At 45.9% G+C, this 72,089-nt stretch overlaps 1 protein-coding gene across 1 annotated transcript; it reads left to right on the forward strand.

Moving 5' to 3' along the window:
- The first annotated feature begins 32,171 nt into the window (after positions 1 to 32,171).
- LOC144097411 (uncharacterized) lies at positions 32,172 to 44,545 on the forward strand. The gene is made up of 5 exons (XM_077630140.1): positions 32,172 to 32,303; positions 37,503 to 37,654; positions 38,675 to 38,742; positions 42,365 to 42,448; positions 44,337 to 44,545. The coding sequence occupies exons 1-5, from the start codon at positions 32,208 to 32,210 to the stop codon at positions 44,474 to 44,476; spliced, it is 540 nt and encodes a 179-aa protein (XP_077486266.1). The 5' UTR covers positions 32,172 to 32,207; the 3' UTR covers positions 44,477 to 44,545.
- The last annotated feature ends 27,544 nt before the right edge of the window (positions 44,546 to 72,089 follow it).

Below are 72,089 nucleotides of genomic sequence, written 5' to 3' on the forward strand. Positions count from 1 at the left end.
TTTGCATGAGGTATTCAGAAGCTTGTATTGGGAAGAGTTAGGGGCAAGTGTCAATGAAGGATATCTTGATAATATGCGATAATATGCTGATGACAACACCTTGCTTAATCATTCTCCAAGCAGCACGGGTAACTGGCCCAATATGGAAATCGAATTGGCAAAGGCCGGCCCTGCAAAAGACCAGAATGGAACTATCCTCTTGCAATATTGGGCCGATTACCTGTGCTCCTTGGGTCAGGAGATGAACTGCAAAGCATGATCAGTCACCGAGACAGGTGGAGCCGAACGGTGTGTCTATAAATTAGTATGAAGAAAAATAAAGTTCAAACAGTCTCGCAAAGAAACAGCAGTTTACAATTGCTAGGCGAGGTGCTGGATGTAGTCCGCGGAATACGTCTACTTAGGGAAAGTAGGACCGCGGATCGAATCACGAGACCAAAGTAACTAGAAGATTAAGAATTGGATGGAGCGTATTTTGCCGGTTCTTCCAGATCATGAATGGTAGTTTGCCAATATCACTTAATAGTGTCACTGAGAAACGGTTGGCCGTAAGCAGGGCTGGTTTACTTGCTTTAATTAGACGCGCAAGACGTTGGAACGCGCAAGGCAGCAGGCAGCACGAGATATGAAGAAGAAGCGTCTAGCCCCGAGATGGCTCAAGGCTTGCCAACTGCCAGGAAATGCAGTTTAGCCGCTGTATGGCGCCACTAGAGTAGTTAGTAGAGTAGCATTGCTCCCCCTCTCTTGAAGACATCGACTCGGTGTGGTAGCAATTGCAGGCAGGACCACAAGGGTAGTCGCACGTGTCCGGCGTGTGGTGTAGACACGCGCGAGGGGCTAGCGGGCGTGGTACGGCTTCGTCCGAGCGACGTGGACAACTTCGGAGGTCGGCCGTCTAGAAGAGCGAACTGTTCCTTGGGGGAGAACTTCGTAGGTAACTTGAATGAGCTGGCGGAGCACCTCGTAGGGGCCAAAGTATCTGCGTAGAAGCTTCTCAGAGCGTCCCCTCATGCGGATTGGGCTCCACACCCAGACTTGTTTGCCAGGCAGGTAACGCACATTTCGGTGGCGGCGGTTGTAATCGCTGAGCGTCGTGAACTAGCTGGTGCCGGATGCGCTGTCGAGCGAGTTGGCGGGCGGCCCCAGCGTAACGAACAAATTGAGCAGCACCCATAACAGAGGGGATAGCGCTAGCTGAAGCAGTACTGCATCCAGCATGGTTGTGGCTTCGCGACATGTACTAAACGAAATGGATTGAAGCGTGTCGTTTCCTGGACTGCAGTATTATAAGCAAATGTGACGTAAGGAAGTATGGCGTCCCAGTTCCGGTGGTCCGCATCGACATACATAGAAATCATTTCGGCGATCGTCTTGTTGAGCCGTTGGGTGAGGCCGTTCGTTTGAGGGTGGTAAGCGGTTGTTTTGCGGTCACTGGTGCCGCTTAGGCACATAACCTCCTGCGTAAGGGCCGATGTGAACGCTGTTCCCCTGTCAGTTAAAACGATGGTGGGTGCACCGTGACGAAGCACAATGTTTTGAATGAAAAAGTTCGCAATTTCGTCAGCACTACCACGGGGAAGAGCTTTAGTCTCACAGTATCGGCTGAGGTAGTCGGTGGCGACCACAATGTAGCGGTTACCCAGAGAGGAATCCGGAAATGGGCCGAGTATGCCCATGCCAACTTGGTGGAAGGGAACCTGAGGCGGGTCAATAGGCTGGAGTAGGCCGGCTGGCTTAGTCGGCGGCGTCTTGCGACGCTGGAACTCGCGGCAAGTTTTTACGTAACGTTTGACAACTGCAGAAACCCTTGGCCAGTAGTATTTCTGCCGTATTCGTGCCAAAGTTCGACAAAAACCCAGGTGACCAGAAGATGTGTAATCATGGCTCGCCTGCAGGACTTCGTCGCGAAGGGCCGTAGGCACGACGAGTAGATAGACAGCTTCTGTTGGACTGTAGTTTTTCTTATATAGGACGCCGTCACATAAACAGAACTACGACAGCCCGCCGAAAAGATTCGCGGGGGAGACTCGCTTCCTTCTAGATACTCAATGAGGGGCCGTAGTTCGCTGTCGTCCCTTTGGTGTTGAATGAGGATGGACGTGGAGATGGCACCAAGGAAAACCAGAATCGTCGTAGGGGTCAGCTCGGTTGTTCTCGATAGGAGCACGAGACAAACAGTCGGCATCACTGTGCTTCCTACAAGACTTATAGACGATAGTGACGTCGAATTACTGAAGTCGAAGGATCCAGCGTGCAAGCCGTCCCGAGGGATCTTTGAGGTTCGCCAGCCAACACAGCGAGTGGTGGTCGCTGATGACCCTGAAAGGGCGGCCATATAGGTACGGGCGAAATTTGTTACTGCCCACACAATGGCCAGGCATTCTTTTTCGGTGGTGGGAATAGTTCGCCTCAAGATCGTGACAAGGTGCTGCTCGCCTATGCGATTACGCGTTCGAGGACCATCCTGCCTCTGCACAAGGACCACACGAGGCCGATGTTGCTGGCGTCTGTGTGTAGTTCAGTGTCGACTGACACGTCGAAGTGTCCAAGCTTGAGCGTACTATGGAGACGAGTGCGGAGGTCAGTCGGTTGCAGCGCGTCGTCGAGGTCATCGGGTTAGGTCGTCGTCGGTCGGAGCGTTGCGGCGAATCGTCGGGTGGAGGCTCTTGACTCGGTCCAGTAGCGGCAGCCCTACTCCCGGAGGACGCCGTCTTCAGTTTTCCCGGCCTGGGGACGTACCTCTGAACTGGCCAGAGGATGACGGGCGGCCGGGCGAAGAGAACCGCCTTGGGGATGGCGATCGAGACTGGCGTCGCTGCGAGGTCGAAGATTGCACAATTCAGCCAAGTACTGTTCGATATCCCGTGGTCTTTCACCGTAGCGTGGTCGAGGTGCGTCAGGTGAAAACCCTCTTAAACCCATCCTGCGGTAGCGGCAGTGGCGGAGGATGTGGCCAGGCTCTCCGCAGTGGTAACAGAGCGGCCGATTGTTTGGCGTACGGGTAACGGCCCATGTACGCTGACCTCGAGGACACCTTTGACGTCAGCTCTCAAAACTTGCCTACAACACCAGTCCACAAGGCGAGCCGCCACCTGCGAGGCCTACAACCCGAGTTCGGCCAACTGACAGCGCCGATAAGGGCCATGACATCCACCACGGCTAGCCAGACAAGTCAGCACTCCGGGAATGCCCCACCATTTGTCCTTCACGCACCTCGATCGCCGCCACCGTTCCACGGGGACAGGTTCGAGGACGTCGAAGGCTGGTTGGCCAGCTTTAACCGAGTGGCGGGTTTCAATGAGTGGGGCTGGTTTACTTGCTTAAATTAGACGCGCAAGACGTTGGAACGCGCAAGGCAGCAGGCAGCACGAGATATGAAGAAGACGAACCGTCTAGCCCCGAGATGGCTCAAGGCTTGCCAACTGCCAGGAAATGCAGTTTAGCCGCTATATGGCGCCACTAGAGTAGTTAGTAGCGTAGCAATAGAAAAGCGTATAATAGTTGTACTCTAAAGGTACTAATATATAGGGCAGAAATGTGGAGGATAATGAACAGCGTTCAACTTAAGTTAAGGACAATGCAGCGAGCTATTGAAAGGAAAATGATAGGTGCAACGTTAAGAGACAGGAAGAGGGAAGAGTGGGTGATGGAGCAAAAGCGGTAAAATGATATTCTAGCCGAAATCAAGAGGAATGAATTGAATGGCACTGGTGTCTGCTGCAGAGCAAAAAGCCACGCACTACGTCGTGACCACGGAGCCTTGGGCAATAGAAGGCTCGATACTACGGCGCACTCTAGGATAGAGTAGACGCTTGAAACTCAGTTGAAATCTCTGCTTTTCGTGCATTAAGAAGCTTTAGGTATCACTACCGGTATACCGTTATCATCTTCATCGCCATCAATTCAGGAGTAATCAAAGGCTGGACTCACTATGGTTAAACATGCCGATAATTTAGCTGCTGTGCACGAGTATAAGCTGATAAGCAGTTTCTTTTTTTTGTTTTGCTTTTCACTTGAGGCATACTTCTTCAAGCCTTTTCAATTCATGTAGAGGGATATTGTACCCTATCACTACTTTGTGTCTGACGCCATTTCAGAACTCGCAATTTAACTCTTGTTTAAATGCTTTTTGCAATGGGTCTTTCTGTCGCACAGGACTTTCTCGACAACTCCAATTTTCCAGTGGATGCAGCAACTATTTATTCCGAATGCAGACTTTACTGCAATCTCATCTTCGGTGGTACCAATTTTTTCAATAGCCCGAGCATCCCTCCACGAAGGAACGAGCCGTGCATTTACCGCTAGAAAGAGCACGCGACCAAGAACAGGCCGGTGGCGAGCACTCCTTCTTGTTTGTAGAAAAATTTCAATTTGGCGAGAACATTTATTCCCGAGTGACGTGCGTACATCGCTCTGAACAATTTAGACCGTCGGCATGCGATACGAATAGTTCGCAAGCAGCGCATTCGTGACTCGCAAGCAGACGCAAAGCCGTTCGTCTCGCAAAGTGATGCGCCCGTCCACTGACGCTCCTAAAGAAAGAATGCTGGCTAGAAATGAAAAAAGCTAACAAAATGTCGAGGTTCTTTTTTTTCACCACTCATTTACTTCAACGCGCTGCATGATCACAGTAATATCGGTGCCCAGCAACTTGTCGACAAATTTCTTCGTTTGTGCTGAAACCCCTAAAATCAAGAGAATTAGTGTGTGCCTGCAAAAACAGCGAACGAACACCGAGAGCTCAAAGAAAGAACAGCTATTCATGCGAGAGCACCAATCCGGAGGAGCAGAGCCTAGAAAAATCGTCTCTTGCCGACTATGTACGCCCGAGGCAATATATGATGATAATGATGATGGTGACGGTATATCCGAGAAGCACGACCAACCAGTGCCGCGACCCTACGCGGTCAATGTCGTCTTCTACGTAGCAAAAATCCGTGCTTTAAGCATTCTATGCCATTTTATACTGCCAACCTTCCTCTCGTTCATGATATGTTTATTTTCATAGCTTTTCACATCTCAATAAATTTTGCTTTCGTACATTCACTTCAATAGTTTATCTCGAGCAGGATGTGTAAAATTATTATTCCGAAATTATTTCACTACATTTGTATTGGGCGCAGTACTATAGCGATCAGACTATAATGATCGCTGCATCTATTCGCATTGCCTTGTTCCAGCGTGGCATGAAGAAAAAGAAGTAGTAGAAGAGTCTGCAAATTATCTACTAGAATCAAAACGTCTACCATCATGAGCTTTCGTCCTGCCCATCCCATTATCAGCTTCTGTATTTCGGTTTTTGCAACCACTTATAGTAATCCCAACCCCTTCTTTGCCTAAATTTTAGTCTGTATGACCCCCCTAACCTCGTGCAACCACCTCGGCTATGGAAACTGTGCGATCCAAATTTTGGTAGGTCATCCCATGCTTGCCACATGCAACTGGTCATTTAAATAGTCACCGCCTGGTTATGGCCAATCCCCCTTGTGGGTATGTGCCATTGTGTGAGGTCAACAACAACAACAACTGAGCGCACCAGACGGCGATACCAGTCGTCTGGGGCTTCCAAAATGTGTCGCCAATGCTGTTCTGCACCTTGAGGTGCGAATGCGATCATTATCAGCTAGGTTTCGCCTTTTAACAGTTCAAACATTTTTAAAACTGTGCGACTCACCTCTTCACGCTTTCAGTATAATATTTGTTAGTCAACCTTCCGCCTTTTTTAAAAGAGCAACAACTGGGGCTAGTTGGAAATGCATCCTTGACGGTATTGGTGAGCGCTACCAAAATACGGAAAGGGACGAACACACAAGACAAGCGCTTCCAATTCCTTCAAGGACGGCTTTTCTCGTGCTGCCTGGTCTAGTTTTCATACCCCGCAGATATATTACGAGCAGTACCTCCTTGATCGCATAAATATTCATTTCACAGATGTCCGCCAAATGTATAACTCCTAATATGTCCAGAATGTATTCGATGACATTTTCCCATCGAAAGCAAAGCTGCAGCCCTTCCCGCTTCTTCAGGGTCTATTGCAGGACCTCCTAAGGTCCTGTCCCTCTTATGTTCTTATTGCTACCGATGCCTCACCGGCTCGCGAAAAGGCAGGTGTGGGAATTTTTTCGCCTTCACTGGATTGGACTTTTTCTCTCCGTCTTCCTGACTTCACTCCAATTTTTCTGGCTGAATTATTAGCAGCAATGTTAGCCTTACGAAAATTAGAAACTACCGTTTCCCAGGTCGTGGTTATGACAGACTCTCTGACCATTTGCTCTTCCTTATCCTCACCCACTGAGTCTCCGGCATTACGCCTCTTTAAGTTCCTGATTCCGCTCCATCTAAATTCGATAAGGTTGCCTTGGGTACCAGGTCACATGGGCTTTCACTTAAATGAGGCTGCAGATTCCTTAGCAAGAGCCTCTCTCAGCGGCCCAATTGTTGCTGTCCTGCCAACGTGTGCATATACAGCAGCGGTGAGGTTTCGCAGCTACACAATATTTCAGGAATTTGCTGCCTCGTCTCTTACATCATCTCCAGAATATCAGCATCTTCTGCATCCTTGGAGTAGCAAAGACTGGCGCTCACGCAGACTAGAGGTGTCTTTCACGCGCTTGCGTTGCCAGGTTCCCCTTCTGAATTTCTACCTTCACAGATCTGGCCTGGCAGCTTTCCCACTGTGCCCTTTTTGTGCCGAGCCTGAGACAATAGATCACTTCCTGCTGTTCTGCCGCCGCTTCTCTCATTTGAGGTAGCGTCTTTTGCAAATTCCATTTCATCAACGGGGCTTGCCTGTGTCTTCCGCGGTTGTTCTTTCCATTGGCGCTTCTTTGCTTTGACGAAGCGACCGGAGTGTGCGCTCTGCTGTGCAAAATTTTCTTGAAGAAACACACCGACTCGCATTCTAATTTCTTTTTCCCGCTCTCAGTCAGTACCACATTGAAACATTACAGGCATTGTATCCTATTATGCTCATTAAGCCATTGTCCCGTCTTCGATCTCCATGTTAACAGGACCACTGTCCTTCCCTCTTCCAATCTATCAGACTACATACTATTACCACTACTTTCCCCGTCAAAACTTTCCTGTATCAAGTAATTAACCGCCTGTGTCTTGACCACTCCCACGTAGTGGGTATGTGCCAGCAACGTCTGAGGCCTTCCTTCCTTCCTTCCTTCCTTCCTTCCTTCCTTCCTTCCTTCCTTCCTTCCTTCCTTCCTTCCTTCCTTCCTTCCTTCCTTCCTTCCTTCCTTCCTTCCTTCCTTCCTTCCTTCCTTCCTTCCTTCCTTCCTTCCTTCCTTCCTTACTTCGTTCCTTCCTTCCTTCCTTCCAATCGGCGATGTCGACGCTGCAGAAAGTCAAGAAACGGCGGACGGGACATTCAAAGTCTCTGACTTCACATGCCACTGGCAAGCACGGTGAGTTGCCGGCGTCCGGCGCTTCCGCGGTCGCTGAGGATCAGGGCAGGAGCGAAGAAAGCGTTTTTAGCAGCGCCGAAGCCACCGATCGCTGTCAAAAGATCCGTAGCACTTACACTACCTACCTACCGCTTTACTAACCCATCTCGACTAATGCTGTTCCTGAGTCACAGTCACCTGACGACGTCACCGCTGTGCCCAAGTCCTCCTCCTCGCCAGTTGTGTCCACACCGCAACAGCATGAGGACGTCACCGCGGTCTCCAAGCCGGTCTCGCCAGCTGATGTTCCGGGTTCACCACCGCCTTACAACGTCACCGCAGTCTCCATGTCTGCCTCACCGGCAGTTGCGACCCCGTCGCAACAACCTGACGACACGGCCCACATTGCCGGCGCACCGTGTATCACTGGTAGGTACCAATACGTACAGGGCACTTGTATACACACCATATGCACGTTTCACGCAACGAAAAACCTCAAACCCTTGCTGAGGCCACGCGCATGCTACGAACATTTGAGCTAGAGTGTGCACAGGTGAGCCTAGCCACTCTGTTCTAGAACGTGAGTATCCACTTTCAAACTGGCAGCATTGTTAGGCAAAGTTGACATGTGCGGCCTTAAGGAAGTTATTGCACTTCCTTCTCAGTATAAAGCAAACATTACTCCTGCATTAATATTATGAGTTGACACTTCTAGCTACGCTATAGGTTAGTAATAAGTTGGCCTAAACATAGACTTATGACATTTAGGCACGTTGCGGTTGGTGTCTTCTCAGCTGAGTCGTGCAGAGAAATGGTATCTCGTGTGCAGCTTCAGACCAGAGCTCTTTTGTGCTTGCCTTAAACAGTTGGATTTGTGGTATTTTATATCCGTGTTATGGCAGAGACCTTTTATCGGCGAGTACATTATATCAGGCGGTGAGACAACATACGCGTGGCATCACTCATGCATCTCAGCTGACTTACATGCCTGACGCCGCTCAGGTGCGGTCATTGGGTCTAAACTAATTGTTTTTGAAAGTTTATGAAATAGCAATAGAATATTAGTGCTGCGGCGCAACCAAGCGGGACATGTATTTTCTGTGACAGAAGGTGACATGCCGTCATCTAAGAAAACGACGACGGCCTTTAGCCATCGTGGTCTGAAATTTGATGATATTTAAAAGTGCTTTTTATTGCTAAATGTAGATTGTAGTTACTTGTGTTCATAATAGCCTGTCGAAAAAGGTACAAGCACTGCGCTACTAATTACGTGCATACACATATGTATATGCATGGGACTGTAATTCGTGAAAACTGCTAAACTCTGACAACTTTTTGTCCACGCAAAGGTCTGTCATCAAATTTATTTGCATTCCACCAGGTGATGCCGGAGCCCATAGAACCCGAAGGGTACCCTCGGGTGCCTTGCATGAACCGAAACTCCCGTGCATCCCTTTCCTCCATAGGAAGAAGGAGATTCAGCTTGTTCACGGACCTCACTGACCGGCGCAGCCGTGTCACAACCGTCCTCGCCCAGTCGACGTGCATGGTGGGGAGACGTTTAATCTATTTATATTAATGGCATTAGTGTGGACCTTGACAGGCCCACAGTAAAATAAATCCAGTAAATAAATCTCCGTTTAAATATGGTGAGATCTAAAAACAGTTAAAATCTTAATTTTTTCAGACTGATTTTCAAACATAAGATTGATGGTCGAAAGAACTATACCGTCGGACCTTGTTATGACGGCATGGTTTATAACGGCATAATGTATATAATGAAGGAATGACTATTCCCCTTGGAAGCTCGGTCTACACGGGCTGTAGCGAAGCTACGGCTATACCAAAGTAGTCGCCGGGCCCCTTCAGCTGTGTTATAACGTGGTTAAAATATACTTCATTCGCGGTCTTTCGACGCTGCTCATTACCTTCCCCAATCCCTCATACCATCGCACTGGTTCTTTCGGAGCTTTTGGAGAAAGATAAAAAATCGCAACTTTTCAATAGATCAATAATCAATTAATATACAAAATCAGTGAACGCTCAGTAAGACTTTAGATTGACGTAGTTGATGCGGTTGAATTACGGTTAGGGTAAATGCGAAAAAACAAAACAAATGCTGACACATCGAGAGCGGCAAACACAACAGCTTTTGTCAGCTGGTTACTGTGGCAAGAGCATGTACTCATACTGACCACGCCTCAAGACAGATACAGTCATAAAAGAGAGTACACGTGACGCTCATTCTAAAGCTCGTATATCAGAGACGGCACTCAATGAAGTCACTACTCGGTCGAAAACAGTGACACTGAGGAACCACTGATTACATTAAGCTTGTTTTACTATGCGAGAATGCTAGCAAAATCGGCTGCGCATGCTAGTTTAAGCTCTCAAACTCTCGCACCCCCCCCCCTCTGCTCTCCCATAGCCAATCATATGCAATGCAAAAAAAAAATTCATAACGGCTTAAACGTGCCACACATATTGTGGACCTCCGCATCCCTAAAGACGAGCGGCGACATTTGTTAATCTGGTAAACAATATGATAATCATAGGTTTGGCATAGGTATCAAGGCACGACGCTTGTGGTGCCACGCTGGGGTGCATCAGGGAAAGGAATGCCTACTGCCCTGCAGAAGTAGGTCTAGCGTCTGCCAACCGACTGCAGTAATACCTTTGCTCTCTCCCTGAATATGGCCTAAGATAATATATGTGGCACTCCTCAAGTACCTTCTACGTTGGTACGGATATCCCGTGTTTTCAGTACCTTAACTGTAGTTGTGTCTGTGCTAACGTATCGTGATTAGGTGCAATTGCTACGACCTCTCGTTCACATCTTGCATAGGTGTACTTAAGAGAACGGTTCCTAGGCGTGCGACGGAAAACTATGGTCGCAGTGCAGCAAGCTTATCTATTACGGCGCAGCCGCTCGACAATCCGGCATGTGCACAAGACACGATAAAACGCTGAAGACAAGCAGGCAGGCTCTAAGCAAAAACGAAGGCTATCTTTGAGCATAGCTGTTTACCTGTAAAATAAACTTTTCCGTCCCGACACCTGCACACACCCTAGACGGCGTTCTGTACAGAAACGGTCGCAGCTCCAGACTGCTCTTAACATTGAGTAGAAATACTATAAGGAAGGTGCATAGTTGAGAAATGTCTTGAACGTTGTTACAAACCACGGAAGTTGTTCCAATTGTTCGGAAGTCTCGTCTTTGCGAATCAAGTAGTAACCCTCCCCATTTCCGAATCAAACACCCTCAGACCGTGTACCAGCGACCGTAATTAAATAAAAGTTTGAAAAAAAATCATAACAACATTTCACAGAATTATTGCTTTACAACTGGACACATTATCTGCTTTGGGCGAACGCTCCAGCACCGTCAAAATTGTGAGAAGAGCATACCACGCGTATTCTTCTCAGGTGTACCCATTTTTAGCGTTTTTCTGACTGAAATCCCGCGGCTTGCTGGCTATGATAAAAACGGTCCTGTGGCATTTTCTACGTTGGCATCACACGAATGATCAACGTGTTTGCTAGCATAGGGCCAGATTTTCAGGTTTTTCACTCCCCTGATAACGATTCAGACAATACCTGTCCGAAATGTAAATTCTCCTCATACAACCGCAGTTGTTTGTTAGCTCTGTATGCGTCATTTCGCTATTTTTTCCATTTTCGGGATGAGACACGAGTAACCAGCCGTTTCGCACAATGCTTTCAACGAATGGAAACCAAGGCAGCTATATTTCTCTGCTGGCTTTTTCTCACAGTTCTGTGCATGGTCATAGCGCTGCTGCAATCAAAGTATGGAAGAGGGGAAGACGGACGTCTGTGTGCTTCGCAGGAACGCACAGCACACAGGATGCTCTTCCACTCCGTTCTTGACAAAAGCATGGACCCGTGCGAAGACTTTGGTGCGTTTGTTTGTCCACATCACGAGCATTATTCAAAAGACGCATCGGCCGCGGACACTTCCGTCTGTGCACCAGCTCTGGCTTGACGGACTTCAGGAGCTCATAGAGGACGGAGCAAAGCTCTTGGGAGCGTGTAGGAAAGGTGCCGCAATGTACAATGGCTGCATGACTCAAGACCGATCGACCAACGACACCGTGACGCATTTCATGGAGATGCTCGGACTACGATGGCTCGAGCCGCCTGAGCCTGAGACAGGCGCATTTGGTCTTCTTAAGGACATCGCATACAACCTGAAGGCACCGCATGGTTCCGGGTTGCCGTATTGCCTCCGACCACTTTCCAACCAGTTCTCAGAGTGCTCATCAGTCGCAACCCTCTGATGGCGGTGTGGCAAACACAGCTGGAGGCAATCAATGGGACTGAAGAGTATCGCAAACGCTGGAGCGAAACGAAGGACGTGCGTGCCAACGACCGGGTCATCTCTCGACATCTCAAGACTAGAATGAACATCTTCCGCATGTTTTCGAAGACGGGCATATCGGCGACAGACGTTCCACATCATTTTTTCTCGCAGATGCCTCCAACCACGCCAATTTCGCCCGTAACATCACAGTATTGATTAACCAGCACAATCAATTGAACCGAAACTTTTCTCGCAAAGACATGATCATCTTCGAAGGAGCGCTGTCTCCTAGAAGCTAGCAACGCAGCCTTCGCCAGGTATGACAACAAAGAGTTGCTGCAGCATGTATGCTGGCTCTTCAAGGATGTGTACGGCTCAATAGCCGACCTGTCTCGGCCACTGTCGCATAGCGTTGGCGCTGTCACAAAGACGCGTCTTCGCAACTGCTCCTTTGTGGTGGAAGCCAGCGACCAGTTGGTCAACGCACTCTTCGCTGTCTTGCGCCTGACTCCCGGTGAACGCTAATCCACGGATGGTTTGCTCAGGACAGTGCAGCAAGAAGCAGTACAACTGATGAGAGACGAGGATTGGCTGGAGTGGCTGGAGGGTTATCCGGATGGCTTCTGCGCTTCAAAACTTCAGAGCCCGATGAAAAGGCTCAAACTTAATGGATCTAGAAGAGTTTTGTGACGGCCTATGCTATGCTTCGAGTGGAATTATATGACGCTATTTTATGTTTTTCGGTGTTGTCAGTAAAGAGGAACCATACTGTGGACAGTTCGCAGTGCGAGCTCATGTCAGACCTGCATCGCGCCCCAAGAGCATGTCATCTATACATTTCATCGTACCCGGAAGAGGGGTGACTGTATCTGTTCTACTGCTCAGCTATCTAAAAGTCAGTGAAGTTGAGAGCAGGGCGTCGAACGGAAGTTTTTCTGGGTTTGATTCGAAATCAGGTTCGTGTATTAAGGCTTCTGGGGACCTAGCTCCGCGACGTCCCTTTGATTTGCTTTCCCGCGATGCACCCTTCCACGGTGTCCCGTCAGAGAGGGGCGCGCCGCGCGACCCCCCTCAGTTCTAGTTACCTTATCTAAGAAGAGAGGACGCTTGTGTCGCAGCGAAGTGAGTGCCACAAACGGCGTGACTGCTGCGCGCGCGGGAGACCACACAGTCTTCGGCTGGGGAAGCTCGACGCACGCTGAGGTTCAGGAGCGGCGCTCCGCTCTGCGCCCTCGGGACGCGGCCTCGTGGAGAGGAACGTTCAAATTCATCTCGTGCCGTGTGGCCGCTGAATATCCGTTCCCTAGCGTGAGCGAACATTTGCTTATAACATTGCAGGTGGGTCAAATGACTTCGATTTCTAAGCGTGTTTGTTGCTAGCTGGCCTTACTGTTGTTATTGTTGTGGCCTGCACAATGTCGGAAGAGAGACGGCCACTGGACCGTGGTGTTGAGAGTGAGCACACATTGCTGCCCAATAATTTTATAACCTCGCACGAACTGAGCAGTCTCGTTCATATCAAGCATGGACATTGTTTCCTCGAACTTTTCATTTGCATGGCCTCCCGACACGTTTTGCTAGCGAGTTAAGCATTCTGCCACGAGGCCCTTACGAACGCCTTTTCCCCTCCTGTGACTTACGTTAAAGGCATGCGCAGCGCGTTTCGGGAAATTCTGCAGATCCAGGGGAGCCACCCAGGATTGCTTCCCTGTGCAGAACATTTTGCCGCCGTCTGCTGCCACGGAGCTGCCTGTATCCTGTTCGGCAAACCCATCTGGGACAGCCGTGGCGAGACCAGTCAGCAGTCAGTTCCGGCTGCTTTTGCCGTGGCGACTACTGCAGAATCTTGGCCTGCAATTTTCAACTGACCTTCTCTTCGCGGGCCAGCGGGCACGTAGCCCACGGGCCATGCGAGTCGTCCCAGCGGAGACCTTCACGCCACCTTCGGAACATCGCGGAAATCGGCGTAGACGCTGCCGGCGTGACCGCAGCTGCACGACCTACCTCAAGGACATGAAGACAAGGAGACTCCTGGTTGGGGGGATGTGGCGACTGTGCTCCACGACGTCTCCTTTGGCTTGCTTTCCCGCGTTGCAACCTCCCACACTTTGCCTCGAGGAGCGGCGCCTCACGTGATGCTCCCTAATTAGTTACCTGAACTAACAAGAGATGGCACATGCGAGGCAGCGAGATGCGCGCCACTGTTGGCGTGACTACTGCGCGCTTGCGGGAGACCAAACGCTCTTCAGCTGCGGAAACTCGACGCGCGCTGACGCTCACGCGCGGCGCTCCGCTCTCCGCCAGCGGGGGAGGCCTCATGGGGAGGAACGCTCTCCCGCACCTTGACCCGTCCGGCCGCGAAATACCCCCTGTCTTAGAGTGGGCTAACATTGGCTCGTCACCTTGCTGCTGAGTCGGACGACCTCAGTTCCTTACCGTATTTGTTGCCAGATGGCGTTATATTGCTGTAGCAATAAATGCCCCTTTGTGTCAGCCAAAGTGTCGTTCCCTTGTTCCCTCAGAGCAAGGTTCACCGTTGTCGGCGTGCGATTGGTAGCGTACGCGATCTTGGGGTGGGATCCTGTGGTTTTAAATTGTGTCGGCCGCGGTTAAACGGGGAAAACTTATTCATTCCACCTATGAATGCCCCACAGGCTTCAGTACTCGTTTTGCTCCGGAGCGACATGGGGTTTCTGTTCGATTCGTTTGGAAACAGTCCTTACGGGTTCAAATGGGCTCGGGACCAGAAAACTGTTTCAGCAACAGTAACGGATTTTCTGTTCAACCTTTTTGTTGATTTATTCTTGTTTTGCTGCGGGGCACAATTGATGGAAAATAATATGACAAAATCTCGCGTATTAGAGCTGTTTCTGCGTGCCCAGCTTTAATTTGCGGTCCGCTGCTAGATATACAGAATTTTACGGGAAAAGCAGGAAATTGAAATAAGCTCAGTTTTATTGGAGGCTTACAATATTCACCGCGGGTTTCAAACATTACTAACATGTTACTTTTCTCAGCTTTTTTCTCTTTCCTTCGTACTCTCATGTACAAATATTGAGAACACATCTGGTTAAGGATTGTACATATGCTAGAAAATTGCTACATAATAGAACGCTGCAATTAGGCTCTTTAGCGACAAAACACATTAATACTGCGCCAAAAGGACAGATATTTTTTTCCCAAGCGCGACCAAGTGGCAGTTTTGCCTTGAAGTAGAGCAGATGTGGTAATTTGAAAGGGTCCTTACCATTTTATGGCGTGCAAATGGGCAGAAATAGGGTTGGCCGGAAAAGCACCTGCATTTTGGCAGCGACGGCAGCTCGAGCAACACGTCCGTAACGCCGTTCTTCTGCACATGCAGGTTGATCGGTGCCAGCCGGAAATTCTTGCGGCTGCCTACCCACCTTCGTGCTTTTGCAAGCCTTTTCTGCCGAAGACTGGACAGTGATTTTGTTTGCCAGTCACCGTTCTCAACGTTCCGGACCATTCCGGACCATTCGGCGGCGCGTCTGCGACCGCTCCTGGCAACCATTTCGCCACCAGCAGAGACATCTGTGTTCCGGACTGCTACAGGGGGGCGTGTTTCGTCACGCATTTTGGCAGCGACGGCAGCTCGAGCAACACGTCCGTAACGCCGTTCTTCTGCACATGCAGGTTGATCGGTGCCAGCCGGAAATTCTTGCGGCTGCCTACCCACCTTCGTGCTTTTGCAAGCCTTTTCTGCCGAAGACTGGACAGTGATTTTGTTTGCCAGTCACCGTTCTCAACGTTCCGGACCATTCCGGACCATTCGGCGGCGCGTCTGCGACCGCTCCTGGCAACCATTTCGCCACCAGCAGAGACATCTGTGTTCCGGACTGCTACAGGGGGGCGTGTTTCGTCACGCATTTTGGCAGCGACGGCAGCTCGAGCAACACGTCCGTAACGCCGTTCTTCTGCACATGCAGGTTGGTGACCGTCACTTATCTTTACCACGCGGTTATCACGCGCTTTTGCTGCCGTTGCTGCAAACTTGCTACAGTGTTCAGTGCTTTAACTGCGAGCCATGCCTCGGTGCTGTACTTGTCGCGTGGCGCTTCGTGATGACGAGCCTTCAATAGTTTGCTGTGACTGCAAATTTCATTTTCATGCTGTTGAGTGTTCTGGTATGACTGAAGAAGTGTTCAACTCTAAAAAAAGCAAAAAGTCCTGGAAATGTGCAATGTGCAGGCCAAGTGGCGCTCGGGACGACGGTCCCGTGGCTTTTGGAAAGGAGGACGCTGAACTAAAGTCCCTCGTATTAGAGATCAACCGGAAATTGTCATCCCTTCTCCCACTAACAGACAAAGTAGATGGCATTGAACAATCGATCCAGATGTTATCGAACCAGTTCGATGCAGTGCAAGAAAAGTTAAAGCAACAGGGAAAGGAAATAAAAGACATTAAGGCACGAATTGACCGAATTGAGAGAGAGGAAGACATTGGGGGCCTGGCGCGACTGCAAATGGATGTTGACGAGCTTGAGTGGCGGAGTAGGCGGTTAAACATTGAAATACATGGTCTAGCGGAATCTCAAGATGAAGACCTCCTTGCTAAAGTCAATGAACTTGCGGGCGAGTTGAACATGCATCAACTCGTAAAGGAGGACGTTCTAGCTGTTCATAGGCTGCCCGCGAAGCCCGGGTACACAAAAGCCGTGATCGTGAGGTTTGCGCGCCAGGACCTAAGAGATGCATGGTTGGAAAAAAGAAAAGCTCTGAGGGATTCCGAAGGAAAGAGGTATATCACAGAAAACATGACAAAGCGTTCAAAAGCGCTCCTGGTAGCTGTCAAGGCATGGGCTAAATCGCATGACTATGACTTTGCCTGGCACTCAAACGGAAAGGTCCTGGTGCGCAGAAGGCCTGGGGACTCCGCCGTAGTCATCAAATGTGAAAGTGATCTCTCAAACCTGGTCACCTGAGTCTTGTGTCTGTGCTGTGTTGCCTTTGTTCTGTCTAAATTCCAAGTTCAATGGCGCATTTGGGATACATATCTTTGGATGAGCTAACCAAAGAATATGGAAATAGAGACACTCTTCTGCGTTGTTTCCATTTAAACGTTCAGTCTCTACAAAACAAAACTGCTGAACTTGAGTGCTTATATAATAGAATACAGAATTGCTTCAATGTACTTATGTTTACCGAGACCTGGCAAGCTCATGAAACGGATGCGTTTTACCTTCCCACCATGAAAACATTTTATGTTCATAGAACCAAGCGCCGTGGTGGGGGCGTATCTCTTCTTGTAGAAAACTCCTTACAAGCCCGTTCATTGGCAGACTTCTCTGCTGTTACAGATAGTTATGAAATTGTGTGTGTGCAGGCAAAAGATATCGCTATTGCAGCATGCTACCGTCCTCCAGATGGCAATGTGTGTGATTTTTTTGAGTTCCTAGACAATATGTTAACATTTGTAAATGAAAATCATTATAATGTCATTATCGGCGGTGACTTTAATATTGACATGTCCTGTAATACCTCCAGAAAAGTTGAATTTGAAAATCTGCTTAGTAGCAATGCCTGCTCTAACCTTATAAATACGGCTACTCGGTTGACACCTACTTCAGAAACTACTATAGATTTGTTCCTAGCTAATTATGATATAGGGTCCATCACTACAGCTATTCTTCCCTGTTCCATTAGTGACCATATGGCAATATGTTGTAAGGTTGACACTAATCCGTTTAATACAACAGAGAGCCCTGCGATGTTTTCTCAGTTGATTTCACAGAAAACACTAGACTCTTTCCGTACAGAGTTAGAAACTACAAGCTGGGACTACATCCGGAACATTGCTGATGCAAATGCTGCATATGAAGCGTTTATGGGTCGTTTCTTATGTATCTATAAAAAGCATTTCATTCGTAAGGAACGTGTAAAAAACAAACATTATAAAAAACCTTGGATGACCCGTGAACTTCATAAAAAAATCCATAAAAAAGATCGACTTTTCAAAAAATTTATGAATTCCCGTAATGAGGCGGACCTTCTAGCTTTTAAACGTTTCCGTAATGTTTTAAATAAAGAACTGAAAAAGTGCAGGGACGCCTACTACTTTCGTTACTTTTCTATGTGTTCAGGTCGAATGAGTGAATTATGGAGTAAAATGAATGCTCTTATGGGACGTGGGCAGGAAAAAGATTCCGTAGTAGAGATTATACATGACGGAAAAACGCTGAGAGGGGACGCAATGGTTAATGCTATTAACGAGTTCTTTGTTAACAGGAATGTGACTGCACGCCCTTCAGGAAACAACACAATGCAAAGTACAGCTAACACCAATACTTTTTTCTTAGAACCAACCGACATTCAAGAAGTTTGCTCTGTGTTTGCAAATTTGAAAAATTCGCGTAGCTGCGACGCTGACGATGTGCAAATTAGTCCAGTGAAATATGTCCTTGACGTTATAAGTCCCATACTAACCTACATATATAATCTTTGCCTTTCAACTGCAGTTTATCCAACAAAAATGCAAGTGGCTCGAGTGATTCCGCTATACAAAAAAAAGGGTGATAACCGAGATGTTTCGAACTACCGCCCCATATCAATATTGCCTGTGTTTTCTAAAGGTCTGGAAAAAATCCTATTCAAACAACTTTCACGTTTCTGCCACAAATATGATATAATCACAAAATCGCAGTATGGCTTCCAAAAACATCGGTCCACAGAACTGGCACTTCTTGATCAAAAAGAATACATTTTGCAAAACTTCGAGGATAAAAACTACGTTCTGGGGATTTTTGTTGACTTTACGCAGGCTTTTGACAACATTAATCACTCTATTCTTTTTGATAAATTACATCACTACGGTATCAGAGGACATGCACTTAATATGTTAATTAGTTATCTCTCTCACAGAAAACAATTTGTTCAAGTAAGCCATTTAATATCTAATCAGAAAGCAATAGTCGCAGGCGTACCTCAAGGAAGTATTCTTGGTCCCTTACTCTTTAATTTATACATTAATGATATAGTATGTATATCATCTGACCTGAAGTTTGTTATATATGCAGATGACACTAGTATATTTGTGCCTTCATCCTCTTGTGCTGACGCGTTCGTTAAAGGAAACATAGCCTTAAAAAAGTTGGAAGCTTGGACAGACAGTAATCAACTGAATATTAATACAAAAAAAACAAAAGCAGTAATTTTTCACCCTAAGGGTAAGCAGCTATCTACCGATTACGATCTTCTGTTTAGAGGTACAAGGATTGAGGTCGTCGAAATAATAAAGGTATTGGGCGTTTTCTTTTCCAAGACATTGCAATGGGATGACCACGTAAACCATATTTTGCAGAAATTATGTTCCATAACAGGTATACTCAGTCGAAATCGTTATGTCTTTCCAATGTCTGCAAAACTAGCCATTTATTATGCCTTATTTTCTTCTTACATGAACTATTCTCATTTAGTCTGGGGCACAACGACCGACAAAAACCTTAGTAGTCTTTTAAGGATGCAAAAAAAGGTTTTACGGATCATTAATAATTTGCCTAAGTTTTACTCAAGTAAATTTATCTTCAGAAATCTTAAGGTCATTCCAATAACTAAAATGTATCATTATAAACTCCTACGCGAATATAAACTCAGCATCAAGGAAAATCAAAGGCTGTTTTTGGACATATCGAACTTAGAATTAATAGGCAACGCGGCCTACAATACGAGGACAACAGACCGTTGGAAAGTGCCAAAATGCCGTACGAACTATGGGTTTCAGAGTCTTAGGAATAACCTGCCTCGATTACTAAATGAACATATTAAAGCGGGAACAGATATTTTAGGACTAAATTTCCGGAACCTGAAGGCGTTGTTTTATTAATTTGCATGTCCCTAATACACACCACACATTTCATAAACAAAACACCTTGTACAGATATTTAGCCACTGTTTCATTATGATTGCATGTCTTTATTTCCCGACCGTTCCATGAGCTTGTCGCCATACCTTTCATAAAAATGCCAAGTTATAATTTTGTTTGTCTCTGTATATTTCTGTATATTTTTTTTCTGTACATTTGTTTCTGGACTGTGTTGCTTCGTTGCCGTCAATGCCAGGGGGGACCAAGATTTTTTTCAAGCCGTAAAGGAACGGCTTTTCTTCTTGGCCCCTTTCACAATGTGTACGTCATGTTGTGAAGAACAAATAAAAATGAATGAATGAATGAATGAAATCGTATTATAAAAACCTGGAATAAATTAACAGTTTTATGTAATTTAAACTTCGTTCATTAGTGATTTGTGGAACGGAGGAGCAGTGCACGCAAATTATCTATGAACACGTACAGCGTTGCAAGTCATGACATTGATGCCAGTGCATGTTAAAGAACCCCAGGTGGACGAAATTTCCGGAGCCCTGGAGAGTGTGCTCTCCAGCGGCAATCCAATCCTCCAACAAGGATTAATGATGCATGCCCAGCGAGCAGCCAAGCTCAGCTGTGCCCTGGAATAGGAGCGCCGACCCTGCAAGACAGAGCCACGCCATAACCAGGAAGATGGAAGAACTCTGTCGACCATAATATCTGTAAACCAGAGCAATAAAGGTTTATCCTGCCTATCCGGAGCCCTCCACTACTGCGTCCCTGATAGCCTGAGTCGTGTTGGGACGTCAACCCCCATAAACCCTAAACGCCTGACAGGGATGATGATAAGATATTCTTCTCACTTATGTGTGTACACATAAATTCACTAATTTATTAAACCCTGTCATACGAACGGTAACTCTCCCACTCAGCGGTGCGTTTTATTAGGGTAATATATTGAACGTTTAGTTAAGAACATGAATGTGTTTAGCAGTAAGGTGGAACGGCGTGAAATGGAACTAAAAATTTAGCCATGTTTAAACAACTGACTTTTCCTCAGCGATGGCGAAAGGCAAGTAGTCGGAGAGACGATCTCTGGATGAAATGTTCTGCTCCTGTGATCATAGACAGTGGAGACATTGCGCTAGAGAAACTTGCCAGCCCGTATATACAGTGCCTCAAGACCTCACGGATTCCCGAAAAATTGGAATATGCTAACATCTGACTACACCTTTAGAGGTAGGAATGATAAATATTCAAAAATATATTGACCGTTAGATGTTTCTTTCATACAGGGTACATGCTAATGTAATCATCAGCAAGAGTATACATAAGCGTGAAATGGATTCCACGAAAGACATGGGGCGCAAGGGTTGGCTCATAAATGAACGCGTGGACGCACATCTATAGTGACCAGACCCTTTGGTTGGTCACCTTGCTCTTATTTAACCTGCTTGTGTTCTTCAACCGAACCCTTACGCTTGGTACCCCTGTCCGCTTTCGCCATTTCAGGTAGCTATGCTGTCAGCCGCTTTTTGCTGCACAGGATACTTGGCTTCGTTCTCAGCTATTGGTGCATTACGTTCCATTGCGTACAAACCCTTTCTTTTAGTCCGTGGTCGCGCATTCAGCGCTTGTCGAGTTGGACCAAACATCTCTGTTACTGAAATCTCTCTATCCTTTGGCTCTCTGATGCGTCATGGCGCGCGCCCGTTCCTAAGGTCTGAAGACCACTGTTAGTGAAAAATGAATAAAACAAAGGAAAAAGGCAGCCTGCAAAACACTGTCCTGTAGTTTTCGAATGTGCTCCAATGAGAGATGAGGTGATTGGGCTTAAAAACTAAAATATCTACGCTCTCGCGTAAAAATGGCGCCCTTTGATTTTCTAAATGTGACGCGCGTAAACTGGCTTCGCCTAAGTTACTGATAGCATCTCTCTTTTGCGGGAACAAGCCATGCAATGTAAAACTTAATGCCTGTCACATTTACCTCGAGTTTTACAACACTAGCCATCGCTGGACAAGCAGAAATTGGGCTCCTGCTGATAAGAACCGAATGAACCTGAGCGTAAAAAAAATTTATTCACGAAACTGCCATGTGTCTCACTGCACCCTTAAATGGGACCATACGCGTAAGTTGACCGGCAGAAATTCAAGCAGTTTAACTCCTTCATTCACTTGTAACTTCATTTCGAGATATGAATGAAGGGATCTTCTGCAGAAGGCTAGAACAAAATGACCTGAGGGAGGCTGATGCCGTTGTATGGTTTACCGGACAAGGGCCTCTCATACCGACTGAAGTAAATGTGACCTGTAGAAGAACGGCAGATTGGGCGAGTTGGTGTTCCATGGTAACAAGAAAATTCAATCAGCGCAATGTTTGTCTTCTCCTCTTTCTGGTGACGTTGTCTAGCGCTGTTTGAGTTTTCTATATGGGACACCGATTTCTGAAAGCAAGGTTTATACGCTTTGACAGCTAATTATATGAATGGGTGGTTAGCCATCGTAAAATTACAAAATATAAGGAGTTGCGAGAAAAATGTAGGCGTGAAGAATTGCAGTAACATGCAAATTCACATTGAAAATCAAGAAAAGTATGATCGATAGCTTGAAAAGTCGAGCTATAGCCCTTAAAGTGCTCTTAGGAATTTTGCGGATGTCGCGATTCGACTCTTTTAAGAGCATATACAATTGTTTGGAAATAAATATCACATTCTGTGTAGATGAGCAGATGTACTTCTCCTAAGGGTTCATCGTTCGGCGCATTTATGTGAAACTAGTGTTCACCAGTGGCAGTCAAAGATTTCAGAGCAATTGACAAATTCAGGCAAGCAGTTTTGGCGCTAGAGCAGCCAGTTACATATAAATCTTTAGGCAGTTTACAAGCTGTCTACAGACTATTGGCAAAGAACTCTACAGTCTGTCTATAGGCAAGTACTAGACTTCTGTATAGACACTCTATAGATATATAACCGTACACTTTCAGTAGAACTTTGTCACTACACTCACTTATCACAGCCTTTTCTCAATGACTTCTAGATACAGTTCAATCGACTGTCTATAGGCAACATTGATTTCTGGTTGCATACAACCCCTCTCAATGATTAGTAGATACAGTTTTATCGGTGGTCAATAGACGATATATATTTATGACGCTATAGTTTTTGTTAATATTTTCCTGCAGAAAGAATGTTCTGAAGGTGTAGTGGACACAGGTCTACTTACTGCCTATAGATAATCTAAAATTTATGGCCTTGCAGGAATGATTGACATTTGTCTATAACCAGTCTCTAGACCTATGCTCACTGAACGATGAGTGCACCGCAGTCTTAGACGCTGTGTATAACTTTTAAAAAGTGCCATCCCACAGTTGATGCAGATAACGTGGCCACCATTTTACTTGGAAATTTAAGTCATTTAATAAATTTGACCTCGGTAAATACAATAGAGATACGATAAGAATCGTACGAATTTATACAATTAAAAATAAAGTTAGGGTTCGAATTGTTCCTTCAAAAGAATTCTTTAGGGGCGTTGACGGCAGTCCATCATTCTGGTTAAGTTGCTGACATGTGAAGCGCAAACAAATAAACAAACAATAAGTGGAATCCAGAAATATTCCGCTTAAGTACTCTACGAGGGTGCAGAATAACGTAAACAATTTCTTTTCTTCCCTATTCTTGAAGGGCGATCTTCATCCTTTCAGTAACATTCCATGACCAGTTCCAAACGTATTTGACGGGACACTGAAATAAAGACCCTACATCTCTGGAGCACTCCTTCTCTGCATTCTGTACCTTCCAGAAAGATAGATTTCTTTGTGGTATTTTGCCTACACGACGAGTCAAGATTGTAAAGTGTGAGGAATCGTGCACGTGTCAGGATGGTTTCACTGCGGGCACTTAAAAATGGCACTCCCAATGAATGCACAATTAAAGCTGCTAACAAACGAACGCCAAATGGAAACTATTGTAACATTTATTTTTATATCTGCTATATTAAACGAGTGCCTTCATGAGTATGGTCTTTGTTTCTGAGGTCGGCCATCCCAAAGCGAGTCAAGCTTAGAGCGACGCCACAGTATAGGGCTCTGCGTAGTTTCAACAAAGTGAGGTTCATTAACGTCCACTGACATCACACGGCACTCGGGCCTTTCCATTCCCTCCATGGAAATGCGACCGGCACGGCCGGAATTGATTCTGCGTCTCTCGGATCAGCACGCGAGCCCCATAATCACTGACCCACCACGGCGGCTTTCATGAGTATGGTGCGTGACACATAGTATGGTGGCGTTAATACGGGGACAAGACGTTCTTTTAAAATAGGTTAGCGCTAAAGAAGACGAACACAAGGCTAGAGAGCGACAACACGACACAGAAGAGCGCTACTGACAAATTGTTTTATTTTTCACTCCAGGCTTCGTTTTTAAAGACTTCTCACATCACATGCCCACAACCAGGTGGCGTCAACATTTTTTCATTTCAAGAGTTTTATGTATCACTCGCTGATCTTGAGTTAATGGCGCGGCACACAACAAGGAAAGAAAATACACCAGTAAAGGCCAAGATGCATCAGTTAAAAGGATAAGGAAGAGAAAACAAAGAGAATGAATAAAAACGGGCTCAGTGTTTTCTTAAACGCATCTCAGTAAATGGCCGCTCCGCAGAGTACCTCATTGTCGAATGATCGCTTACACACTGTTCTCGTTTTTTATTTATGTGAAAGGCCTCAAGCAAAACTCTGGATTTTCTGCTTGCACTTCCGCCTAGAACCTTAGCTTCTGTAAACCGTGGCACACATTTTGCACTTTAAAACGCGCGGAATTTATTTCACAAGCTCGTCTTGCACCCTGAAGTTTTTTACATGCTTCTTTAAACGATCGTTAAGGCACCGCCCCGTCTGCCCGATATAGCACCCTCCGCAGGAAAGTGGGATCGTATAGACCACTCCTAACGCACGTCCGACGTAGGCTACATCATGTTTCGTTTTCAAACCGCGAACAGCATACAACGGCGAACAGACGAGAACAGTGTGTAAGCGATGCTTGGATAACGTTGTACTCTGCGGTGCCGGCATTTTTAGAGATGCGTTTAAGAAAGCACTGACCACGTTTTTTATTTGCCCTGTTTGTTTTCTCTTCCTTATTTTTTCCACTGATTCATCTTGCCCTTTACTGATGATTTTTTTCATTCCTTGTTGTTTTCCGTGCCACAAGCTCAAGGTTAGCGAGTGATACATAAAACTTTTTGATCTGAAAAAATGTTGACGCCATCTGATTGTGCGCAGGGGATGTGGGAAGCCTTTAAATATGTACCCTGGAGCGAAAAATAAAACCAGTTGTTAGTGGCGCTCTTCTGCGCTGTGTCGTCGCTCTCTAGCTTTCTGTTCGTCTTTTTTGGCGCTAACCTATTTCAAAGAATGTGTAACCAACAAGCCCAGCACCAAGTTTTTCTGAAGTTTTACGGACAAGACGTGCACCACCTACACGGCAGACGAAATAGTCCACGACGTTTTGGTGTCCACAACTTGAAGCAGAAAGCAGGAGCAGTGTTCACTATCATGAGGGCGCGCTCTATGTTACAAGCTTAGTTGCAGCATGGCCATTCTGCGAGCAGTATACTAAAATGACGAACGGAACATTTCGGCTGCACCTGTATTTTCAAAAAGGGAGCTGACAGCGATAAACAACATGCAATTCACCGTCACAAAGGAATACGTCCGAAATTCACTTGATGTTTCCTCTAACGGTTGCCTGAGCAGCGCACATAAAGGTATCTTTCATTCCGCGATCCTTAACACAAAGGTAAAAGTAAACAACGAAACAGCTTGAAGTGGGAACTAGTCTAACAAAACACTGCACAATTTGTACCACATGCCAAGCAATAACACAGCGCAAGCATAACTGCATTGGTTTGCGGCATTCATCGCAGCGCCAAACTATTTTGGCGTCTTTGCATTGTACCAGTAAGAGATCAAAGACCCACCCACAGTCTGTCTCAATGAGGAGAAGTGTCGGCCAAATTTGTGAACGCGTGAGCGGGATGCAAAACGAGCTTTGCAAACACTATGTAAATCATCAGGTGGTTAACGCAACGTTAACTCACGTTGCAAAACGATGAGCGCGCAAGCCAGCGACGGTGGACAGTGGCTCGTTAAACATGCATGCACGAGTCCACAGGAAAAAAGGAGGCTGCAGCTTGTAAGTTAGCCGCACAGTTTGCATTGTACTTGCTGGACGCAACACTTTCTCTGCAGCCATCACATTCTTAGCTTTCCTGCAACGCCATACGACTACAACTTCCAGAAACGTCGCATGCTCTAATACATAGCGACATGAAATATCTTTCCATTGCACAGGTCGAGTACGAGCACCGTCACGCATGGAGGGACGCACACCTCAGAGGTATTTTTGGAAACAGCTCTTTATGGTTCAGACATGGGATAACGCAAAGCATAAAAACGGACATAAACCACCTCAGAAGCCGAGTGTTCAGTTAAAAAAATCCAGCTAAATCAAGCACACCCGTCATTGATTGCCCCACAAGTACATTTGGACTGCCGTAGCCTCGACTGAGCGATTCTTGCAACCGTGCTGCTACCAAGCGGAACGAAAAAGGCAGCGCACAGCTTTTAAGGGGTACCTTGAAATCTGGGTTTCGGGGATAATTACTTCACTGCGCATTATTGATCGAGAGCCCAGTGGCTTCCGCTCGTTAGAACACCGCTTATAAGCGAGATAGAAAGTAAGCACGCATGCGCGGATAATCAGTTCTACAACCGGAGCACTGCTGACTGTGGCTTTGAAGGCCAGCTTTTTAATACGCCATCGTGTAGACTTACTGTGAATAGTCGGCTAAGCTGGGTTTTGTTGGAAGCATAATACATGATGAATACATTCAGACATCCGATTTCATGCCCACCGTGTGCAAGGGTGCATATGGTTGCCTCCTACACCGAGGATGTCCCACCGTAAAAAGGTAAAAGTGAAACACAAAACAATTTCATGGAGTTACTTTTACCATACGCCCATTTCTCATATGCAGCCTGTACTGGCATCGATGAACGTCCGTTATATCGAAGCGTCAGTGGCATCTAGTGGCCACTGACGCTTTTAAAACCATAATGGGTTCACAAAAAAACAAAAACAAACACAAAAACAAACAAACGTCATTGGTTTGCTCACACTGACCGCCTTTCTCCCGCGGACGACCACGATAAACTCTTTGCTCCGAGTTTGCGTTTGTAAAACTGGAATGGGCGTCATCCGTGGATCAGTGTCATCAAGGTATCACTTGTATGGGGAGAAACGGAAAAAATTTGGCCTTTGCGACTGCTACGTAGCAGTACTTCTTCACCTCAGTTGACACGACAAAAGTATGCTACATACCTACACGATGTTTACAGAGAAAAGGGCGCACGCGACAGCCGGTTTCGACCAGGGGTGAAAAATAGGCTCAGCGTCCGTGGGAAGACATTGAAATGAATGTTTTCAAAGCAGTTTTAAAACAGCCCACTTATGTTGTCTTTCCTGCGTGAAGATTGACCATTAACGTTTAATGAAAGATTGTGAGAATATGAAAGCTCTTTTAAAAGGTGTTGTATTTGAAAACACCGCGAAGCGTATTCGCATGAGAGTATCCTGCCGCTGGGGGTACGACGGGGTAGCGAAATCCATGGAAGTAGATGTAAGCAAAACTTAGCAATACATTTTTCTCATTTCACAAAGTACCCACGGAGGCAGCTGTTCATTAACAGTTGGCGAGTGCTTTGAACATTATCATACACTATAAAATCAAAAGCCCGACTACACCCACTGCAGCAGGGCAAAGGCCTCTTCCATGTCTCCCCAATTAACACTGTCCTTTACCAGCTGCGCCCACCCTATGCCTGCAAACATCTTAATCTCATCCGCCCACCTATCCTACTGCCGCCCCCTGCTACGCTTGCCTTCTCTTGGAATCCACTCCATTATCCTTTAGGACCACCGGTGATCTTGCCTTCGCATTACATGCCCTGCCCAAGCCCATTTCTTTCTATTGATTTCGACTAGGATGTTATTAAACCGCGTTTGTTCCCTCACCCACTCTGCCCGCTTCCGGGCTCTTAACGTTACACCTATTATTTTTCTTTCCAAGCTCGCTGCGTTTTCCTTAACTTAAGCTGAACCATGTTCGTTAGCCCCCGCATTTCTGCCCCGTAGGTGAGTACAGGTGAGATCAATAAATGTGTTGTACACTCTTCTCTTAAGGGATATTTGGAAACTTTCATTCATGATCTGACAGAACCTGCCATATGCGCTCCACCCGATTCTTATTCTTCTAGTTATTTCCCTCTCACGATAAGGACCAGCTGTCACTACCTGCTCTATATATCTAGAGGGGATTCTCCTATAGACTTCCACTCGTCAATTGCCTATAGGCAGCGTATAGACTGCGAATAGCCAAAAGTAACATCCATAGTTCAATAAAAGTGTCTTCAAACCAGTTGTACTAGGAATCTCTTTTTAATCATCTATGTTAAAGCTCATATTTTACTAAAAACATGGCGTCATCATGCCAACATTTTCAAACATATAAATTTCAATTGAGAGGAAACGACTCCCAACGCATCGCGAGCCATGTCATTACGGCTATGCCTCTCCGCTCCTAACATGCTGGTCTCCTGAGTACCACGGAACAAGATCTAAAGAACTGAGCAATGTCACAATGTGACTTCGTGTTAAGTGTGCCTCGCCATCTATAAATAAAAAAGAAGTGTACTAAGAAACCGTTAGTTCGGTGACTACGGAGTTGGCAAAACGGATGGTGTTGACCTCCGAGAACGTCCGCTAGAAGCTTAGGCTCGTGCATGTGGCTATGACAAAGCGAAGTGAAAATTAAGACCTTAGCTGCCGTCTTTCGCCAGCCTGTGAACTACTGGTTGACGGCTGCTGCTAGGAGTTTCCGGAAATGACAGGAGCTTATTCTGCATTAACAAAATGATGGTTGCAGGGCACGAAGGCGATATTTTTATTGTGTCTTTCAAGCATGCAAACGCGTTATTGAGGGAAATAATATATGCCGGCGGAATGAATACGTTACCGTTAAATCGCTGGAAGCTTCTATCGCACATCAACGTGCGCCTTCAAATTAACCGCTGTGGCGTCTGTGCATTGCCTCACGTACGGCTGTAACCACGAGCTTTCGTTTTGCACACCTTAAAACAGGCAGTGCTAAGCTTCACTGCTTATCGCACAGATTTCAGACGGAAGCCGTTTTACGGCGCGCTGTACTGCTTTGCAGCTCAGAGCAAGCAGTAAACATAGGGGCTCCAGGAGGTGATGCGTACTCATAGAGTAAAGTAGGGCATATTTTGCAATTTTCTTCTCTTTCGCTTCTCGCATAACAGGGGTTTCTCAACGGCGACAATGATTTTCAAGCAGTTGAGCGCGCCGGTGGGCGATAGCTTCTTCGTCGTACGTTGCACGATAACAAATGGGCAGGCGAGCGAGCCACGCAACCATCTCCTCCTGCTCTTAAATGTAATCTAAGCAGAGCGAAAGGGTTTGGCGTCACGCTTGGTATGGCTCATAGCGCCTTTTGCCCTGTTCTTACGTATCTTAACCACCTCGAACTCTTTTATTCCATCTTATCTTAGACCATGCAATGTCTCTGGTGTCGCTCTGACTGTGTCGTCGGATTACATTGAAGCTCAGTTTTTGGGGAGGCGGTGAATCAGATCTTTCACTTGATCCGACTCCTCGTTACCTGCTCATCGTTGTACAGCCTAAGTCCATTTGCTCAGTAATGACTGGCAAGCGTGCCTATAAATAGTCCGCAGTGCCACGTTACTGTAAATATTAACCTGAGACCGCATTATAAGGTGTCCATTTTTCGTTATCCATTTCTCGTCCATCCGGTCTTCTGTCAGTGGTCCCTCAGATGTAATCGCTGCTTTCAAGCGTTTGCGCCGAGCGAACCGCTCATAGGGTGGTTGGTGACCGGACCATACCATTGGCTGCAATTGGATGCAATATGCAGCTGATGGTTGGATGCATCGCAGCGCACTATCAACAACAGGTGACCTAACCACTGGCTGCCATTGGATGCTATATGCACCCAAATATGAAGTCCGATCTCCAACCACCCAATGGCCTGATAGCTTGCCCCAGGCGCTTGAAGGCCGCGGGTATATCTGAGTGACCACTCAGAGATGAATTGACGCGAAATTGACAACGGAAAATAGGCACCTTATATAATAAGGCCCCTGAAATCAATTTAACCGCAACCGTATTGATTAGGTGTTGGTACACCAGTATAGGGGTTGTCAACAGGGCTGACTTCAAGCAAGGAACGCTTTTATACTGAAATTCCTTCCAGAGCAGACATAAATCTTCATGGCGTCGAAAGAAAACAAGGGTTTCAAAGTGAGGTGTAGAGGGCGCAACAAATTGCTGGTCTTTTTCGTTCTGTGAATTGCAGAGTTTGAGAACGTAAGCCTATTTTGTGCCTACTCTGTCGAGACGGTCGGCTAACCCTGATAAAATTTTTATACAATATTGGAAACAAATTCGTGGTTTTTTTTCTCTCGGAAATTCCAGCACTGTGCAGGCATTTTCTGGGATGTGGCCAGATTTGCTGGAGTTCACTATTTTGGCTTCTGTGTGCCCTCTTACCAAACCTCTTTTTTTCTTTTTTTCAGCGCTTCGTTAAAGTATCCTTCCTGCACCATACATGTTTATTATGCCTAACCTATCCCGGGATGCAGCGAATGCTCGTTTGTTGCAATAACGTCGGTAGTGTTGCTATCGTTCATACAATCTTGAGAATCTGATAACGTTGTGGGTGATTAGACGCCGTAAGGCAGGGATACAATGTCGTTTTTACGGCAGCAGGCCGGCGATTTTCACCCGGGGCGCACTGTGCGCCGAGAAGAACGTCCGTCGCTGCCGATATTGTCGTTGGCTGACGCGCCCAATAGAAGCGCAGAAAGGCCGCTTTTCCAGTTTGACTGCTTGCGTCTACCGCCGCAAACTTGGCCGCCGTGGGCAACGAGCTACGCAGCGATTTCGACACGAAAATGTATCATGAAAATAAATGTTTCATCGAGCATAAAATGAAGCTTTTTGAGAGAACATGCGCTGATCTCAGATCGGATTGCATGTGTTTCCTCCCTGAAGAGAAAAGTGTCGAACAAAACCGCGGCTGTGTGGACTCCCCAAGGTACGCAACTTCATGCATTCGTAAACGCAAATCCTTGTAGATACTTATGCACGCGTGCTAAAATTAGTGCAGTGTTGCCTAAATGAACATATGCCTGATTCTGAAAGAAGAGTCATCGTCGCTGCTCTCAAAGACCTCCGCGCAAAGTGCTATTTGCCACTTGTCGATCACATATGTTTTCGCCGAGAGGCATAAGTGCTTCGCCGCTTCTTCGCTTTGCGCCGCTTCTTCGCTCCATGTATCCACAGCCGAGAGTCGAGCCGCAGGGACGTTTTCCGCCGCGCGAACTTCGTCGAAAGAAAACGTCGCATCTATCACGGCCTCTATTATGAAAGGCCCTTCTACGCAGCTCCCCACAGCAGTCGCAGATACCTTGAAGTGTGGAAGTTTTCAGAGATCTTGACTCTTGCTCACTTGTTTGGCTGAGAACTACGCGCCTAATAAGAATAAATATGCTTTAACATGGTGAAGCGTTATTCTTTTAATAGAGGGAAGTGTTTTAAGTCGCTGTTTCTGACGACACGGCGTTTTCCACCCTTTGGTCGGCGGCTACTGCTTCCCATCCAGACAAAAAAAAACAGCTACAAAGCGAGTTCTAATGAAGATTTCTTCGTATGTCTTAGGTTGCGAAGATAAATTGTTTTTAATTGCGAAAATTAAATTTAGAAGCCGTTCAGTCCAATTACTTCAAATCAAAACTTTATGTTTTCACCTGAGTATAATCCGAACACTAAAACTGTCACCAATCTCATTTTCCAGCATTGCTTATGATTACATTTTTCTGCTACTTCATGGAGATATGACGAAACTATCATATACCTCTACGACGTCGCTTCCTTACGCACTCAGTTTCAGTGCAGGCTGCTCGCCACTAACTGGAGTATTGTCACTTTCCACCTTTCCGCCCAATATGGTGTCTTAATAATTCTAAAATTGCTCCATGCAGCAATCACCTAAAATATCCCTGCAAAGAAATGCGCTTGTGTTTCGATTGGATACGAATCGTAGTTAAGAGAAAGCAGTTTTGCGAGCGAGAAGCGCGATTTCCGGTCGCAAACCAAACTGCTGCAGAACTCATCTCGGATGCCTTCGCTGAAGCTGCAGCCTGCTTTCCTTTTCATTCACATTAGTGTCGTTGCTGTTCCACGTCAGGAAATGGTGCGGGCGCCTATCATCCGCGCATCAATCCAGAGAATGTGACCCACATACGGAAAAACGAATGAAGTTTCATTACATAAATATAACTGAGTTTTCTGGCGTGGATTAAGGCAGAGCTTTAATGAAACGTCAAGCGGGTCTGTCTAACTCGCGACCGTCAGACAAGGCAGCAGGATTGCACTGAGTGCGATGCTTTTTGTTTTTTTTAGCTTCGATGCAACAGCCCAAGAGATCAGCAGGCAAGATTGAGAATATAAATAGTGCTCGATAGCAGATTCCCCAACACATCCAGCCCCTGCAACACGTCGAGAGAACAATGGAGCGCCTGTGCTTCGCTCTCATTTTTGGCATCGCACTCCAGCTGTCACTGGCCGCAGCTGATGAAGCCAACGAGGTTCCGGACAGCTTCCTGGTAACATCCTGGGAAGGGAAAGTTGGGGTAGCAGTTTAACAAGTGTTTAAAACTGCGTTAACCCTTGTCACATGCTTTCGCACGGTGTCTTAGGAGTAGAGTCAGTTCACCCATGATTCAGAAAAACATATCTCAAATACCATTGGTTTCGGTAACTTAAATTTAAGCGAAATTACAGTGTTAAGGGAACACGTCTACTTAGGGCACGTTGTGATCGCAGATATGTATCACTAGAGAGCAATATGTAAAGAATAAGAATGGGGCAGTTTATGAATATCCTTCGAGAGAAAAATATAATATAACATGTGCATCTTACCGTTAGTGAGCGAAGGGTCAGAAACGTTGAGGGTAACGAAAAAGGTTCAGCTTAAATTGAGACAACACAGCAACCTCTTGAAAGGAAATATGTCTAACGTTAAAGGAGAGGATGCGGGCGGAGTGGGTGAGGGTAAAAACGCGGGTTAATGACATCCTCGTCAAAATCAAGGGGAAGAAATGGGCTTGGGCAGGACATGTAATGCGAAGGCAAGATAACCGATGCTCGTTATGGATAATTGACTGGATACCAAGAGAAGGCAAGCGAAGCAGGGGGTGGCAAAATGTTAGGTGGGTGGATGAGATAAAGAACTTTGCGCGGATAAGGTGGCCGTAGTTGGCACAGGACCGGGCAAATTGTAGAGATGTGGGAGAGGCCTCGGTCTTCCAGTTGATCTAGTCAAGCTGATGATGGTAATTATGATGACATGAATGAAGAGAACTTCGTTCAATGTGCACAAATTCGGGCGGCAGACTTTAATTTCCAGAAAAAAAGAATAATATCTTTTCTATCAGCCTTCGCGGGAATACGCCTTAGCAAGTAATTTCTGAAAAGAAATAAGGCCCTGTGACCGGGCACTTTGAGCAAGTAGCTTACTTTGCAATAAGCATACGCCAGAGATTCCAATGCTCTGTGCACCACCTAGCACTCACAAGCAAAATACATAGATAAATGTTCGTTTTCTATCAAGACGCGGGTGTTTCATCGCCGGCAGTGTGGCGTCGCAGCTACGTAGGACACTGGCAAGCTCTTCAAGGAGACGCAAAATTTAATGAAGAGACGCGAAAGTCCGAATCCGCCCTGCCACACTGCAAAATTTGGAGTTGCTTAAGTGGCGAAGCTAGTGAACCGGCTCCAGGAACTTGCCATAACGAAACATAGCATCAAACGTTTAGAAGATGTAACATGCGATGGAGCCAATTTAAAGACGCGTGTTATCCTATAGAAGGGGTAGGGATGTCTTTAGGCATGGGCAAGAAACACTTGCATGCATTAAGTGACAAAATTTTTAATGCTGTTTGAAGTACGGATATCATATTTACTGCCTTAATGAAGCCCTACACGGGGGTGCACACTAGCGGAGATAATCTTGATGATAATGATAGAAGCGACCGTGCTGAAGAAGTGCTGTCTGAAAAAATATTACATAAAATCCAAGCTGTGACGAAAAAGCTGAGGAGGTATAGTGCGAGAAAATCTTCCTATTCTGTGCAAGCAACGTCTCACAATCTGGAACATACCTTACGTTTTAACAAAACTAATGTTATCTTCAAGAGCATTAAAGGAGCTGCCAAGAGTGTGAAAAAGTATAGTGTCTGTGAACTTACTGAGTCAAGAGGATTAAAGGAGCTGCCAAGAGTGTGAAAAAGTATAGTGTCTATGAACTTACTGAGTCAAGAGGATTAAAGGAGCTGCCAAGAGTGTGAAAAAGTATAGTGTCTATGAACTTACTGAGCTTACTGTGCCTACTATGAGCATACTGTGAACAGTTAAAACATGTTTTCTAAGCTATTCCTTAGCTTAAGTCAAGTGAAGGACAGATATATATTTCGTGAAGGCTACATAAAAAAATTGTATATTCGCAACATCACCATGACGACGGAGATATGCGCAGCCTGTAACCAACCCATACATTACGCGAGCATATCTAATTTAGTCTTAACAGCAGAAGTAAAGGGCCATGAGATTGAAGTAACTAGGATATTACGAACGTGGAGCATGCATAATATTGCAGCGGGTAGACGACGACGACGACATTGAGTGAGTGAACGAGTGGACGAGGAAGAAGACGAGAACTCATCTCTGGCTGTGTTCTGAGTGCCGCCCGTAGCTGTTCATTCGTTTTTGTAAATAACTGTAAATATATTCTTTCCCGCAACATATTTGGTGGAGGTGCGGCTTTCGCCTACACCTACCGAAGACGGAGCTCCGCAGCGGCCGCCAGCTGACTTCTCTCACCATGACCCAGGACGCCTCCCAGCAAACATCACAATCGGCAATGCCATCGCTCGTTCTTTCTTCCCCTCGTGACCCTGGGACATTTTCTGGCACCGACAACGTTGACGACTGGATCAACATGTATGAACGCGTGAGTACGTACAACCGCTGGGATCCGACTCTTATGCTCGCGAATGTCATCTTCTATCTAAAAGACACCGTCCGCGTCTGGTACGAGACTCACGAAGATGATTTGACCAGCTGGGACGTCTGCAAGCAGAAACTGCGCGATTGGACGGCCGCTCGGCCGAACACTCGCCGCTAAGAGGGAGCTTGCGTCCAGAGCTCAAACGTTTACGGAATCCTATGTTTCCTACATTCAGGACGTGTTGGCCCTCTGCCACAAAGTTGACAATAACATGCTCGAATCTGACAAAGTGGGTCACGTGTTGAAGGGGATCGCCGACGACGCCTTCAACCTGCTCGTCTGCAAGAACTGCACTACAGTCGACGGCATTATTAAGGAATGTCGCCGCTTCGAGGAAGCTAAAAGCAGACGTATTAGTCAGCCGTACACACGCCTCCCCAACACGGCTGCGACTTCCTCATGTAAAGACCTGCTGCACCGGCAAACTCCTGCGCCTCCAGAAAATGTGACCCGCATCATTCGACGCGAACTCGAAGCTATGTCCCCTGTCTCCCTGCCTCTACGTGATGGCGACAACCACTTGCCCACCATCTCGATGGTACAAGCCGTCGTCCGTCAAGAGCTTGCAAATCTTGGTCTCCAGCCCGTCAGCCCTGTGCGTCCTTCATCACCACCCGACATCACTGCGATTGCTCCTGAACGACCTTCCTACTTCGCTCCACGTCGCCGTAACCCTAACGACTGGCGAACACCCGACGACAGACCCATTTGTTTCCTCTGCCGCCGCATTGGCCACATCTCCCGTCACTGTCGCAATTATTGGTCTCGTCGTAGCACATACAGTCATCTAAGCTCTCACCGCAACGATGACCAGCCCCGCCACTTCACGCCCCCTCCAGCCCAGCAGAGTGCTACCGTTGACGTCAATGTATTAGGCAATGTATATAGCGTACAAGCACCTTTAGAGAGGAAACGAATTAACAACCCTATCTTGGCAGTTTTGACGTATGCGCCAAAGCTGGGAGGCCGCCTAAAAGGCACGCAAATAAATTAAAAGTGGCGCGACGTGCTATGGAAAGGAGAATCGCAGGAAGAGCGTTAAGATGGAGAAATCAGAGGAGGCAAAACATTAATGGCGAGTTAAAATATCAATGCAGTAATCAAGAAGAAATGGTCGCAGCATAGCTTTAAATGCGAAGCAAAGATGACTGTTGGTCGCTAACGTTGACTGACGGGCACTAAGAACTGTAAAACGTATAGAGGTGGCGGAACGCAAGGTAGGCGGATGATATTAGGGGGTTTTCGGCGACAAGGTGTGCGAGAGCAGCGCAGGACACGTTTTGTTTATATGGTGCGTGACAGACCTCTGCCAAGTAGGTGACCTTCTTAAAGTGATGGCGATGACAATGAGACGTCGCCAAGTGACATAATTTTATTGCTAGCTGGGAACAAATCTCATAAATGAAACAGATGCGATGCTTCGCTTCATGGTCTTAGCTTCACTGACAATATAATTTTTAGCAACACCACATAGATATGCTGAAAGTGATTCTGGACTATCATTTGCGATATCTTTTTATGTAAACTATCAAACGAAGCAATATTGCTAAGAGAATGTCATTAATTAAAGCAAGTCAAAATGAACTCATAGTGCATGTTTTCCTTCTCCGAGTACTGAATAACTATCATGATTTGGCTGGGAACCGTGGCCCAGATTTGAGGCGTATTCCTACAGGCAATGACGAATGGCTTTAGAGATTCAACCCGCAAATGAAACCTACGTTTAAAATATTAATGTTCAAAATACAAAACCTAAAATCGTGCTTCCTATGGTTGGCCGTCAGTGGAAGTATGTGTCTGGAGGCCATAATTATCTTTAAGAACTGCGAGTAGCTCGAATCAAATCGGAAGCATGCAAAGCTCTGAACGCTATTATTTCTGAAGAACAATTTTTAAGCCTACTGATAAATTTTCGCAAACTAGAAATATCTCCCAGGATTCATAAGCAACTGGGCTCCGTTTATTTAATTCATAAACCAAATTTTAAATTGATGCTTAAGAGTTAGCTACATAGAGTTAGGTTCTAAAGTTAATGCAATCTTGCAGCTAGTATTAAATGCTTGCTGTTCTCGGTTTGTAGCCTTACAGGGTGCGCGTGGAATGCACACGGTACAGTCATGCAAATTCATGAACGTGAACACGTCATCTTGTGCCCGATAGTCTCGAACCCTACTCCCGGCGAAACAGCGCGGCCGCTTTCATAAAAAAGCTGGAAAGGGAGGTTTGTCCTTCGGCTTCCCGGAATCGGGCAAGGCGGCATGACCCTTTCCACCACGTTGCGGAAATCAGCCGCCGCGCATCGCCACAAGTAGGCCTTAAGAATATCAACAATGAGCTTGCGTGTTTACGCTCATAAATTTCATGACTGTACCTCACAACTTTTTGAAAAATATGTGAATGTAACCCAGAAGTAGAAACATAAACTGATGCAAACAAAACCTGGATATCCTTGCTTCTAATCAGAGTATATACTACGCAGCATCAGGAAAGCTCAACAAAATTATGATGCAGTAACCGCCTTCTCAATATGGGTCTTCAAATTCATTGGAAATGTCTGGAAGTGTTCATAAAGGGAGAAACATTTGCAAGGCAACACTTTCCATTAGGGCCACTGCAGCTATGGGAATCTGGGCATCCCACAGTAGCCTTTATTCATCAGCTGCTGCATCATCAGTCACGCTTTTTGTCAAACCATGTGATTGTTTTCCACGTTGCAGTGTACTTCTCTTTCACGCAGATGTTCAGCAAATTTCCGTTCGCCGTTGCTATTACTGATAGCGACAATGATACCATATTTGAATGCGTGACAGCTAAAAGGGCATGGTTTAACATGGATACCAAAAGGGGCGAATATATTTGGCTTCTCAAGGGCCACGATGGCAAACCGCAGTAAGTATCCCTTTTTTACGATTACCCTAAATTTTCTGGAAAAAAAAACTGTGCAGCTTTATCTCGACTTTTTAAGTGAGCGTAATTCATACCTACCTTTCGTCGCAACAAATCCATACTAGTTTGGTGTCATGAGCTGAAAGCGCCTGCAAAATTTATGAGTGGCCCTCCCGCTTCAAAAAACAAACCATATGCACAGCAAAATATTCACCCATAATTTCGTGTGAGAGTTGAATTGACCTTAAACACTAAAGCGTAAGGTGCATATCATTCACACGTGTTCATGCTCAACAAAAGATTAATTGCAGGCTGGCATTAATAGAAGGCACTTCGGTCACCAAACGTTCATTACTTCACTAGTACTTTTCTGAGAAGTGAGTATTCAGCGGACGAAGGGGAAATCAAGAACTGGAACATTTACAATGAAAGAGGCGCGTTCGTACGCTGAACTGTGCTAAAAACCTCCACAAACCATCGCTTTTAGTAAAGACAGACACGCATTATCTTTCCTAGTCAGCAAAGCGGATATTCTTGTATATTTTTGCTGGCTATTGGGCATCGGGAAAATTTTGAATATAGGTCCATGTCCAGGCCATCATCAGAGAGACCTAAGCCTGATAGCAATATATTACGACCTAGCGGTGAGCACGGAATTTTCAAATTTTTTCTTGGGCTCATCAGCTTCCAGTGCCTTCATCGACGTAGGAATGAAGACATTCAAACGGGCCAAGGGCAATTAAAACTGCCACGCAACAAAAAACATTTGTAAGCGATTCCTAAATTAGATGCCTGGCCTGTCATTTTTTTTTGTGGCGAAACAATTATTGCGCAGTTAGCCCTGCCTCTTGTAGGCCTTCATATGTGGATCTTAAAAATAGGGTGTCGGTCAAAATATAAAGCCTGGTGGTTCTAATATGGGATGCTTTTTTTTCGTGGTGCTGCAATGTAAATAAAAATATTGACCATAGATGGGTACGTTTGAGAAGGATTTCTGTTTTATCAATTTTTAATTGTTTACAGGAAGACCATCGCGTTTTATGTCGCGGAAGGAAAGAGTCCCGACACTTTCTTGTACATGGAGGGCTCAGGTAAGAATTTCGAACACATAAGTCGACTGCATGAAACTCCAGGTTTCGGAACGTGGCCTGGAAAATGGGCCGAAGCATGGCTAGCTTCCCGCCGCGGCTGTGTAAAATTAAGGACACAACGTCGCAAGCGAAAAGAGGGGTGGTCACATTTTAGTCGTATATTCTTTTCGATGCAAATGCGCTCAGAAGTACCAGCTTATGAGACCTTCAGTGGCCGCTACCTTTAGTCAGTCAACAGTGATTTCTGAAATGATGTAGGCATAGGTATTTGGAGATAGGCGCAACGTCGTTGTGCAATGACTATTGCGTTGAAGCTTTGAGGAAGATATTTAATCTACTTTTGAGGGGAGGGGGACACTTCGCGCCAGGCCAAGTTAATGCAATCCTGAATGGTCATTCAGATGCAACTACCTCACCAACCTATTGCTAAGCAGAAACATCTGTTTGCAAAGCTATTCAAGTGGCAGAATAATTTTTCAGTGCTTCCGAAAAATTAGCGCCTAAGTTCCGGCTGTATAGGTAATTACTAAAGTGAAAACTGTATGTTGTCACGTTTTTTTTTTCGGGAATAGCCTTCTGGAGCACTAATCTATTCTAAACTGGGATTGTTCAGCGGTGAACGTTCGGAGGCGGTCTCAGATATACTAATAGATTTTTTACGGTTGGACAACGATTGATAAAACGCGATGGATCTTTGATGCCAATAGAAATGGGTATGGCTACGTAATGAGCACTGAGATTTTTATCGTTGATGTGACCACAAACGAGAAACAATGATGAGGTCTAGAAAATGTATTAAAATGTAAATTGCCAGCTGTTTGTAAGATTTGTAAGAGACGCTGCTTCCGTGATGCATTATCAACTTTGACGGGATAGTAGTTTGCGCGGTGTCCTCGCAGTGTGCCTAAAGTTTCTAACATTTCTTGCGGCCTGCTCCAGCTTCCAGAGCTGCTCGTGAAATTAAGAAATCTTCCGCACGCACCTTAAGGCCAATGAAAATATTTCGATCTCAGAAATGCAATTCTTCCATCTCGCATCATCGCAGCGTTTTTCGGAAATGTACATGTGAACCCGCTTTCCTGCCAAGACAGGTTAAGCAAGGGGAGCGGGGGGACAAACAAGCAGGGGAAACTGTTAAGTGCGAACATGCTCTTAGTTGAAACTGTGGGCTCAACGACAACTCATCGATCACCGGGAACTTTGCAGCGCTTTACTTGAATCGGATGGAGCACAATCTCGGTGAGAATACTGTGGACGATGCAAAGCGGCTTATCTCCTTATGCGCGCTTCTGCTCTGCACTACACCACTGTGCGATTCATTCTGGAGCGAACGACTCGCGTTATGTAGAAATGTGGGCAGACAGCTCGCGCTATTCCACAGTTAAGCGCCGCGCCAAATTATTACTTCGCGGGCTCTTATGTTATCTGCAACGCCGATCTCAAAAGCCAACATTTATCAACTAGTTCTCCATGACCCCCGAAAGCAGATTATAAGGCCAAAAATAAGCGCGTAGTGGCGATAAATGGATCGAAGCAGCGCGCTGTCACTTCAGCGGCAAACGACGATAGCAAACACGGCGCAGTGGTAGAAAATTTTTGTTGCTCCTAAAATACATGGATACTTCTAACTTTTAAAGTTATTTGGCAAGTTAGTATTCACACATGGCTCGATCATTGCCCCTGGTACAGTTCGTCGTAATGCGGGATATTAGCTTCGTGTGTGCGGTCTTTGCTGTGTCACAGAGCGAAATTTCGACCTTCTCCAAGCTCACAGTAAGCCGCAAGGCTGGGTCGGCTTCATCGGGGAAGTTCGCCTCCAGAGTGTCAAGCATGCTTGTAGCTTCTCTGCTCAGCAGTAGACCGAACGGTTGGGTTTGGGATGCTCCCCTTACAACAGTGGTGTAAGAGGTCAAAATGTGGGGCAGGCATTCTGAAGGTCGCGTCTGGCAATATAGAAAGAGTGCTGGCGGTTGGTATCGTTTAAACGCTGCGTAAAGCTCTTCTTAAAACTCTTGACATTTCTAAGGTGATAAATGTCGCATAAATACTTGATTTCCAGTATGAATTGTAAACATTTGTCGACTGCTCAAGTCGAGTGGTAGAAACTCTGCTTAGGAAAAACAGCTTATATAGTAATTTGCAAGATAGCATGCGTTCGTGCCTGGCCGTACTCTTATTAACGGGAGAATTCTAAACATTCTATCTTAACTCTCCTCGCCACTTGTAAACAGTACACTCTTTTGCATCGCTTAGTGTTTCTTCTACCAAACTAGGAGATAACTTAAAATGTGAGCATATCGCGGCGAGTATGGAAGGAGAGCGGTTAGCACATGCAGTCAGCAGAGACAGCCGCAGCTACTCTTCAGCTCTTTACCAGTCTCTATTCAATTCAGTCTTCTTTTCGTTATGCTAACTTTTTGCAGTGTAACCTGCAATGACTGTCAAGCCAGAAGTCTCAGATTTTCACTCCAACAACTAGCCCTATTGCAAGGATGTGTGTTCGCGCGCTGTGGCACATGTGCCGTAGGCCAGGAAGCCAATCAGAGAAGAGTTTATAGATGTTTATTCTGGACAACTACATGTAATATGCGTTACGCACGCTTTATGTGAACTTCTATACCTGTTTTTTCGGTGAGCACTTTTAAGTAATTTAAAAAAAAAAGGCTTTTTTTGGTAAACATATGGCTCTTGCGGCATAGGATTACCAGCGCTAGCGGACACCGGAAAGCCGGTGAATTGTCTTACGTAATAAGCTGGTTAACTAAATTCTGACAGTTAACTTTTGAAACATCACAGATGCCGACTGGTTGCAGTTAGCAATGTGTAGCCGGTCGTATGTGCTAAGGGAAACGGAGTGGATTCCAAGAGAAGGTAGGCGTAGCAGAGAGCGGCAGAAAGTTAAGTGGGCGGATGAGATTAAGAAGTTTGCGGGGATATATTGGCCTTGCCGGCAAAGGACAGGGTAAATTGTACAGACATGGGAGATGCCTTTGCCCTGCAGTGGGTGTTGTCAAGCTAATGATGATGATGATGATGATGATGATGATGATGATCGCTGGGTTGTTAGTATTAGCGTTATCAGTTTTAACATTTCAAAAATGTTAGTATCTTCGGCGCTGTGGCCCGACAAAATCTTGCTTCATCGTGCCAAAATACAAGCGCTTTCGCAAAGAATGCAAGCAAACCAACCTTTCCAGTGCATGTAACTAGTCAAGAAAGCCAAATTTTGTCGAGCCACAGCGCCAACGATAACTGCGTTTCTGAATTATTTAAAACTGATTTGGTTATTACCAAAGTGCCACTACAAGTCTCTAATTACAAATAGGCGCCTAACTCTATCATTCAACAAGTCAATTATTAAATTTTATGTAATGAACTTACAGCTTAAGAACATTCGATGGTTTTCTGGTGTGCCCAAACACTAGTAATAATATGATAGAAAAGCTCTGTTTGTACCTATAAATACCTTGTTTTGAAAATTACCTATAGTTTAGCCTGTAACACCTGGTATATAGCAGCAAGCCTATTTCTAACAGACTTTAAGCTCACCGGCACTATTTGCTCAAGCAAGTATGGTGCATTTCAATGGTAGCGCACATCCACACCCTTTCTGCGTTTGCAGAGGACGCACAACCTGAGATTGGAACATTCTACTATACAGACTATGAAAACTGCGGAGTCATCGACATGCCTTACCACGGAAGGCGTGAGTACACTTTGCACTATGCGACGAAGGAATCATCACAGTAAGCATTAGCTTATTGAAATGTCGAGCCTTGGGCAGCGGTATTTGTGCATTACACTAAAATAAAGTTACCGCCTTTTTAGATTCATCAATGGGAAGGATGTATTCGCTACTCAAAAGGAAGTATTTTAACAACGCTACGCTGATTAGAATTTTCAGCGCATATGTCACGCACGACGATTGAGTGATAGAAGCAAATGTTTGCATTATATTTTCAGTGATTACAGCAAGCACGACATCTGGTTTCTCTGTTTTTACTCTCTTTATCCTCTGCGCTTGCCCAATTTAACGCTAGCAACGTCCAGAAAGCATTTAAGACTCATGTGCCATGTGCTAAATTCACTTGAAGCCTTTCAAAAAGGCCCTACGTAACATATAAGTGGGTGCGTGACAAGGCGATCGAGAAAATTTGACCGAAGGAACATTGAATCTTTACAGTGGTTGTCCCTTAATGAAATTTTCACTATAATTTAGAACATCCTGCTAGAGTGCTTAAAATATAATTACTAGGATGACTAATAGCTAACGAATTTGAAATGCTCATTCAGCTTCGTTTTTTTTCAATGACAAAGTGGGTCATCATTTGTTTCTGGAGCATAGAGTTAGCGCATCATCTGAATTTGTGATAACGAGGGCCACTTTGCACAACTTTGCGCTGGTATGTTTGAGCTCGCATTGGTTGCATGCACATCGCGTGCAGAAAGAAAAGAGGCATAGCGACAGGCGTACCGAAAAAATGCTCAGGGGATTCACAAGTCACAGCAATGTCTCATTGCACCTTGTACGCCAGTTTCATTTCGGGTTTGTGAAATGTACAACATGCACGGCCCACACGCACGAAATCCACACAAGGAAGCGCAAGCCGTTTCTTACGCTGTGCGTGGGCCTGTTCTACAGACATTCACATGTGGTTGCGGGGGTGTGGAGACGGGAGGTAAGAACTGATATATAAAAACGCGTCTGAACAGTGAAAGTTGCACCATATTTAACCAGTTTGTCTCTCTTCAGAAATTTGCATCTAGAAAAAATTCATTACGATGGAATTTAACCAGCTGCCTTCCCTTTTTCAGATCACGTCCTTTATCTTCTTTTTTTCCGAATAAGTGATTTAACGCTTGCATGTACAGAGTGAAGTGCATTTTCATGGCCAGCACCGGGCATCCGGAAAAAGCTCTTTTGCAGGAAGTACTCGAGTGCAGGTTGGAACAACGATTCCTCGCCCCAGCCAGTGCAAGACTTAATGGGCCCCTCTGTGGTATTCGTCCGTGCATTCGCGAAACAGACATTCATTCCTGCAACGTCTGAGCTCTCTGTCCTTTCAACGCTCCTATTTTAATTCAGATTGCACTTTTTCGTGGCCGGACTGCATGACTGCCCCTGCATAAGGAGCTTACGGCATTCAGAATTCGTGCGTGTAATTCTCGACTTGCCTCAAGGAAGGTAATCGAGAGGGAAGGGGGGATTCAAATGTCTGTTACTTTTCACATTCAATGTTATAGGGCCAAATCATTGATTTTTACAAAGAACATGAACAGTTTGAAGTTGTCGTCAGTGCCTTTTTCGTGATTTCTGTCTTTGTACTCGTCTTCTATTCATTATGCTTGGTGACCTGAATATTCTGCCATTTTATTTACACATTCTGGTATATTCATATGATTGTTTAAGAAATGTGTTGTACTAAGTCCCTAGTCTTGAAGTGTGGCTATAACCGTGCAAAGCACGAATAAAGCCGTGTTTGTTCTGTCACAATTCAATTTTTTCTGCGTAATTAAACAAAAAGTACATTTTTGTGGCGACATATATATTTACGCAAAACAAAAGGCCTTTTTTCTCTTTGCTTGTTCATCAGAATGCGCTCTCTGGGCATCAGAAACTGGGAAAGACTCATTGCCCCAAAGGTGCCTCGAGGAGTTCTCTAAGCACTGTGGTGTGGGAACGCCGAAGTACAGCAAGGACATCTGCTCGGACGAAGAAATTATGTACTGGTGATGCACGCCCATTTGGCGCATGGCATCGCAGTTTTTGTCCATTTCTTCGTATAATAAACTTTTCAATTGAACCAACTATAACAGCATTATACGCCTTTATTTATTTTATCGTCAACGTTGAAGATCGTAAGGATTTTTGCCAGCGCTGAGTGATCCCATAAAAAGCAAAACTTCAATGAGAATTTGAGAGAAAATCGACGTGGCGGCTTTCTTATGAAGAGGAAAATATGCAGCGCAAAAAACGTATGGACCAAATTACCACCTTTCATCAATCCGCTTTCTTGTGCACGGCATGAAGCTGTCAGATACATAACACCAGGACATAGGAGTACATACATACTTTTCAACATCGGTTGCACTTGAACAGCCCTAAAAACAACGCGTCCTTCCCACGGAGATCGTTCTATTTCAACAAATTTATGTGTCCAAAGTAATGTCTTCCTTTCTATAGCTCTTTCACCTCCGTTCGTGTACAGTTACATATTCATGGACGCTCCTTAGTCATATCCTGAAGCTGGGTTATGAGCACAAGGCACCATAAAAAAGCTGCCCCATTTATTTTTTTTTAGCCTTAGAGACTTTACTGGCATTGCAAAGGGGAGAGGATAGAAAAATTTACAGAAAACAATGTTAGAAACAAAAGTACGAGTTCATAAAAGATTATTTCTGTATATACAATCTTAGCTAAGGCAATAAATGCATTAGTGCAGGAACAAAACTGCCAGAGTATATACAACGCTACGTGAAGCTTTCCGAAAGTTATTTATGTCAGTGATAGATACAATTTCATTGGGAAGATCGTTGTGTTCTTCAGAAGTACTGGGAACAAATAAGCTTAAAAAAAACTGTGTTGCACAAGGGGACGGCATTTTTGTGGGGATGATTATTGCGACGCGATATGATTATTGCAACAGTACGACTATCACGAAGAATGCGGTTCTGTTGAGCTCAGCGCTGATGAGTATTATGGCCTATAAAAAGTAAACATCATTGCAAACGGTTATGTCCTCTTGATCTTTCTTTTCTTGGGATGGATTTAAGGGACAGAACTCATACCTCTCATTCGCTGCCTCTTTGTGTGCTCGAAAAAGGGACGGGTCATTCATGATACTGAAAAAAAAAAACTGATTAGACTAGGCTACGACAGAGCTAAATCATTTCATGTAAACCATAATAGGTCACAACTGACCGCCTACAAAGCTCTTTAGGTTAGCTTAAGAGCCTAAGTAGTTTCTAACAAACTCATCCACAGACTCATTGTATTTCTTCTCTGCTCAGAAAATCGGTTAGCTTAAAATGGTTGCGTCTTTCACGCCGGTCGATTTTTTCAAAAAAGAAAGGGGTTGATCTAGCACAATACTATTTTCGCTAAGAAATATTCTTTGCGAAAAAGTTTTAGACCTCTTTTTTATTTTATATAATTCATCCTAGGCAAACACAAAGTGGATAAGATCTTCTTCATTTGGACTGACACGAAACAGCAACTCCAATTTTTCAGGGAGTACTTACAACCTCGCCCACCAGCTATACGTTTTACCTACTCGTCCTCCTACATCACAGTTTAATTCCTGAAAAGTAACACTTCTTTAAAGAAAGGCTCGCTTACTACCGTTCTAATCCGTGCTCTCAAGGACCAACAACAAAACTTCGATTTCGAAAAGCTGCCATTCCCTTCATTCCAAACGTCCCAAATCCTAAGGCGCAAAGATAAAAAAAAAACTTGCCAAGCCCAAGATTTCGTAAGGAACTCTACCCGCATGCGACACGTGCTCACTGAACAACGATATCTCCTCGCCATTGTCGACCATGCATTAGAAAGGATATATAAACTCAACCAAATGTAATAACTGGAGGAACGTCGACGCATTCAAGGCATAACTCGCCGATCAAGTTTGGTAATTACCATAACCAGTAACAACCCTAGCGTTAACAAAATCATTGAGAAACGGTTGAGCTTCCTCGAACAAATCGAACGCTTCGCCGAAATTTTCACTACTCCTCCTCACGTAGCGTGCAGGCGACCAAAAAATATTCGAAACATTCTAGTGCACTCAGAAACAAATAACCACCCTCGGTTGGGGTCCCTACCTTGTGGAAAAAGCAGAAGCCAGTTCTGCAAATTTATTCAGAATCAACCTATGCAACAAGCACAAACCCATACTTTAAACATAAAATCGACGGTAACTTCTACTGCGATTCATGAAACGTTATACGCTTCTTAGAATCCACGGTGTTCAGTACATAGGGAAGATGGTCAGCCCTTTACGAATTCGCTTTTATAAACACAGCGTTCATGTACTCTGCATACCCAACCTTTCTTTTTCGGATGCATATAAAAGGCAATTCAATATTTGCAATTCTTCTTTACTGATTGTTTGTTTAGAGCTCTGGTAATTTACAATTACTAATTCACAAGTATTTTACAATTACAATCAAATTAATTTTAATCTCGAAGTACACAGAATATATAGTGATGAAAAAAGGGGGGGGGGGGGCGGTACATCGGTAAGAGGGCTGCTCGGTCACCGGAATTCAAAGGGTAGTAGCGTCAGTGGATAAAACATGTAATATTGAATCAGGTGGGGGTGAGAGGCGGAAAAAAAAAAGGTATAGAGGGCCGTCGCGCGAAACAACCGATGAACTTTGAAGAAAGGTAAAGTTCAAATCGCCAAAAAATAGGTTAAAAACAATAAACAATAAAAGATTAAAAACAGTAGAGAATAACAAAGATTTGGAGGTGTTTTTATTGTTTTTAATGTTATTGTTTTAGCCTCGTAAGTGTGCCTTTTGTTCACACGAAAGGTTACCAGCAGCTCCGGTGCACTTTAGTTTCTCTTAAGCACAGCGCCTTTGCTGGACAGAAATAGGTCAAGGTCCTCAAAATACTAATAAGTGTGCCTCGCAATTTTCATCTGCATGCTTCATTAGTTCTTAACACAATCTCCCATATGACCCACATGATTCGCTGCAAGAGCACATTTCCGGTTACTAGCATTAACATTTCACGACGGACCTGGCAGCTTTTTCCAAGTGTTATACTCATTTTTACAATGAAAGCGTAGTTGAGCGAGTTTGACGGCAAGCAACAACATGAATTCAACCTAATATAGTAAGAAAATTTTCAAGTGCTCCGTAACTTTACGCATGTAAATGACCATTTAAGATGTCAGTGCTAATAAAAGTTGCCTTCAGATCTGAGATTTGGTATGCTCAATAAGTGAAGGTGGGGTGCCCAGTTTTAACAACCAATTCTCATCACTGGTACATTGTGCTACAGTACTTCAATGATGAAGGCAGTGGCTGAACCTATCCTCCAATATCTGACATCTGGAACAAAGACTTTTTGCAAAAGGAAATGAAGGACCACTGAGACCTGAAATTTTTCTCCACTTGCACAGTGATGCACATCATAACGATATATTTATATTCGTATTTTGGCCCCAGGCCCTCGCTTATGTGAGCCTCAGTATCCTAACTAAATGAAGAAAAAAGATATGTCTGTTGAAGAAGGTATAATAAGCTTTCAGTGAACGCTCATCAGCAGTGGGAAACCGAAATTATAACTCCTCATAATAATACACAAGTCACCCGACGAGGCCACTGCGTCAGTTACCAACTAAGAGAAGAGAGCAGGCACACACTGCACACCAGAGCGAAGTGTGCCCTGCACTTGTGAACGAGATTTGTGTGAGCTTCTTGGCAACTCTAGGGATTGTCAGTCATGGCATCTGCGAAAAAAGGAAGCAAGCACCTAGATGGTGCTGTGCAATTTAGAATTCAGCCTTTCAGTAAACCATACTGGGTTTAGTAATATGAGCACGGGTAGAGAAGAGAAAAAAGAAAGGAAAGCTGCCAGATGTCATTAGGTCTGTTGCAAAAACAAAACACCGAAAAGAACGGATGTACAAAGAGAAAAGAGGAATGATGCACTACGCGATGACAGAACACAAAATAACACAGGAAAACAACGCACAAACAATGAATGAAAAGTGAACAACATAAAGAAGGCAAGCATTACTAAACATTGCTTCCTCTCCAAATTGAGAACATTGCTACCTCTGCAAAATGAGAACAGTGAAATATGAAACAACTAAAAAGTTAGTTTCAAGAACCGTAAGCATCTAATTTTGGTTGCATATTTTTGAATGCTGCATTAGACGTTAGAATACATGAATCTCCAAGTAGTATTCGCCAACAACAATTAAATAATTTATAATTGCATTTCTTTCCCTCATGTTGACTTGACCAACCGAATGATGGCTGTGATGTCTAATAGGCCTTCAGGTATGCTGGGACATTGAAAAAAACTGCAATATAAACGTTTATATATATGCAGGTTTAATTCACAAAGAAGAGTTACAACAGCGGCTTCAAAAGTTGCAATGAAAAAAATGATATATCACCAGTTATATTGCCAGTTTTCTTGCTTTTGATATGACCTGAAGAGCAACTACATGTCGCAGCCATCGTTCGGTTAATAAAACTGTAACGACATCAAGGAGAAAAACAATTACAAATTATTTTGCCAGGCAAAGCACTAATATCACGGGGTTGTCCACGCGATATAATGTGTGAGGCATCATTTGAAAGAAAATACTAGCAAATATCTGGTGCCCATTATTCATTAAATGACGCTAAGAATTGGATCAATAACTCGAATTGACGCCACATTAGCAGACAGGGGTAGTAAAAACAGTATTTCTAAACCCAGCGCTGTATTGCAGTGATCTTCAGAGCAAAACATGGTGCGCTTAGTCACGTCAAGATGCGGAGCCAAGAAAGACGAGACAGTGAAGCGTGGTGCAAATACCCCTGTGACCTGATGTTTCCAAAAAGGTATGCATTTCCAAACCAAGTTGAATGCTGCTTACAACTATGGCATTTAGCACTACGTCCGCTGCTGCTAGGTGCATGCAAAAAGAGGTCATGTTTTGCGCGTCTCTTTTTCGGTTTGCTTTCCTGTGTTCTTGGTCTTTCTCACACACACACACACACACACACACGCACGCACGCACGCACGCACGCACGCGCGCGCGCACGCACACACACACACACACACACACACACACACACACACACACACACACACACACACACACACACACACACACACACACACACACACACACACACACACACACACACACACACACACACACACACACACACACACACACACACACACACACACACACACACACACACACACACACACACACACACACACACACACACACACACACACACACACACACACACACACACACACACACACACACACACACACACACACACACACACACACACACACACACACACACACACACACACACACACACACACACACACACACACACACACACACACACACACACACACACACACACACACACACACACACACACACACACACACACACACACACACACACACACACACACACACACACACACACACACACACACACACACACACACACACACACACACACACACACACACACACACACACACACACACACACACACACACACACACACACACACACACACACACACACACACACACACACACACACACACACACACACACACACACACACACACACACACACACACACACACAGATGAAGGAACCCAACAGACACCGAAACGAAGGTGCACAGGGGAATGTTTCTCTATTTTTTTTAAAGTAGTGCCAATGAATTAGTTTAAAGAAAATTATTTATAATGCAGCAAAAAACAACCATGCCACCGGTGGGACCCTAACACACGATCTCCGAATATCGCGTCTGGTGCTCTACCAACTGAGCTACGTTGACGGCTCTGTAATCTGCTGCTTTCGTGGGTATTTATGTTTTGCGTGTACGCGAACCTTTAAAGTGATACCAGCGCCACCATCGCCCAGAGCTGTGGACGTGCACCATCCTGTAATATCGCGAGTGTGACGTAGAACCACATCTAACAGCGAGGGTGGAAATTGTGCGTGAACCATCTTACGCTAGCTATGGCATCACGACTGCCAGAACCGACACCCTCGTTAAGCTATTAGCAGATAAGGCAAATGAAATGAGGGGCTCGTCTGGAAAACATAAACGAAGCCAAGAGTCACGAAACCAAGGTGCACAGGGGAATGTTTCTTTTGTTTTTAATTTATAGTGCCAATGAATTAGTTTAAATAAAATTACTTATTAAGCCGCAGAAAAAAAAACTATGCCTCCGGTGGGATCTGAACCCATGACCTCTGAGACGTTCTTGCAGTCTTGATGCCATAGCTAGCATAAGAGCGCTCTCGCACAGTTTCTGCCCTCGCTGTTAGATCATGTTCCACGTCACACTCGCGATAATATAGGACGAGCTACGTCCGCAAGCTCTCAACGAGGGTGGCGCTGGTGAAAACTCTCAATGTTTGGTTACATGCAATAAACCTAAATACCGACAAGAGGAGCAGATTTTACAGCCGTCGCCGTAGTTCATTTGGTAGAGCACCGAACGCGATTTCGGAGGTCGTTGGTTCGGATCCCACCGGCGGCATGGTTGTTTTTTCTGCTGCTTCATAAATAACTTTCTTTAATCAACTTATTAATCGAAGCATTATTCTAACACTAATGAACGCTACAAGTATATATAAATATAAAAACATTCCCTTATTTACGTTGGTTTCGGTAGCTCTTGGCTTCCTTCAGCTATATATATATATATATATGTATATATATATATAATATAAAATCACCAAAAATTGAAGAAACATAACAGGATTTAATTCACGACGATTCGGCTGGAGGACCAGCCTTTTTCGAGTCCTCCAGCCGAAACGTCGTGAATTAAATCCGGTTATGTTTCTTCAATTTTTGGTGATTTTATATTATATTGACCAAATCAGCTGCCAGAAATCACTTTTGGTATATATATATATATATATATATATATATATATATATATATATATATATATATATATATATATATATATATATATATTCACGTAGTGGTGCAGCGATGAAGACGGACGAAAGGATCTTCTAAAAGAACTGTTTATTGGGCTGACTTGCACCCAAAATGGACTGAATCACTCGGCGGCGGCGAAGCGACAAGCGTGCTCGGCGGTCGTCGAACAGAATGCCCGCCGCTGTCGGCCGTGCTCAATTTGAAGCTGATAGCGAACATTCGAAATAAAGGGCGCAAAGTTACTAGAACATTCCGGAACAACGTAGAACCAGCTTTTCCTGGCTGCGATCAATCGAGATAAATCTAGTCGCGTCTTGCGTCGCAAACAAAGCGATAAGGTGGTGTCGCGGCAGATTTGAAAAACGAACAAACACTGCAAATATTGGCGGCATTACTCCCCTCTCAAAGAAGCATCGACCCGATGCATTAAAACAAATAATGCGACTAGTAAGGGAAAAAAACGGATCTTGCGAAAATAGAGCATGGAAATGCAGCGGCCTTTAGCGCGCATAATACGGCTTCAGACGGACTACATGGACAACTTCTGGTCGTACGCCGCGTCGCTGGGATGCAGTCATTGCGTCAGGGATGACTTCATAATCCAGTTCACCCAGCCGACGAAGAACCTTGTACGGGCCGAAATAGCGGCGCAAAAGCTTTTCACTCAATCCACGGCGGCGAATGGGCGTCCACACCCAGACTTGGTCTCCTGGCTTGTATTCCGCGTTGCGTCTTCGTAGGTTGTAGCGTCTGGCGTCGGACCGCTGCTGATCTTTGATCCGTAATCGGGCAAGCCTTCGAGCTTCTTCTGCGCGTTGAAGGTAGGCGGCAACGTCGACGTTCTCTTCTTCTGTAACGTTGGGCAGCATGGCGTCTAGCGTGGTCGTGGCATCCCTGCCATGGACGAGCCTAAAAGGCGTCATCTGGGTGGTCTCCTGCACTGCGGTGTTGTAGGCGAAGACGACGTAAGGCAGGATGACATCCCAGGTTTTATGTTCGGCATCGACATACATAGCGAGAATATCGGCGATGGTTTTGTTCAGGCGCTCGGTCAGTTCGTTGGTCTGCGGATGGTATGCAGTTGTCCTCCGGTGGCTGGTTTGGCTGTAGCGCAGGATGGCTTGCGTGAGTTCCGCCGTAAATGCTGTTCCTCTGTCCGTGATGAGCACATCGGGGGCGCCGTGTCGAAGAAGAATGCACTTCACGAAAAATTTGGCCACTTCTGCTGCTGTTCCGTTCGGTAGGGCTTTCGCCTCGGCGTAGCGGGTCAGGTAGTCGGTCGCTATGATGACCTACTTATTTCCAGATGTTGACGTTGGAAAAGGGCCGAGCAAGTCCATGCCAATCTGCTGAAAGGGTCTTGAGGGAGGTTCAATGGGGTTCAGAAATCCTGCTGGTCGTGTGGGAGGAGTCTTTCGTCGCTGACAATCTCGGCATGTTTTCACATAGTGTGTGACATCGGCAGACAGTCGGGGCCAGTAATACTTGTCTTGAATGCGGCGGAGGGTGCGAGTAAACCCGAGATGTCCAGCTGTCGGCTCGTCGTGTGAAGCCTGTAGAACTTCTTCGCGGAGACAAGTAGGTACAACAAGGAGGTAGGCTGTTTTGTTCGCTGTAAAGTTCTTCTTCACAAGGACCTCATTCTGCACACAGAAAGAAGACAGTCCTCGCTTGAATGAAGCGGGGGGTGAAGAAACCTTGCCTTCCAGGTACTCGATGAGGCCTTTTAGGTTGGGGTCCGAGCGTTGCTGCTGAGCAAAAGAGCTTGCGCTGATGGGTCCCAGGAAGGCGTCCTCATCGTCGTCCAGCGGCGGTGCATCTACAGGGGCTCGTGAGAGGCAATCGGCGTCAGTGTGCTTGCGTCCGGACTTGTAAACGACGGTGACGTCAAACTCCTGGAGACGCAGACTCCATCGAGCGAGTCGGCCAGAGGGATCCTTCAAATTGGCAAGCCAGCAGAGCGCATGGTGGCCGCTGACCACCTTGAACGGCCGTCCGTAGAGGTAGGGGCGGAATTTCGACGTAGCCCAGATGATGGCAAGGCACTCCTTCTCAGTGGTCGAATAGTTAGCCTCGGCCTTGGAAAGGGAACGGCTAGCGTATGCGATGACCTTCGCCAGCCCGTCACTTTTTTGAACGAGAACAGCGCCTAGCCCCACGCTGCTTGCGTCGGTATGAACTTCAGTATCGGCGTTTTCATCAAAATGCGCAAGGATCGGTGGGGACTGTAAACGACGCTGAAGTTCCTTGAAGGCTTCTGCTTGCGGCGCTTCCCATTTAAACGGCACGTCTGCCTTCGTCAGTTGGGTCAGGGGCTCGGCGATGCGCGAAAAGTTTTTCACAAATCGTCGGTAATATGCGCATAGTCAGAGAAATCTGCGCACTGCTTTCTTATCGGCCGGCGGTTGAAACTGTTCAATAGCAGCTGTTTTCTGCGGGTCTGGGCGTACTCCTTCCTTGCTAACAATGTGGCCTAGAAAAAGCAGCTCTTCGTAGGCAAAGTGGCATTTCTCTGCTTTCAAGGTTAGGCCAGACGACTTGATTGCGTCTAGTACTGTTCGAAGTCTTTTGAGGTGCTCTTGAAAGTTCGAGGCGAAGACAACGACGTCATCTAAATATACCAGACAAATCTGCCACCACTGTATCCATTACTCGCTGAAACGTCGCTGGTGCGGAACAGAGACCAAATGGCATCACCTTGAACTCAAACAGCCCATCCGGAGTTATGAATGCTGTCTTCTCACGATCTCTTTCGTCGACCTCAATTTGCCAGTAGCCGCTCTTGATGTCCATCGATGAGAAATATTTGGCGTTGCAGAGGCGGTCCAGTGTGTCGTCGATGCGGGGGAGGGGGTAGACGTCCTTCTTTGTTATGTTGTTCAAGCGGCGGTAATCCACGCAGAATCGAAGTGCGCCGTCTTTCTTTCTCAGTAGAACAACCGGTGCCGCCCATGGGCTGTTTGAAGGCTGGATGACGTCGTCGCGAAGCATTTCTTCGACTTGGTCCCGGATGGCTTGTCGTTCTCGCGGAGACACACGGTAGGGGCTTTGACGGAGAGGTCGGACGTGTTGATCCGTTATAATGCGATGCTTGGCAATTGGCGTCTGTCGCACCTTCGGCGATGTCGAAAAGCACTCACTGTAGTTTTGAAGCAGATTGCGGATCTGGTCTTGTCTGTTCCGGCGCAGGGCTGGGTTGATGTCGAAAGTGGGCGAGTTCTCTTGGTCAGGCGGATCTTCTGCGGAGGGGTCGGAGAGGGCGAAGGAATCTCGTACGTCAGATATTTCGTCGTAGAAAGCAATTGTCGTTCCTCTGTTAATATGCCGGTATTCTTCGCTGAAGTTAGTCAGCAGTACTTGGGCCTGGCCATTGCGGAAATGTCGATGCCTCTTGCGATGCTGATTCCTCGGTCTAGTAGCAACTGCATGTTCCCCTCGATGATGGCTTCAGTATTTATGGCTTTCGTGGCGCCTACGGTCACGATAACGCTTGAACGGGGTGGGACGCTCACTTCTTCCTCCAGGACACTTAGGGCAACGTGATTTTCCCGAGTTTTCATCGAAGCGATGGCTTCGTCCGTCGAAAGCGTGATCAGCTTGGATCGCAGGTTGATGATCGCCTGATGCTCATTAAGGAAATCCATACCCAAAATCACTTCGCGGGAGCATTGCGGTAGCACAACAAAGGTCGCAGGATAGGTATGTCCTTTGACAGTCACTCGCGCTGTGCATCGTCCTGATGGCGTAACGAGGTGGCCCCCAGCGGTGCGAATTTGTGGGCCGTCCCAAGCCGTTGTGACTTTTCTGAGCTGCGCAGCGAATGTTCCATTCATCACCGAGTAATCGGCTCCTGTGTCGACTAGAGCGGTAACTTTCCGGCCGTCGATAGTGACTTCTAGGTCGGAGGTCCTGGCTCTTGCATTGCATGTCGCTCTCGGCGTCGGGTCACGGCTTCGTCGCGTATGCGAGTCACGGGTTGGGCGTGTGGTCGAAGCTCCTCTGGGTGGCGGCGTCGATTTCAAGGTAGCTTGCGTCGTGGTCGAGGTTCTCATTGTGTGCGGCGTCGGTGCAGCGAGTGTCGGTTCTTCATGCGGCGTCGCGGGTGCAGCGTCTTCATGGGGCGTGGTCGGTGGAGGATCTTCGGCGCTTAGATCGTGAGCAACCTCACCTCCAGAGGTTGCTGCCTTTAGTTTCCCCTACGGGGGCTGGGCGACCTTCCTCGTACCGCGGCTGCGTAGCTGCGGCGTGGCGACGCAAAGCGCGAGGTTGACGGCGATGGTGAGCGCGAAAAGCGGTTCGGCGTGTACTCTTCTCGACGCAGGTACTCGTCGATTTCGTGCGGACGTTGTCCGAAGCGTGGTCGTGGGGCGTTAACGGCAAATCCTCGAAGACCGATACGTCGGTACGGGCAGTGACGAAGAATATGGCCGGCCTCACCGCAATGGAAGCACAACGGCCGGTTGTCGGAAGTCCTCCAGGCGTCGCATTTCCTGGGGCTTGAGCGTCGGTCATAGGCTGGGCGGGTGGGGGCTGGGAGGCGGCGTTGTGGAACGATTGGCTCATCTCGGGGAGGACGTGGGGGTTGTCGCTGGGGCTGAGCAGTAGTTACTGCAGCGGCGTAGGTCATGGCCTGGGGTTCTGTGGCCGTCGGGGTGCCAAGTGCCTGTTGCACTTCTTCCCGTACCACATCCATCAGAGTCGCTGCTTGTGGCTGTGGGGAAGATGGCAGTAATCGGCGTGGCTCCTCTCGTACGATTTCGCGGATAACTTCCCGCAAGCTGTCGCTGGTGGTGGCCGGCGTGTCCGAACGGATTGCACAGGCAGAGGAAGGGCGATTGTACTGCCGAGCTCGAACGTCGAGGGTATTCTCAATCGTGCAGGCTTCTTGCATAAACTCCTCGACTGTTTTTGGCGGCTGGCGGACGAGGCTTGCAAAGAGTTGTTCTTTTACGCCGCGCATTAAAAACTGAACTTTCTTTTCCTCGGTCATCCCGGGATCGGCGCGGCGAAATAGGCGCTTCATCTCCTCGACGTAACTGCGGACGGGCTCATTCGGAAGCTGGATCCTGGACTCGAGGAGTCGTTCGGCTCTTTCTTTCCTCACGACACTGGTGAATACCTTCAATAGTTCTCTCTTGAATAGCTCCCATGTCGTAAGGGACGACTCGTAGTTTTCGTACCACGTGCGTGCGGAGCCATCCAATGAGAAAAAAACGTGTCCAATCTTTGCCGCATCATCCCAGTTGTTGAATGACGCCACGCGCTCAAATTGATCCAACCATTCTTCAGGGTCTTCGCCTAGGGATCCATTGAAAGTTGGCGGCACCCGCGGCTGCTGCAGTATGATCGGTGTCGACATCTTGGCAGCAGCGGCAGCGACGCGGCTACATCGGTAACGCGCTTCGCCCTTGTTGCAGATCGAGCTCCCCGTTCTCAAGTGATCCTGCTGCTAGGAACCGGCAACCGCTTCTGCTGTACGCCTTCTTATGCCTACGCCAAAGCTACGCCTTTCCATCATCAAGCTCAACCATCGGACGTTTGGCACGCTTCGGGGACAATCTGCGCAGACGCCGACCGGAAGGCCCTGCAAGATAAACGCAAGCAATCGGACCAGCGGTCACTTGGCAGCAGCGGCAGCGACGCGGCTACATCGGTAACGCGCTTCGCCCTTGTTGCAGATCGAGCTCCCCGTTCTCAAGTGATCCTGCTGCTAGGAACCGGCAACCGCTTCTGCTGTACGCCTTCTTATGCCTACGCCAAAGCTACGCCTTTCCATCATCAAGCTCAACCATCGGACGTTTGGCACGCTTCGGGGACAATCTGCGCAGACGCCGACCGGAAGGCCCTGCAAGATAAACGCAAGCAATCGGACCAGCGGTCACTTGGCAGCAGCGGCAGCGACGCGGCTACATCGGTAACGCGCTTCGCCCTTGTTGCAGGTTAGTGCAGCACTACGTTGAATTGTCATAGTTTTTGTGGTTCATGCCATTGTGTCTGTCGCTGCTGCTGCCACTGCTGCCATTGTATTTTGGTGAAGCGTGCTTTTATGTCGTTTGGTGAAGTGTCCGCCTACGAAAAGAAATGTCTAGTGTGTGTTCGTCCTGCGAGGGAACTATTCATGTCAATGTGCCGAGTGTGACATGCACGGAGTGCCAAAGCACTTACCATTTCGGTAAATGTGCGGGGGTGACGGAGAAATCTTTTAAAGCAAAAAACAATGCTTCAAAGAAAGCGTGGCGCTGCCTCACATGCCGGGAAAATGGGTCGCACACGAGTAGTAGAGCAGACAGTGAATCAGAACTAGATGTTAAGCTAGCTCTTGCCTCTATACTAGAGAAACTTGAGAGCTTGCCAGAGCTAACAAAAAAGGTGGCAGAAATGGAAGAATCTGTCCAACATATGTCTAAGAAATTTGATGAATTTGAAAGACATGTTTCCCGCCAGGACAATGAGATCAAGGTACTGAAGAAAAGAGTAGCAGAACTAGAAGAAAAAGATGACATGACGCAAGTTGTGCAAACGCAACTTCAACAAGATGTTAATGATCTTGAATACCGAAGCAGGAAACTTAATCTAGAGATACACGGTATTGCTGCTCTGCCCGATGAAAATCTGCTTACTTTGTTAAATGACATCGCCCCGAAGCTTGAAGTACCACCCCTGACGACAGCAGACATTCAAACAATACACAGACTGCCTGCCCGACGGGATAAGACGCAAGGAATACTCGCTCGTTTCACCAGACAGACGACAAGAGATTCGTGGCTGAACGCTAGGAGCAAAGTAAAAGATAATGAACCGAGCATTGTCATTCAGGAAAACCTGACACGGTATCACAGAGACTTGCTTCGAAATGCGAAGCAGAAGGCAAAAGATACAGGTTATCGTTTTGTCTGGTATACGAATGGGAAAATTCTTGTTCGTAAAGATCAAGGAATGACTGCAATACATATCAAAGGAGCAAGCGATCTGGACCAGCTTACGTAGCACTGCGCAAGCTCAGTACCAAAGGAAAATGGAAAAGAAAAATGGCACAGTGCCCGTATCACCTTCCGCATGACTTGAACCACATCGCTTCCTCTTTCTCATCCGCATCCGTTAAAGCTATACATGTTAACGCACGCTCAGTAAAAAATAAAATGGTCTTGCTAGATGAATTTTTTAGCGAATTTCGGTTTATGTTTTCAGTGATAATGCTGAGTGAAACATGGAGCACCAGCGCGCACAATGTTTTCAGAATGACCAATTACAAAACCTACTATCTCAACAGACCCGTTGGGCGTGGCGGGGGAGTGGCTTTACTTCTGAATGAAAATGTAACTGGCGAAATGTTAAACCCATACAGTGTGGTTACGCCGGACTACGAGATAATATCATTATGCGCAAAGAAATGTATTTACTCTGTCTGTTACCGCCCACCCAGTGGAGATTTATCCGTTTTTCTTAAATTCTATGAACACTTTTTGTCTTTTGTAGCTGATGGAGGTTATACGCTTATTGCTGGAGGCGATTTCAACATCGACATGAGCAGTAACAATTTTTCTACGAGAGAATTTAGGACTGTTTTGGCTTCAAATGGTTTCATTAGTGTAATAGAAGTCCCTACCAGAGTTACAACAGGAAGTCAATCCACTTTAGACTTGTTCATTACCAATCTTGCCCATCCAAAAATTGAGACCGGTGCCTTATCATGTTCTATCAGTGACCACCTCCCAGTGTTCTTGTGCATGAATGAGCCAACCCCTACACTGAAAGAGCCAGAAGGTATTAGATACCAGCGTATAACCAGTGTTACACTGAAAGCTTTTCGCGATGCTCTTAAACAAGTTGACCTGGCCCACATAGCTCACCTCAATGATGCTAATGAAGTTTATAATAAGTTCCTTGGTATTTTCAAACAACTATACCAATTGTATTTTCCCTCTACAACATATAAAGCCTCACGAAAAACTCGGAAACCATGGATCAACCATGAGTTACGAAAAGAAATAAAAATGAAAAACAAGCTGTATAGAACATTTCTAACCACACGTTCAGTTGAAGATTTGAGGTTATTTAAAGAATTTAGAAATAAATTAACAAAGAAATTGCGATCAGCACGAACAGAATATTACTCTGCACTTCTAGACGTCAAGAAGGGTCGTCATGATGTGGTTTGGACCCGTTTAAACTCATTGCTGCACCGTAACCAGTCACATGGCCAAGTGCGGAATCTTAAGATCGATGATAAAGAACTTTCAGGGACAGAGCTGGCAAATGCTTTCAACGACTTTTTCACGAAAAAGAAAACGGATGGGTCTGCACGGAATGCATGCGATTACTTAGACTTTCATAACGATAATACAATATTTCTTGAACCTGTCACGACGGATGAAGTAGCATCGGTCATACTCAGCCTAAAAAATAGCAGCAGTCGAGATATTGACGACATCCAGATAAAGCCCATAAAATATGTAGCCGATATTATAGCTCCAGCTGTGGCACATATTTTTAATGTTTGTTTAGCTACATCAGTATTCCCAGAAAAAATGCAGATTGCTAAAATAACTGTTTTATTTAAAAAAGGAGACCGAAATGACTTGGGTAATTATAGACCCATCTCTGTATTGCCTGTTTTCTCTAAAGCATTGGAGAAAATTCTACACTCTAGACTGAATAAATTTTTAGATAAATACAACTTGCTCACACCATATCAGTTCGGATTCCGGAAAAACAAGTCTACTGAACTAGCACTCTTAGAGCAAAAAGAATATATTCTGACACAGTTTGAACACAAAGAGCTCGTAATAGGAATATTCATAGACTTCTCAAAGGCATTTGACTTGGTTAATCATAAGTTACTTCTAGAGAAGCTATGGCACTACGGAATTCGGGGCCAGGCTGCAGAACTAATAAAATCTTACCTGTCAAAAAGGAAACAAACTGTCAACATAGATAATACATATTCAGAAATAAAAGAAATTTATTCTGGTGTCCCACAGGGAAGCATACTTGGGCCCCTACTTTTCAACATTTACCTTAATGATATTGTGAACATTAACCCAAATGTCAGGTTTATCATATATGCCGATGATACTAGCATTTTTTTCTCCGGAAGCAACATTCATGACCTGATACAAATGTGCAACACAACAATGATCACACTGGAAAGATGGTCACAATCAAACTATATGCGCGTGAATGAAAAAAAGACTAAAGCTGTAATATTTCGACCAAGAAACAAACCGATCACCCCACACGATAGTATTACCTTTAACTCGAGAGAAATAGAAATAGTTGATCACTTCAAATGCCTAGGTGCAGTATTTTCTTCGCACATGTCTTGGGAAGATCACACAAATCATGTTGTCCGGCAGTTAGCCAGGGTAACAGGCACGATTGGCTGCATTAGATACATTCTTCCTAAATCAATTAAACTACTTCTCTATAACACACTGTTCTGTGCCCACATTAACTACTGCCAGCTTGTATGGGGCACTGCAACGTATTCTTCATTACAAAAAATTTATGTTCTGCAAAAAAAGTTTCTTCGCTACGTCTTTAATGCGGACTATGGAGCACCCAGCAAAGCGTTCTTTCGTGAAACGGGCATAATCAAAATCTTTGATTTATATCAATATCGACTGAGTGTGCGTTTTAAACTTGAAACCAAAAATAACATAAATTATATTCGACGTCTGGCAAATTTGAAAGAAAAAGAAGCGAGTTACCCTTTTAGAGAGCCTGAAACCTGGTTGGTGCCTACACCACGCATAAATACCGGTAAACAGCGCCTGCAATATAGACTTCCTTCTCTTCTAAACACATACAAATCTGCCAATTTCAACTTGTCTACCTGTACTAATCGTGAGCTGCGTTGCTTATACATAGACTGTGTTACAAAATGATTTTTTTTTCTTTAAACTGCACTAAGAGGTGTTTTTGTTTTGTTTAATTTGTATTGTTTGATTCATTGTGCTTTTGTTGTACTGCTGAAAGATACTTATGCAATGATGTTTGGATGAACATGTAAATTGCCCACATGTACAATCTAGTGGTAGATTTTTTTTTTTGGTGTTAATGTGTTTTTCTCTGAATTGTTTTCTTTTGTTTGTTTTGTTATTTTTTCTCGTTGCCTGTCACTGCTGCCCGGTATAATGAGGGCTGCGGCTCAGTCAAGCTGTCTATGACAGCTTTTTCTGCAGCTCCTCTGTCACTTTTTTGAGGCAGAAATAAAATTGATTGATTGATTGATCTTCGGCGAGATTGCGGTGCTCGTAGCCGCGTCTTTTCGCTGTCTTGTGCGGTCCGGCAGTTTCCCGAACTCAGGCTCCTCTCCCTGGAGACGTCGGCTGGCTCGCTGAGGTGCTGGCTCGTCCTCGGGTGCGAAGCGCTCAGGGCTGGCTTCACGACTTGAAGGGGGCGTCCGGAACATGGAAGGCTACCCCGCACCTCCACCAGATGTCACGTAGTGGTGATGGCAGTCGAAGCAGCGATGAAGACGGACGAAAGGATCTTCTAAAAGAACTGTTTATTGGGCTGACTTGCACCCAATATGGACTGAATCACTCGGCGGCGGCGAAGCGACAAGCGTGCTCGGCGGTCGTCGAACAGAATGCCCGCCGCTGTCGGCCGTGCTCAATTTAAAGCTGATAGCGAACATTCGAGATAAAGGGCGCAAAGTTACTAGAACATTCCGGAACAACGTAGAATCAGCTTTGCCTGTCTGCGATCAATCGAGATAAATCTAGTCGCGTCTTGCGTCGCAAACAAAGCGATAAGGTGGTGTCGCGGCAGATTTGAAAAACGAACAAACACTGCAAATATTCGCGGCAATATATATTGTTACGAGCAATTCGAAGGAGAACATCCAGAGACGAGATGCAATACTGTGGCGGTCCCTAAGTGGTCCGAGTGCGTGAGCGGGAGAGCAACATCTTCTTTCTCCACGGATGCAGGCGCTTCTTCTTCTTTCACAGTGGCACCTATCAATATTGTAGTACGTCATACAAATGTTTAAGCAACTTGGTGATCGGCCGCAGAAGCAGCCACAGTCATATATGTATCTGACATCAAACAGAGTGCAGGATATCACGTTAACCTTCACCACCGATGGCTTTCCGTTTTTTATTGGTTGAGGTTGAGGTGTTGAATGCTACAGGTGGGGTTAGCCTTGCTTTGTCTGCCGGCAATTGCTCCACCGCAGCGTCCCTTCGATATTAACAATGCCGCATCTAATCCGCTAAGCGCACAGTCTCTTATAATAGCACACATTCTCTCCCGCAGTCATCATCTATGCACACAATCAATCCACACAGTTCGCATCACAGTCCACTCCAGAAGTCACCATCTATGCACATATTCAGTCACAGTAGAACACAGGCCATTGTAGTGCCACACTCCATACACGCATTCACTCACAGTATAAAGTAGTCCACTCCGGAAGACACCATCTACGCACACTTTCAATCACAGTAGGCCATAGTCCATTCCTGCTGTCACCATTTAAAAACAAGATCCGTGCTCTGCAGAAATGTTAAAAGAAGGCGTGCAGCCTCCCTTCTGCATGTCTGGTTTCCACTCGTTTTTTTTATAGTTCGGGTAATTATGTCTGGCCGCTACTGTCACTCGTTGATGAGCTCCCTTACAAAGAAAGGGTGCAAAGGGTTCTTTTTGGCTGGCTTATGGTTTGGCATAAAGAAAACCAAAATGAATGCATTTCTTTTATTATTTGCGGAAATGATGAATGGCCTTTCAACATATGGTGTCAAGTGGACAGACATCTCTCATACAGAGCGAACTTCAGGAGAGTTTACGGGGCCGTGCACTGTTAATAATGTGGAAAGGGCAGAGCTGTTGTGAATGACAGAGTTTAATGGAGAGTACGGTTGTGCTTGGTGCAAGGAGATAGATGAAGTTGTACTGAAAGGTAGTGGTCATTGAAGGGTATGGCCTCCAACTGTTTCTGCACCCAAAATGCGAAGCTAGGACTCATTCCTGAAGCACGCTGAGAGAGCCTTAACTGAGCCAACGAAACTGAGCTGCGGTGTCAAGGCTGTTAGCGTTCTCGCCATGCTCACTTTCTTTAGCTTCAGTTCTGGCTTTATGTAGACTGTATGCATGCTGTTTGTTCTGGCTTTGTAAAAGCAACAACACTTATATGGCTTAAATAAAAAATGCACGGGTTTTAGATTGAGAAAGAGCTTACATGGAGCGAATGCCAAGCTGATGACCATGAAGCCAGCTTGGGAGTTCTCATTGAAGTGGAGCATTGGAATTCACTGGAGGGGAGAAGCGGGCTTCTGTATTACTCTTCGGTTATATTGAAGGATTATCTTCCGTCAAGGCATTAGAAAGACTGGATTGCTTTTGTGGACATTATGCACTGTATGCTGCACCTTCAATCTGTCTCGTACTTTCCACCACTCTCTTTAGCGTCGTAATGGCTGGCCTTCCCGAGTCGTTGCAAAACAATTGCAGGAATGTGCTTATCTCATATATGCTGAGGACATCTGTATTTGGATTACAGGCTACCAACACAAGCGATTAACCCTGATAGCTCGACAGGCTCTACTTGCGGTACAAGCTTACCTTCAAGGTGTGGGATTGTATCTATCAGTGGAAAAATCCGGCTTTGTAATGTTTCCAGGTGTAGGAAGACGTAAAACTCGGTTGAAGATACACCTTGGTCACACTTGCATCCACCAATTAAACCACATGCGTTTCCTGGGCGTCATTACTGACTCCCGTCTACAATGACAAACGCTGTCGACGCGATTGTTTTATCTCTATCTTCGCGTCTCAATGTGATCTCTAGAATTGCAAGTGAGCAGTGGGGAAAACATCTTGTTCAATGATCAAACTTCATGAAGCGCTAGTCGTAGTTTCATAATGTATCAATTTCCTTTAATTTTTTCCTCGGCATCACAGCTTGAGCGTGTCGAAGTAGTCCAGAGAAAGGGCCTGAGAACAGGCATTAGAGTTCCTTAGACGGCTGCGAACAAAGCCGTACTTCATGAGCCTCTATCGAAACCTCTTAGTCTTGTCGCTTCTCAGAGATTACTAATGCATCTTGACCACCTAGGAGAGACGGTAGCTGGGCAATCCCTTTTCCAGCGGCTCTGCAAGAGATATGAGTCGCAGGCCTACTTGGCACTTAATACTCTTAGTTCTTTAGGCCTTAATGTCAGAATTCAAGAGAAATGGCTGAAATCCCTACGGTCTTTTCTGACCCTCGCCTGTAATGTCACAATTCCTCATGTGAGCGCAAAGCTCTGCTGTCCTTTAGCAGCAATGCGTTCCCTTGTACTTTAACATTTGGAAACAAAGTATGCCCGCCATCGTCAAATTTTCACGGATGGTTCTGTGGACAAGGTCAAACAAGCCAGCGCAGCGGTTTTTACATTACTTCGTTAGACTTTAAGTGGTCTGCACGCTTTACTGCGGTCGTATCCTCCACTACGGGCGGAAGTGTTGCTACTGAGGCGGCTTTACGGAAGTTAGGGTCTTAACAAAACACGTTGTGGGGCTTGTTGGTGAAGTTGATGGGTCTTGTCCGGCACAACCTGTTGTCATCCTGATTCAAAATCTGCCCTTCAGAGGTTAGAGCGCGGATTCGGTACTGTCGCATTGTTATAAGCTCTCTAAGCTTGGTGCAGAATCTGCACAGGAGAGGCTTTACTCAATATTTCCAATCGGTGCCCTCTCACATAGGAGTCAATGGCGATGAGGTGGCAGACAATCTCGCCCATAAATCTCTGTCAAGGAATCCATAAAAAAGTACCCCAATGTGGAAAAAGTCTCTGTTGGAAAACGGTGCTCAAACATTTAGGTACCCTGTGAAGTGTGCCCCTCAAGCTAAGTGTGACCAAGGGACTCAGCTAATCCCAGGCGACTCTACTACATCGAATTCGCACGGCCCATGCTCGGACTCCTGCCTGGATGCATAAGACGGGCATGGCATCTTCTCCGCTATGTTCTTGACGTGGTGTGTGCGGGGATATCGAACTTTATATTATTTACTGCTCAGAGTACAACGCGGAAAGGTATGTGATGTTCGCTTCCTTCAAGAAGACAAGAACCCTTCACAGTACAGTTCAGGACATTGGCTACCCGAGTGGAAACCAGACATGCAGAAGGGAGGCGGCACGCCTTGTTTTAACATTTCTGCAGGAAGTTGATCTTGATTTTAAATGGTGACAACAGGAACGGGATATGGCCTACTGTGATTGAAAGTGTACGTAGATGGTGTCTTTTGGAGTGGACTACATTATACTGTGAGTGAAAATGTGAATGAATTGCGGCACTACAATGGACTACGTTCTACTGTGACTGAATATGTGCATAGATGGTGACTTCTGGAGTGGACTGTGATGTGAACTGTGTGGATTGATTGTGTGCATAGATGGTGACTGCAGGACACAATGTGTGCTATTATAAGAGACTGTGCGCTTAGCGGGGTATATGCGGCATTGTTAATATCGAAGGGACGCTGCGGTGGAGCAATTGCCGGCAGATAAAGCAAGGCTAACCCCACCTATAGCATTCAACACCTCAACTCAACTTGAAGTAACTGAGATACAGGAGAAGATGCTGTTATTTTTGGAAAATTAAAAAGACCTCTTTGGGAGGAAATATATGTCCTGCAATGCGCACCTTCTTATACATCTTGTGACTGTGTGCGTGAGTGTGGACCAGTGTGAGGGTTTTCATTGTTCTCACTTGATTCTATGAATGGGAAACGTGAAAAACTTGTGTCTGGCACACGATACTCAGGTGTGCAAATAATCGATAAATTTTCCTTTTGTCAGGCTCTTACAAATCTTTGGCAAAATGTCTCACATGACAATAAAAGAAACTATCTCTGGGGCATTCTGGTACCTTTTTAAAAGTTATTCATTGAAACAGAAGCGCATAAGCGTAAAAACATCATGTTGCTAGGAAAAGGAATCAGAAGGGACAGTGCGATCTACTGCACGAAGATGAGGCGTTAAAAACATCATGTTGCTAGGAAAAGGAATCAGAAGGGACAGTGCGATCTACTACACGAAGATGAGGATTGGTCTTTCCGCTTTTGCGTGGCAACACCTGACAAATCCAGACGCTGCAGTTCCTTTGTTTTTGCATATGCAGTTCTTGGTGGCATCTATGAGATCTATGTGCCCTTTTTGGATAATAGTACGGGTAGAGAAAGGGTTGTTACAGTTCGTAAAAAGTTTTTCATAAAAGGCGAAGCCTCCTTGGCACCTTCTTTGGGTATAGTGAAATATTATTTGCTGAGGTGGAACTAGCAGTGCAAACTTCTGCTGTTAGCGCTGCTTCATTGAGAAACTGCATGGTTGTGCAATATTTTACGCCACAGGCAGTTATATTGTTTCCCTCACGAAAGATGTTGCTTTGAAGGCCACATAATAACTGAAATGGCAGGTGAATGGTTCCTGTCAGTGGTTGATTTGGTTTTTGTGGCACATAAGCAGATGAGGTGGTAAAAGTTAGTTTGTTTAAAAAATTGTCTTTCTTCAGGAATCCAAAAACATGACAAGATTACAACAGCGTTTTCTCCTAAGAGTAAGCTCGGATCACAGATTATATGTTGTTTGCAAAATATAGGAAATGCTTTTTTTGTAGTTCTCATGTTTTTAGCATGCAATATGAATATGGTTTATCATGACAGTATCTATGCACCATTCATAGTTTTCTTTATTTTATGAATAAAATTTACGCATATGGTGGGTGTATCCAATGCGATGATGGCTTAAATTCACTTCTGTGAAGCATCCTTGTGGTCTATACAGTTTCCATTCACCAAGGGTTGGCTTTAATGTGGACAGTAGTTGCTTCACTATCCCAATTTGTCTGCTATTCACTGCTTACCATTTGTTCTACTAACTCCCTACAATCTGAAATTTTTTTGCATTCCGGACTTCTCATTAGACATACAAATATTGCACATAACTTCATACTCGTGAAAAAAGGAAATCTTCTTTCTGAATTGAGTGGTGAAGTGTTGGCAGTAAACCATAATTTATTTGCGTGCATAAAGCTCGAAAGACTAAGAAAAGAGCATTTTACAATATTTTACGACAAGCATGTTTCTTTCCCGCCCTGCTTGTTCTTAGGAGGGAATCCTATAGTAGAGGTATTACGAGTTGTTAGATTCCTAAAAGAGAGAAATGGTTTTGGTATGTTTTGTAGGGTGTAACGACCTGAAGCTGGTCAGGCTATGATGGGGAATGCCGTTCTGGAGGGCTGCGGATAATATCGACCGCCTGAGGTTCTTGAATGTGCACTGATATCTCGCGGTACACGGGCCTCTAGCATTTTGCCTCCATCGAAATGCAACGGCCATGTCTGGAATCAGACACACATCTTTGGGGTCAGCAGCCTGGCACCACAAAAACTGAGCCACCGCAGCAGCCTAAAAAAGAAGAAAATGTCAATAGGAAATTGTAAATATTTTTAAAGATTTTGTCCGCCCCTCAATAATGCCCTGTGAGCTATGAGGGTATCTGAAATAAACAAATAAATAAACGGTGAGGTCTTACTTGCCTCGCATTCGGCGCATGATAACGTCAGCCGCTTATGTGCCATACAACCGAACACAAACATGCATTCTGGACACTTTTCGTTTTTTGGCCATATTAAGCATCATTATCATCAACCTGACTATGTTCACGGCGGGGCAAAGGCCTCTCCCATGTCTCTCTAATTATCCCTGTCCGTTGTCAGCTGCGACCATCGTATGCCCGCAAACTTCTTAATGTCTTCCGCTTACCTAACATTCTGCTGCGCCCTAATAGGCTTGCCTTCTCTTGAAATCCCCTCCGTTGCCCTTAAGGACAAGCGCTTATTTTGCCTTCGCATTACATGAACTGCCCCAGCCCATTTTTTTAAATTGATTTCGACTAGGATATCATTAACACGAGTTCCTTCCGTCATCAACTCGGCCCGCTTCCAGTCTGTTAACGTTACACCTAACATTTTTCTTACCATGGCTATAGAAGTCTTCTTCTGTGGGGCCGTACACCCGTCTAGATGCACACATATGTGGATGTTGCGGCTATGAAGGAAAATACGAAGGTGGTGAGAAGCTCTTTACTTTCTCCTTTCACCAGTGTAGGGACTATCACTTTGTACAAGCTAAATTATAACCTTTGGTCGGTGGAGGATCTTCGGCGTTTCGCTCGTGAGCAACCTCACCTGCAAGAGGTTGCTTTCTTTAGTTTCCCCTACGAGGGCTCGGAGACCTTCCTCGTACGGCGGCTGCGTAGCTGCGGCGTGGCGACACGAAGCGCGATGTTGACGGCGATGGTGAGCGCGAAAGGCGGTTCGGCGTGTGCTCCTTTCGACGCAGGTACTCGTCGATTTCCTGCGGACGTTGGCCGTAGCGTGGTCGTGAGGCAGCAACGGCAAATCCTCGAAGACGAATACGTCGGTATGGGCACTGACGAAGAATATGGCCGGGCTCACCGCAATGGAAGCACAACGGCCGGTTGTCGGAAGTCTTCCAGGCGTCGCATTTCCAGGGGCTTGAGCTTCTCTCATAGGCTGGGCGGACGGGGGAAGGGAGGCCGCGTTCGTAAACACGTGTTTCATGTCGTAGAGGACGTAGGGGTTGTCGTTGGGGCTGAGGAGTGCATACTGCAGTGGCGTATGTCAAGGCCGGGGGTTATGAGGCCGTCGGGGTGTCAAGTGCCTGTTGCGCTTCTTCCCATACCACACTGATGAGATTCGCTGGTTGCGGCTGTGGGGAGGATGGCAGATATCGGCGAAGCTCCTCGCGGATGATTTCGCGAATCCCTTCGCGCAACTTGTCACTGGTAGTGGTCGTCGTGTCCGGACGGATTGCACAGACATAGGAAGGGCAGTTGTACTGCCGAGCCCGGACATCGAGGGTCTTTTCGATCGTGCAGGCCTTCTTGCATTAATTTGACGACTGTTTTTGGCGGATGGCGGACGACGCTGCAATAGAGTTGTACTTTTACGCCGCGCATTAAAAACTCAACTTTATTTTTCTCGGTCCTCTCGGGGTCGGCGCGGCGAAAGAGGCGCTTCATCTCTTCAATGTAACCGCGGACGGGCTCGTTCGGAAGCTCGATACTGGACCCGAGGAGTCTTTCAGCGTTCATTACTCTCGACACTGGTGAATACCTTCAAAAGTTCCTTCTTGAATAGTTCCCATGTCGTTAGGGACGACTCGTGGTTTTCGTACAACGTGCGTCCTGAGCCCTCCGGTAAGAAAAATACCTGTCTAATTTCTGACCCATCATCCCACTTGTTGAATGATGCCGTGCGCTGAAATTGGTCTTCGCCTAGGGATCCACTTATATTTTGCGGCACCCGCGACTGTTGAAGTATGATCGGTGTCGACATCGCTGGCGAGGTTGTGGCACTCGTAGTAGCGTCGTTTCGCTGTCGGGTGCGGCCTGGCAGGGTTCCGAACTCAGGCTTCTCTCCCTGAAGACGTCTGCTGACTCGGTTAACTGCTGGCTCGACCTCGGGTGGGAAGCGCAGGGGGCTGGTGTCACGGCCTGAAGGGGGTGCCCGGAACTTGGAAGGCTATCCCGCACCTCCGCCAGATGTCGCGAAGTGGTAACTGCAGTCCGGAGAACAGAAAGTCTGCGAAAATGGTGTCTAAACAAAACTATTTATTTAGGGTGACTTGCGCCCACAATGCACTTGCGCCCGCCGCTGTCGGCCGTGCTCAATTTAAAGCTGATAGCGAACTTTCTAGACAAAGCGTGCAAAGTTACTACAACATTCTGGAAGAACGTAGAATCAGCTCTGCATGGAAGCGTTCAATCGAGATAATTCTGGTTGCGCCTTTCATAGTAAACAAAGCGATAATGCGGCATTGCGTCAGATTTGAAGAATGAACAGACAATGCAAATATTCGCGGCACTATTAATGTTTTCGGTGGGCCTAAACACAGAGAACCACTCAAGAGCGACACCGACATGCAGCCTCACCATCGGTGAGCTCCCGGCAGACGCGTGCCCGACGGCCGCACATCATCATTCTCATCAACCATCATCATCAGCCTGACTAAGCACACTGCCGGGCAAAGGCCTCTTCCTTGTCTCTCCAATTAACCTTCTCCTTTGCAGCTGGAGCCACTGTAGATCGCAAACTTCTTATCTCATCCGCCCACCTAACATTCCGCCGTCCCGTGCTATGCTTGCCTTCTCTTGGGATCCTCTCTGTTACCGCTAAGGACCAGCGGTTATCTTGCCTTTGCATTACTTGCCCTAACCAAGCCCATTTCCTCCTCTTAATTTCGAATTAGATGTCATTAACTCGTATTTGATCCCTCACCCACTATTCTCTCTTGCGGTTCCTTAACGTTACCCGTGCCTATAAATTTTCTTTGCATTGCTCGCTGCGTTGTCCTTAACTAAACCTAAACCCTTTTACTTAGCTTCCACGTTTTTGCCCCATATGTGAGTACTGGTAAGATAAAGCTGTTCTATACGTTTCTCTTGAGGGCTATTGGTAAGCTGCTATTCATGATCTGAGATAACATGCGATATGCCCTCCACGCCATTCTTATTCTTTTAGTTTTTTCCATCTCATGTTCCGGATAAGCGGTCTCTACCTGCCCGAAGTTAACGTATTCCTTCACTATTTCCAGCACCTTGCTACCGGTTGTGAATTGCTGCTATCTTGCGAGACTTGAACGTTACTTTGGTTTTATACATGTTAATTTTTAGACCCACCATTCTGCCCTGCCTGCCTAGCACATTGATCATGCTTGGCAATTCATCTCCTGTGTGACTTGTCAACGCAATGCCATCAGGGAATCGATGATTTTTTAGGTATTCTGGAGAAACTATTACCCAAAACTTTTCCCAAGTCAGTCCTCGGCGCAACTCGCTTGAAGCGGCGTTGAATAGCATTGGGGAGATCATGTCTCCGTTCCTGACCAGCGCCATTTTGAATTCCCAAGGCCTGAGCGCTTTCCATTTCCCTTCTATGTCGTCAGCCACTTTGACCGCTGACCCCTCCGCATTCCACCGGAACTGAGACTTCTCCTTTCTTCCCTCAAGCAGTCTTGCATCATTCCGTTGTCGTGTTGCCGAACGTCTCGGCGTGCGCTGCTGCATTCCATTGCTGTTGTGTTCGCGAGTGCTGGCTAGAAAATGGCTTGTGATCGTGATGTCTAAATTTCTGCGTGTCCTGCCCTTCTGTGAGGCAATGGGTCTCTGCTACGTGCCCAGCTCCAAAGGAATCTATGACAAAGGGCCAGAAGTGGGCGTGTTTTTCTTCTCAAATGACGCCTGTAGGATTACGTGGGAACCTGCAGTTCGCCGTGACGACGTCGACATATGGACTCTAAGAGGTACTATGTTAAGTTGTGTCTGCGCATGGAAGCACTCGCTGAAGACTAATAATTTAGCACGATGTTGAAATATGGAAAAGATTCTGTTTTAAAATTCACGGGAGGCAAAATTCGCCCTAGACTGCTGGTAACAGTAAACATATCTTTGTCTCTTATGTCCCAGGAAGTGTTCTTCCGTGGTTGAATAGATACAATTTTTCAAGTTCGGTGCGCGCGTTCATGTCTCGGTTAATTAAATATGCCTATGAATACCGTCTAATAGGTTAGAAAGCGCATATAGATTAACGACTATTTTCCCACATAGTGATTCAACTTTTTGACTGTATTTAGTGATCTGAGTGTTTTGGCTAAA

The sequence above is a fragment of the Amblyomma americanum genome, chromosome 7, assembly GCF_052857255.1.
Source record: "Amblyomma americanum isolate KBUSLIRL-KWMA chromosome 7, ASM5285725v1, whole genome shotgun sequence".
Classification (NCBI taxonomy): domain Eukaryota; kingdom Metazoa; phylum Arthropoda; class Arachnida; order Ixodida; family Ixodidae; genus Amblyomma; species Amblyomma americanum.

Coding starts and splice junctions, on each gene's coding strand:
- LOC144097411 (XM_077630140.1), top strand. CDS start 32,208: ATGGAGCGCCTGTGCTTCGCTCTCATTTTTGGCATCGCACTCCAGCTG. Junction 32,304..37,502: donor AGGTTCCGGACAGCTTCCTG/GTAACATCCTGG, acceptor TCTTTCACGCAG/ATGTTCAGCAAATTTCCGTT. Junction 38,743..42,364: donor CTTGTACATGGAGGGCTCAG/GTAAGAATTTCG, acceptor CTGCGTTTGCAG/AGGACGCACAACCTGAGATT.